This window comes from Spermophilus citellus (assembly GCF_964194105.1).
Source record: "Spermophilus citellus genome assembly, chromosome: 5".
NCBI lineage: Eukaryota > Metazoa > Chordata > Mammalia > Rodentia > Sciuridae > Spermophilus > Spermophilus citellus.
The window spans coordinates 46,474,853-46,546,941 of record NC_138186.1 but is presented as its reverse complement, the minus strand read 5'-3'; the positions used below and the strand labels follow the sequence as shown (position 1 = coordinate 46,546,941).

The following is a 72,089-nucleotide window of genomic DNA, read 5'->3' as shown; positions in this document are numbered from 1 at the left end:
CAATTAGAATATATAATAGTCTTCCGTGTTTTTTCCCATCATCTGTTTACCTGATATCCTATCAACCCTGTATTCTTCAAGTGTAAAAAACATTTTGTATATTTGGAAGATAAAGTTACTGTTTGCACATAGGTTAAACTTGACACTTGTAGTGAGCCATTGCTAGTATTTCTAAATCTCATAGGGTTGCTGTTCCCCTACAACCATTGAGGACATGCCGTGAAGATTGCACACACTACTCCGAGGTCAGAGGCAGGTTATTGGTTGTAGAACTTGTCACATAGATTTACTACAAATGCACTTGAAATTGTGTGTGTGTGTGTGTGTGTGTGTGTGTCTGTATGACTTTATCAGGCGTCCAAGACCATATTCTTTCCTTTACCCAAAAAATCAAATGAAAGTAGTTCATTTAGATTTCAAATTTTAACTTGTATACACAGAGACGCAGATCTCACTCATTTTATCTCACTCATTTTCAGATACATTTTGAGTTGCCCATTTTATACAGTGTTATATTTGTTGGAGATTCAGAAGTGCAATTGGGAAGCAGCATGACACATTAGAAAATAATCTCCGGAAATGGGGGAGAAGATTTGATTAATTCTTGTAACCCCCAAATTACTCTTCTTTATTTTATAGGGGGGAGAAAAATAAAAGTAATATTCTTTTTAAAAGACTTTTAAGAAGGCAATACTATTCAGTAGATAAGTAGTTTCTCTCAGCTGCTTTGTATAAATTAAAATATCAACATGAATTTGGAATGCTCAGTGACTCTATTACTAAAAGAACATCCTTAAAGTGAAGACACACACATCTTGTTACAGTATGAGAAAATTCTGTCTTATTAAGTAAACAATTAGGTCTTTTGTTGATTAGTATAAAGCTTAGGGCTGATAAACTGCAGCCCTTATTTAGAAAATTTGCAGCTAGTGCCTGAAGACAGAAATCAACCTGAAAATCAGGAGAAAGGTAGGTAAATGTGAAAGCAAAGTGGACACAGCTTTTGCAGTTTTGGACTATGACACCAATTACTGCGAGGTCAAGAGACATTGGAAAGGTCTTTGGAAAAGGAGGATCTGTCAAATGTGCTGTCCTTGCCTGCTGCAGTCTGGCTGGGCACAAATTATGAGTCACTGAAGCAAGAACAAACTTTATTTCTGAACTCCACCAGCACACTCCACACACGCTCCCCAGGAATTCTCTGGAATGCCACGCAGCTCGTCCAGGAACCAGCAACCGGAAATATCCCTCCTCCGGCACTTCCCCAACCAATCAGAACTCTCCGGGAATCTCCAGGAGAGCTCAACTGGAACTCAACGGGAACTCTGCAAGAACTCGTTGGCGTCACCTCTCAACCACTACTTCTAGCAAAAATGCCATGCTTCATCCCGACTTGGCTGTGGCCCTCAACACTTGCCATTACAGAAATTTCTCATTGGTTATTCAAGAGACTCCAGTAAAAATGTAACTCGGTTTGCAACACATCTCCTCCCCATCCCATGGTAGTGGGAATAGATCCAGGGCCTTAACCATGGTAGGCAAGCACTCTACCTCTGAGCTGCATCCCAGCTCTTTTTATTTTATTCTGAGACAGGTTCTCAGTAAGTTTCTTTGTGATCCTTCTGCCTCAGCCTTGCTAAGATTATAGCTAAGATTATAGGCCTGTACCATCCTACTCACTCCCCCCCTTTTTTAAAATTTGTTCTCTTTAGATACACATGACAGTAGAGTGAATTTTACCAGATTATACATCCATGGAGTATAACTTATTCTAATTAGTATCCCAGTCTTGTGGATGTACACACTTGTGAAATTCACTGAGGTGTGTTTCTTTTGAATCTGAAACCATTTTACAGGCTGTGAGTTAGCCTGGGTATGCTTGGAACACATTAATATACTGTGATTTTTTTTTCAAATGAACTCAGAGGTATAAGCACCACCTATGAATTAAATGTTAAATGTAAAATATGAAACATTCATTCTGTTGTTCATAATCCCCCCATACACATAAAGCCCAAAACACTGGGGAGCCAGCTAGACTTGTGGCATCTGTTGCTGCTGTTTCTTCATGACTAATTTAAAGCTCACTAACAATTGTTGTGTATCCAGAACTTATATTTATTGTACAATCCCAGAGTACTTGAACTCCATTCTCAAGTTTGCTCTTCTTACCTGGTGGAAATGTTTCACTACTCTAATAAGTAAACAAAAGTTTATTTTTTTACTCTAATTTCCTAATAATCACCCATTCCCATATAATCTAAACAATCTTTTCTCTTTGTCAAATTTTCTGGGAATATTTAAGTAATTACTGGTTAAGACTAGATGGAACTCTTCATGTTAAATTGACAATGTAGCAACACATCTCACTGTTTGCTTTAGGTGTCTGTGTTTGAGGCATTCCCTATGAAATAACTTTGTTTCCCAACCACTGAGAATGTGGCTGTTTCATTTTCTATAAGAAGGAAGAAACAACCAATTTAAAAATACAAACAGTAAAATAGTTTATTTTGTAATGCAAAACACAGCATGAAGTAGCACTGGAATGAAGTGTCTTATGCAAATGTCAATTTGGCAACAGTGGATTAAAAACCTGAAATCACAGTACTTAACGAACCTGCAATGAAATTAAGTGAAATGAAAATTACATGGAAGGTAAGTGTACAAAGAGAATGGTAATGATCAGAGCAGGTTAAGATTTTAGAGGAAAATCAATATTTAAGACATAACACTATGGAGTGTATATAATTCAATAAGTTGAAGAAAATAATAGTGAATCTATTAATTGTTTAAGAGAAAGGTCACTCTGTTACCAACTTCTGCTACATCCAATATACCATGGGAGTAATATTCAGAGGTAAAATGATTTTACTTTGACTTCAAGAATTTACTTAATGATCCAGATATTCTCCAACCCAAAGCTATTCCTTGAAGACAAATTTGGACTTTATGAATGTGGTATTAATTTGGTCTTAATTCTTTAATATTGCTAGAGTTACAATGAATTGCAGGCATGTGCCCTCTTTAAAACCTGATGCATCAGTAGGTTATACAGTTTAAGTTACTTTCCATGGAGCATTGGAAGGTTTCAAGTGTTTAAATCCATATTCACATTTGTGTTCTTTTCTCTGCCTCAGCTCACTTTGAGAGAGCTTGTTAAATTAATAATAACCAGGTCTCTCTGACATATTTTGGTAGCTGTCAATTGTGACTCATGGACCATAATTTATGTGGTATAATGTACTGCTTCCTAAGCATTGCCAAGGTAACAGATGATGCCGCAGTCTGGCTGGGCACAAATCACGATCCACTCAAGCAGGAACAAACTTTATTTCCAAACTCCCATGAACGCCACCCATGTGGCCTTCTCCAGGACACACCACATACCAACCCGAACTTCCTCCACCGAACTTTACCAACCAATTCGAACTCTCCAGGAATCCCCTTGAGAGCTCAACAGGGAACTCTCCAAGAATCCCCTATAACTCAACCGGAACTCAAGGGGAACTCCGTGAGAACTCAAAAGTACTGGCAAAATGCTAGGCGCCATCCCAACTTGGCTGTGGCTCTCAACAGCTGGAGATTTTTATTCTTTATTTTACTTCATCTTAACAACAACAACAAAAAAAAAAACTTGTGCATATTTTTTATATATTTGTTTCAATACATAAAGATAGGAATTCCTACATCTAAGAAAGTAAGAACAGCTCCCAGGATCTGTGGAATGAAATTAATCATAATTATACTGTTCTCTAGGGTTAGCATCTATTAAAAATATTCTGGGGAAAATTTAGGATATCCCTTATTTTGGGTTTGTGTAAAGTTTTCTGAACTCTTTTTATATTTTAGCTCTTTATCCTCTCAGAAGAGTACTAGCACAGATTTTTCTCCCATTCTGTAAATTGTCTCTTTACATTCCTAAGTGTTTACTTTGCTGTGCAGATTTTTAGTATGTTAACATCCTACTTATTGACTCTTGGCATTATTTTGTGAGCTTTAGGGATCTTATTGAGAAATTTGTTGCTCTGCCTAAAAGCTAAAGTGTTGACCCTATGTTTTCAGAAACTTTTCTGAAACTGACATCAGGGAAGTTTCTCTAAAGTGTAATTTGCATTGATTGTGCTTCTTACAATTTCCAACAACTGCAAATCATGGAAGGAACTAATTGCCTCACTATGGTACATAAGGACCTCCACACACTGGCAAGTTCCCTTGCAGTTTTATTGCATTTGTTTGATTCTCCTGTGAATGATATACTCCCTCATCACCACCATACCATGCTATTTAATAAGTATAATTATTCTGAAAAACATCTCTCTCTTTAAGACTGTGATGTGCTTTGATGATGTCCTGTGACTTTATTACCACATCCTCGCTCAGACCCACATCACAGTTTTCCACTGCCTAGTTCCTGCAAAAGAACTTTGCAGGACTTTTCTTCCAGAGCACAACACTCAGCATTTTCACTTCCTTGCAGTCTTCTCATACTGTGGTCAGATTACGTCCCAGGTCTTGCTCCTGCTCAACTAGAACTCCTCAGAGGCAAAGGCTGTTTACTAACATCCTTTACCTTGGAACAGAGTATGGAAGTGTCTGGGGATGTCTGTGGACTGACATTGGCCAGGCTCTCAGGCTGACACCACTAATCTGACTTCCACTGAGAGACTGCAGGCTTCCAGGTAAGAAGTCATCCTCAATTTAGTCAATGACAATAATAATTTATCTAATATAAATTATGAGACAACAACATAATTAAAATGGCATCAAGTATACCTAAAGGATTGCCTGATTTCTAATCAGCTTTGAGACTGGGACTCAAAGAAGTGACCCAGCACTAAGAGAGTTCGGTTTTCCCAAATGGCATGTCCCAATTCTGAGAATCCATTATCTCAATAAAAGCATTGAGACTTTTTTTTCTGGTGGTGCTGTGGATTGGAAATGTCATGCCTTATATCTTGTACTTGACATGACTCAGATACTCCTTCAAGCCCTGCCATCATTCTTTTTAGGAGAGATGTCTACTTGGCATGAAAGCAGACACCATAATTTCACTCCCACACAGGTTTGCAAGAATCTTATAAAATTTTGTTGTTGTTGTTTTATTCTGCCATTTTATCCCTGAGTACACACGATGTATCCACTCTATATGAAAGAGCACCATTGTTTTATAGAATGTTCTAGTTGCCTGACCATGGTGAAGGATACCTGCTGAAATAAGATGAACTCAATAGACAGGGTAGAATGGCACCATAAATTAAAAAATTTATTATCTTGCTAGGCACAGAGGTAGAAACATGTAATTCCAGGTACTTAGAAGGCTTATGCAGGAGGTTCACAAATTTGATGCCTGCCTCCTCAACTCAGTGATAGCTTATTCAAAAAGATCTTGGAATACACCCAAGTAGCAAAAATTATATTATGCTAAAATATTTATAATAATATCATCTTACATTAAGTATTCCTTACAAATATAAATGCCTCTAATTTAAATTCAGGCCAATTCTTGGAAAAGTTATAACTTAGATTTTGGAAAGAGCTGTGGCTGAATGATCAGGAGAACTGAGCTATATAATTCATGATAAAAGCATTAATTTTCAGTGTGGCTTTTTTTAAAGCTACAATTCTGTGTAGAAACATATATAATCATTTGTATATGATTCTTATTGGTCATCATATTTTTGCATATCATAAGTATGTTTCTGTGGTAAATCACATGTCCATCTCTATGTTGTTGTTCATCAGTGTGTACAAATAACCCTATGGGTCTACTTTTGTATACTAAAATACTGACTACTCATAGGGTAATTGGGAAAAAAGCATTGTGAAAAGGATTCTATATAACACACAAAACATAAAAGTAAATAGGCATTTAGTTCACTAACACAATGGTAAAAAACATTCTCATGATGTGTTATATAAATGGAAAGGACATTCTACTAACTTTATTAAATAAAATATACCATCCAGAAAAAAGAAGACAGACAATGCATGCTGAAAACACAGGTAGACAAACCATGTAATGTGACATCCCTCAAGAAATCACCATTCTGAATTCACTTCAAATTTGTGAAAAAAAATAATTGTAATACAAAGAACCTGAATCACATTAAAAAATGCATTACAAAATATTTTGCCATAATGACCTAAGGCAATACCTAATTAGGGGGAACTTGATGTATGCAGGATATAAATGGAAAAAAATGTTCATTTTTAGATGAAGAAAAGTTCACAAGAAATGCTTTATAAAAGAATTAAAACTGTAAATTGAATAAAATTAAACAACAAATCATATACTTTCACAATTTGATACAAAGAAAAATGTTTAAATATTTTTAGAAACATTAGTCTATTTGAAGGAGAAGCATTCAAGGACAAAATTAACATACCTGTTCTACAACAATTCAGGCTTCTTATAGGTATATGCTTCAGAAATGAAAGGAAGAAAATTTCTCTCCATTACAAAGCCTGAAGTAGTAAAAATTAATTAATAAATGTATAATTTAAAAAATTTCATCTGGTAGTAAAATTCATACATGAGGAAAAAATATACATAATCACATAACCATAGTGACAAGAGAGTCTTAGATCTTTCAGAGTGAACACATAATCTACAATTTGGGATACTAAAGCTGGTATATTCACGACATGTTTGTATAACTACAAGAATATCATAGAACAATAAGCATGTAAATATAGACACATTTTTGTCAGTTTTACATCAAAACAAATAATAAATATGTTGTTTCAAAAGTCAAGTCCCAAACCCACACAGATGTTTTGCTCACTATGTTGGCATAATAAAATCAGATAAGAAGTAGTTCTCCAGGCAATGGCCACAAAACAAAGTATTTCTGTGCACTTATAGAAAAGGCACAGGTTTGCATGAAATATTTACCAAACCCAGTTTGGCTGGCACACACACAATTCTATTGGAACAAGTAAACAGTGATAAAAAGGAAAAGTACTCAGGATCATACAGCTTGTAATAGAGTCTGCCTTATATAAATTCAATCTTGAATCTCATATCAGTTGAATAAAGATGCTGTTGTCATTCTTCCACAAAGGAAATTCTTTAGGTAATCTAAAATGTTCAGGTCCCAATTTTTTTTTTGAAGTTGGTTGAAGTTGGGGATGTGGCTCAAGTGGTAGCGCTCTCACCTGGCATGCGCAGGACGCTGGGTTCAATCCTCAGCATCACATAAAAACAAAATAAAAATGTTGTGTCTACCAAAAACTAAAAAATAAATATTAAAAAATTATCTCTTTCTCTTAAAAAAAGAAAGGCAATCTTACATACAGTGTATGGGACACATACACTGCCTTTTCAAACATCTTCACCAGGAACTCAGGATGAACCAGGATAATGTACAATAATTGTGAGTGCATTTGTGGTGTTGAAGAAAGACTTGCAGAGCTTTCTTTGTGCATATATGGGGATAGAGTAGATGGAGGCTGTTGATTAAAGCACAGAATAAGTTGCTTGTGGACATGTTTCCTAGTGGATAAAGGAATGAAAGGAATGGGCAGTAAATGAAATGAAAACACAGAGCCTGACTTTCTAACTAACAGCAACCTAATCAATGTGGGTTCACAAAAAATGCATTGTATAATTTAATGCCAATCCTCTGGTGCATTTTGAAGACCAGGAAACTTCTATTTCACTTTTTACATGTGGCAAAATTATTTGGATTTTTGGATAAATATCTGCTACTACTGCGTTTAGCATGTGTTCTATTTGATTTTTCAATATTTTTTGTGGTAAAGTGTTCTTAATATCTATCCTTTGAATAAATTTTAAGTGTACATTTCAGAGGTATTAAAGTCTGAAAAACTTCCATGTAATCAGCAGCAGGTCAAAGACATCTACTTTTTCCACTGCTATTCATCATTGGACTTGAAATTCTAACTAGAGAAATTAGACAAGAATTCAAGACACCCAAGTGCCATGAGCCAGACTATCTTTACATCCAGAGGACCCAATATTACATATCACAAGTCTCTTTTGCAAAAAATAAACAGAACAAGAATATTCTGCAAAGTCACAAAGTATAGGTCAAGGTTAAATCATTTGGTCTGAAGCATGAGTGGTGACCAATTTAAGTAATTTTATTTACAATGCCATGTAAAATAATAGAAAATATTACTGAATGAAACTTAAGGCAATGTAAATAAATATCAAGGCACCTGTGCTGAAAAATCAAAAGGCTTACTATTGTTATAATAGTGATACTATAGGACAGAATTCAAAGGTTTACACAATGCCTATCAAAAATGCGTTCAGGAAAATCACATGGAATTAGAAAGAACCCTAAATAGTCAACATTCTTGAAAAAGAAGAGTAAGTTTGGAGCAGTTAAATATTCCAATTTCAACATTTACTGTAATGTTATATTGATCAAAACTGTAGGTCAGAAAAATACAGGCTAAGGAGACAAAAAATTAAGAGACTGATATTGACATAGGAACAGGCTTGGGAACTTTCTGATGGGGAATTAAAAACAATGATAATTAGTATGTTACAGACTCTGAAGAAATAGCTTCCACAATAAGAGACATACTATAAGTTGAGGGATATAACCTCTAAGAAACTATCCAAAGGATTTTGCAAAAATTAAATATGAAGGACATAAATGAGGAATATCTAGAAGGGAATCCTCAGTAGTCTTGACACTCATTGGGAGAAAGTAACCTTGACTATTGTCAAGTAGAACATTTTTAAAAGTGAAATGAAAAAGACAAAAAGAATGGGGAAAAATGAACAAGAGCATTTGTGAACTATGGGAGAATTATGACAGTATTATGTGTCAATGAAATATAAGAGAAAGAGAGGCAAGGAAGATAAAGAAGGCCAAAAAAAGGAATATTTCAAGTAATAAGAGCTTGTAATTTTGCAACATTACTGAAAGACAAAAATCAGGTCCAGGAAGATCAGGGAAGATCAAGTAGAATAAATAAATAATGAAAATCTAACAACCAAAAACCTATTTGTAGGTCAGGTATTAAAACTTCAGAAAACCACTGAAAGGAGAGAATTTTGAAACAAGTAATAGAAAAACATGATTTCATATACAGAAAAAGTGTAATAGTTCTGTATTTGGGATTCAGGTCTCAGATAGCTTCATGACTGTGGCATGCTCAATGGCTAGAAAGTTTCTGTGCAAAGACACAGGATGCCTAGATGCTTTAGAAATGTCCTTTATGGAGAGGCTCTGTGTTATAGACTTATCAGGCTTGAAACCGTGATCTCGGGCACATAGCTCCTGTGAGTAAAGAAATTCTCTTGTTACCCCAATATTTTCATTGAGCCTAAACCTGCCCACATGATAGTAACTTTATGCAATGGACTCTTATTGAGAGCTATACAAAGCTCCTAACTTTGCACATTGCAACTTCCTATGTAACTGAGAAATAAGCTGCATAATGTTGCTAAGTCTATAACCTGCCTAGTAATACAATGACCTAAAATAACCTATTAATATAAATAAAGCTAGCAGCTCAGGGGAGCAGCTTTTTGCTTTTGCCTTTGCACTTTGCTTCTGTTTCCTTTTATTTTCCTTATAAAAAAGTGTTAAGGGTTATAACAAACTTCTCACCAAAAAGAATAAAAAAGGAGAATGGGGTACATTTTTATAGTATTAAAAGGAGAAATAACAAATTCACTCACCTCAATTTTTTTTCTGTGCTGTTACTATAAATACATGTGTTTGCTGAGGGGCAAGAGAGGGCAGAAAGATGATGATGTATAGAGCTGGCATAAACTTGGGCCCACATGCCAGAGAGAAACACAGACACACAGAGTCTGCCCAGCAGGGTAGGCCAGGTGTTATTCTCAGGCCCAGAACACTTGGTTTGTGAGTGAGAGCTGGCAGAGAGTCTGGTTTATGGCTGGCAGGACTTTGGCATGCTGGGAACTCCCCAGTCTAGTCTAAGGCCCTGGGCAACATTGCAGTGGCACCTGGGCTTAGTGCATGTCATTCAGGGCCTTGCAGTCAAACTCAGGCAGCAGGAAGTCTGTCCAGTGCACACCTTTGTTATAGTACCTCCGCTTCATATGCTCCACCTGTGTCTCTGTAGCTGCTTCAGGGGCTCCTGGAAGTTGGTGCTGTGTTATTTGATGCACAGCATGAACCTAATTTGGCCATTGGGGTAGGTGGGGATGGTACAGAGGCATAGGCCATCACCAGGAAGTGGGACTTGCAAAAGTACAGCTTATAGGGTCCAGATGCAGCCACTGGTACTCACCCTGGCAGCAGAAGAATGTAACTCAGTCATAGAGGCTTACCTAGCATGGCTGAGACACTGGGTTTGATCCTCAGCACAACAAAACAAAAAACCAAAATAAATAAATAAATAAACAAACAAATAAATGTTACATTCTTTTAAAAATTACACAGAATTATGAAATACTATACCAACTAGGATACCAACTTTGACACTATATACTGATCTCACTTTTGTCAATTTACCAGCACACATTTGTGCACATTTATGTATAAATGTGTAAATTTAGCTGTTTGTTTCCCAGGTGTTTGTTTTTTGTGTCTACTACCAGATATCATACTGAACATTTTATCACCACAAGGATCCCTTTTTTTTGCTGTAATTTCATAACCTCAATTACCTCCCTCCTATCCCCTTTTTGACACGGTCATCTCTTATCAATAACCTATTGTCTATATCCAAAATATTTCCATCTCAAAATGGCACATAATTGGAATTATACAGTATATAACATTTTCAGCTGGATGAAAAAATAATTCTACCAATGAATCTGAATGTATTGGTGGAGTATTTCTTTTTATTATTATGAGTACCCACAATGTGAAGGTATCACAATTTGCCTGGTAGTTTACCTTTCAAATATATCTGGGTCATTTCTAGTTTTTGCTATTACAAATAAAACTGTTAAAGGCTGGGGTTGTGGCTCAGTTGTAGAGCAGTTGCCTAGCATGTGCAAGGCCCTGCTTTGATCCTCAAAACCCCATAAAAATAAATTAACTAAATAAAGCTAATAAATAAATAAAACCGTTATGAACATTCATATATAATATTGGCATTTCAATGACTAAACTGAATCTGTAGATTACTTTGGATAATCAGACCGTTTTAACAATATTTATTATATCAATCCATGAACCCTTGAGGTCTTTCCACCTTGAAGTCTTTGGTTTATTTCTGAACTGTTTTATCATTTTCATTGTAAAGGTTTATCTCACCCTTAGTTTAGTCATGGTCATGAAGGATACTGGCCTGTAGTCTTTCTTTTTGTGTGGACTTGTCATATTTTAGTACAACATAATATTGTCATCATTTTAAAATGAGTTGGAAAGTGTTATTTTCTTTCAATTTTATACAGTGATTTGAGAATCACTCTTTTTTTTAATAAATTCTGTTCAAATTCAGCAGTGAATTTAACTGAAGTTGGATTTTATTGCTCAGTCTCTCTATTCCTTTTTTAATATTATAACTTGTTACTAATCTATTAGATTTTCCATATCCACTTACTTCAATTTTAATGATTTTATGTGTCCAAAATTGGCCCATTCTTTCTAAACTTTACCATTTATTGGCATAGAGTCCTTCAAAATATTTCTGAGTGACCTTTTACATTTAATTCTTGTCTGTTATACTGTCATCTTCTCCATCTGCAATTTATTTGAATCTTCATCTTTTCTTTTGGCTATTTAGCTAAAGGTCTTTGAATTTGGTTTATACATTAAAAAACAATTATTTGATTTATTAATCAATTCTATTGTTCATTTAGTCACTATATTCTGAACTTTTCTAACTATTTGTATTAGATTGGAGTTCAGTTTGTTCTTCTTTTAGTAAGATTTTTGGGTGCATCATGATGATATTTATATGAGAGCTCTCTACTTTTTTTAATGTAATCATTCATTCTGTATTTTTTTCTTTTAGGCTATTTTGCTATATCTCCAACATTGAAGTGTTTTGTTTGTTTGCTCAGTCTCTCTATTCCTATTTTAATATTGAATGCTTCCATTTTTCATTTAATTAAAAAATTGTAAATTTCCCCTCTGATTTTTTCAGTGACTACTGTTCATTCAATAGTGTGTTGTTAAATTTCCATATATTTGTAAAATTTCTACATTTTCTCTTGCTATTGATTTCTAGTTCTGTACCATTAAACCAGATCCGATGCAATAAATTATTTCAATTTAAAAATTATAAATAATTACTTCCAGAAAAAATATATGTGGTAGATTTTTGGAAAAAGATTCACATGTTGATAAAAAGAATGTATATTCTGCATATGTTAGATGAAAAGTTTTGTGAACATTTAAATAATTCACTTGATCTATGATACAATATAATCTTATTGTTTCTTAATTGATTCTTTGACAGGATAATCCATCTCTTAGTCTAAATGATCCATCTATGCTCAGGCCTCCTAGACATGGTTCTCTAACTCAAGAGTGACATGTGGAGACTACGTTTCACTGACACTCCTTCCCAAAGGCACAGCATAATGTCTCCCTGAGACTTTGCATAATAATCTTCTTTGCCCTAAACTTCTCTTTCCTGTTCAGTTTTCCCTCAAATTTATTTTCCCTTGATGGGCACAATCATTGCCTTTGGGACATGAGTCTGATTTGAGTCTCCTTTGCTATAAAAGCAATAAACCTTCTTTCTCCTTTTCCACAAACCCATGTCCTCATTATCAGGTTGGCTTCAAAAACAAGGACAAAGCTTTCTGCAACACCAGGCACAACACCCAAACAGAAAAAGTTCCAACTGAGGGCTAGAGTTGTAGCTCATTGGTAGAGTAATTGACTCACAAGTGTGAGGCTCTGGTTTCAAAACTAGCACCACATAAAAACAAAGAAAGGCATTGATTGAGTCCATATACAACTAAAAAAGTTTTTTTAAAAGTTCCAATTGAAGACACTAATCAAAATGGGATCTAGATAATCAAAATATTCTGTGCAAAAGGACCCACAAACTCCTAGAACATAAACAAATACCTAGGCTAAGACAACATAATCCTAATATTACTTTGTCTTTTTAAAGTGCATCAAAATATTGTCTTCTATTTTAAGGACAGCATATTCTAACCATTTTTTAAATTGATGATATGAGCAAAGTGTTTGAATCAACACTGAAATTTATAATACTAAAAGATATTGTGAAAACTTCACTACTCAAAAATTGTTTCAATGAATAGCAATATGTATCTAAATGTAGAGGTCCAAATGATCCCCCTAAGATCAGGCCTCCAGGATTTTGTTTTATGGCTCCCGAGGGAGATGTGTGGCCCCCATGTTTCATTGGCACTCCTTCCCAAAGGCACAGCATAAGGTCTTCTAGAGATTTTGCATAATAATCTGTTAAAAGAAACTAGAATCCTCTGCTGCTTTTATTGGTTTTTCTGTGTGTCCTCCACTATACCTACTGACAAAAAGAAATACTGCCTGAAAGAGAGCCTGACATTTAACGGTCATCCAATAAATGCCTACTAAAATAAATAATATGGCATCTGAAGGAAAAAAAAAAACTCTAAGAAAATATGCCACAAAGTCAAACAAACATGGATTTGAGTTCCATTTTCCTTAAGTACAACTGGAGGATAACAATGCCACCTTCACAGAGTGGTAGGGAGAAAGTAATAAAATAATGCATAAAAGGCACAAGACATAATGCCTGAGAGATTGTGATATTTTACTAATAATTTGATAATTAGTACACATACCTGAAATGAAGTTCATGAAATGCCACAAAAATAGCTTCTTGTTGTCGAATTAGAAAAGACTCAGACATGAAAATCGAGGCATGTACGTACGGTGACCCAATAGGCAGACTGGATGATGAGCATTTGCGAGGAAGAAGATCAGGTTTTCTGTTCTCACCTCTTACCACAGATCTCTTAAAAATATCTGAACAGCCTATTACCAAAAGGTTTACTCCTCCTGAGTTAGGAGCAGGCTTTGGAGCAAGATTTGTCTTGTTTGTCACTGAGAGAGGAAGTCAAAACCTAGGAATGGCCACATAAGGAAGTGGACCTGCTCAACCACAAATGACTTGTCTTAGTAAGGAACTTAACATCATAGTTTTGTTCCCAAAGTTAATAGAAAATATGGTGCCATAATTTTAGACATCCAAACCTGTCCAACTACCAATTAGGAAAAAAATGGTTAAAACGCCTTTGGTATGAGGTTTCTGCTCAGAAAAGCAGTTTTCCCTAGCTCCTTTGGGATGTAAGCTAGGACTTACATTGAAATTCAAATGGAATCTCAGTAGAAGACCAGTCTGAGACCCTAAAAAAGGAAAGAAAAAGTGCCCTTTCCCTGAACTTATATTAGACTAAACCAAAAAATAAATTGTATGATATTTTACTAATTACTGGCTGGTCATTTTTCCAGAACTCTTGCTTCTTCTTAGATTCTGTATTTTTTGAGCTCATGATTTTGATCCTACAGACCTGTTTGTCAATCAGCCCTATTTTTATTCAACTATGGAGTTTTTAAACAGTGCAATGGAGATTTCACCTTCGAAAAGCTACAAAGCCTTTACTATTGCATTATGTGTGCACATATGTTGTATGTCCATATGTACATATGTCCATATATCATGTACATGATATAAAAATTGGCAGATATATAAGGAGCACTCATAAAAGTAAAAATTGGATCCAAATACCTTTAATTCATGTGATTTAAAATGGTTCATTTTTAATTGGGTAAACAGATGAAAACAAAATGTCTTTAAAATTAAACAACTCACAAGTCTCTCTAGGTGGTAAAAGAAATTGATAAAACATTGATGTCTGTAACATGTCTAATATTGTTTGGTTCTAGAAATTTTCTTCAGCAAGGAAAATGGATAATGCTCTCCAATATACTTGTCTGATATTTTGGTAAAATAAGTAAAGTATATTTGACATGGGATAACTCATATTTATCAATAATTTTGGTTGTTAGACATCTGATTAATTTACAAGGAAAAAGTGCTAACTGTTAAATATACTATCAAGCATTTTTAACTCCTTCAATTCCATTGGGTAACATTATTGATGTTTTCATGAATTGGTAAATGAAAAAAAAAGGTTTAAATTTACGTTGTCATCACTAAAAAGGTTTTACTAAAAATTTAAAGTTCCAACAGATATATTTCTATATACTTATTGTGTTTTCATAAAATGGTAAACAGATGTAATTCTATATAAAAAAGGTTTATTAAAGATTTTTATGTGTGAAGGTACAAAAGTTTTAACTGTTTCAATTAAGAGTGATATAAACAACATAAAATATTTTTTATTAAAACACAATAATTTGTCCAAAGTAAAAAATTTACAAGGATAGTTTCATATTGTGAACACAAGGAGGATAAAAGTTTTTTAAAAATTAAAAGTTCCATATGAGTTGGTTTTATATATATGTAAAATGATTAGTCAGGCTATTTGAAGATTTTCCTTAAGATCCAATGTTAATATACTGATATAAACCAAAGTTTAATCTGTACGTTAAAAACGAAGATTTCTAAAACATTGATTTACTCATAACATTGTGTTCATTAAGGCTTGTTTTTTGAGCAAGTAATCTTAAAAGAATTAAGGATTATGGTTAAACAACAACTGTTATTTTAAAAATACGTTATTTTCTTAAGCCCTAAACTGTATTAATATAAAATATCAAAGTTACTATGGTGCTATTGCTATTATTTGTATATTAAATATATTTGTATATTCCAGGTATACAAGTTTTTAAGGTAGGATCTTTAAAATAACATTATATCAAGTTGGTGTTCTCCAAACTAAAGTGGCATGGTAATTTTGGGCTTATTAGAATGATAAACTTTATTAGAGATTTATTTATATCATTTAATATTCTATAACTGGACTTATTATCGATAAGATCTCAAGTTTTATGTTACTTTTTACACTGGGGTACAATTTAAATGTATTTTTAAGTTAATGAGAGCCTAATGTATGTAAAGGTCAGTATTGTAAAGCACAAATATTTTGCAACATTTTCACAAAAGGGTAAAAGTTTCAGCCTTTCTGTAATTTGTATTTTAAATGTAATACCATATTGTGTTAACTATTATTCATGTGACCTCAAGCAACAATATAGGTAAACTTTATATAATGATATTTAAAAAACAAAAATCAGCTTCAAAACTAGAACAATTTACTTAAGGTTTATAAAGAGCCCCACCTTAACTTAGATAAGGCTCTGCCCCACATCTTAATACATGTCAGAATAACCTCACAGCAGGCTAGACTTCACTTCATTCAAAGTTGTATTGAAAATATTGATTTTTGTTGTTAAGATTACTAGGATCTCAAATAGGGGTTATAATATAACACAGTCGAAGTTCAAGGTAGCTATTACACAAACTAAACATGTTTTTACTCTTATTAATTTTATTTCCTATTTTCCTTATAAACTGTATACATGTTGCCTGTTAGTGTTTTACGAAGGTATTGCTTCAAGAACACACAACCTGGGTTAATTTAAGATAAGCAATCACTTAAATGACAGATAAGATAGCAGAGACCTCAATTAATGTGAGGTTATATACATTAAAGTTAAACCCCAGTATTCTTAATTTAAGACTGGTGAGACTGAATTGCTAGATGTATAACATCAAGTCTTAAAAATTAAAGTTAATTCATCTTTAGGGAAGAGGGGAGGGAAGGAAGGGAAGGAGGCAGGGGATTAACAAGGACGGTGGAATGTGATGGACATCATTATCCAAAGTCATGTATGAAGACATGAATTGGGTATCAACCTACTTTATATACAAACAGAGATATGAAAAATTGTGGTAGATATGTGTGATAAGAATTGTAATGCACAAACAGTACATGTATAAAGACATGAATTGGAGTGAACATACTTTGTGTATAAAGATATGAAAAATTGTGCTCTATATGTGTAATAAGAATTGTAATGCATTCTGCTGTAATGTATTTAAAAAATAAAATCAATAATAAAAATTAAAGTTAAATTAAAAGGGACAAAAAACTCTATATTTGGCTCTTGCCCAGAAGAAGAAGAAGAAGGAGGAGGAGGAGGAGGAGGAGGAGGAGGAGGAGGAGAAGGGAGAAGGAAGAAGGAAGAAGGAGAAATTATCCATAAATGGCTTTGTAACAACTCACTGCAGAAATAGAAACTCCTGAGGGTATGAGGGCCCTTTCCTGGGGCTGTTCTGTCAGTTCCCCATATGAAGTGGGGAACAGACAATTTGGTGTTGGGACTATTCTTTGATGGGTGACAACGATGCTCATGACATGTCACAAAATAGAGTCCCTTCCTTCCATCAACTGTCACCCACTCCACAACTGCCAATCCTGGAATTCTCAGTGCTCAGAACCCACTGACCTCATCTTGAGGGCATAATGAGGCTGGGGCCTTCTGAGGACTCCCATTGGTGGAATGAGCAGTGGGGGAGTTCATTCTTTCCAGAGCCATAGTACTGGTAAGAAGCTTCAACTGATGGATTCCCCAAAGGAGGACCTGGGCCTTCCTGGACATAAGTAGCCCCATTGTCCTTTGAGTGTAGGGGAATACCCTTTGTAGGGATAGGGTGGTGGCTGCCTTCCTGCAGGAAGTGCTAAGCAGTTAAAAGGTAGGCTCCACCAGAAGAGGAGGGACTCCTTGAAGACATAGACCATGCTCTGCCCAAACAGAAAAGCAAGGAGTCTTGCCATCAAATGGGGAGCTTTGACTTGCTCAAGGATATTGTGCATAGTGAGGCATCTCAGTCTGAAGGACAGGATGGGTCTGAGACTGGGAGCCAGAAGTCCTGACTGAGTCTGGGTAGGACATGGCCCCTGTACACAAGCATTCCTTATCTGTCAAAGGCGAAAGTGGCCTCTTAGGCTTCCTGCCAAACCAGCTTGGACTCAATTAGAAGTCTATGAGATGTGTCTTTGAGGAGGGTGGAAAGGAAGGAATGGATGAATGAGCCAAGTCAAGCAGAGGAAGAAGAAAGAGTTGAGGTCCCATGTTACAGCTGTCAGTTTGCCTCTTCATTTTCAGCCTCAGTGTGGGTGTCACTGTACTTTGGATTGCTGGGGCTGCACTATGTGATAACTGTGGGCTGCATTGATTTCCTGTGCTGGAAGAATAAACTGGAGGAGCATGCCCAGCAGTGGATGGAAGTGCTGAGAGCCACTGCCTTCACTTACAGCCCGCCCACTCCTGTACTGGAGAAACAAAGGACAGCAATGTGGCATGAATGCAGCTATCAACACAGGCCTTTCCCCGGCTGGTCCCCAAACTGACATTCAAGTGGAGATTCCAGCTTCTCTGTGGCAGTCAGACACCTGTGAAGGCAGACACTATGCCATCAGAGGAAGTAGCACGAAGGCACAGGCCCCTGTTCCTCTGCAACCTGCTCTTCTGGCCACACAGCAGCTCTTATCTAACTTGATGCCACAGCGGCAGTCCAAATCCCCACTGCTGATTATCTTTCAGGAGATACTTTTTGCTCCACCCCTCCGAATGCTGAACCTACCTCCCATGCTGGTCCACTCTGCCTCCTACCCCTATGTCCACTGGAAGTGGAAAGAAATGTCCAGTCTCATTCCTTTCCCATCCTGGCCCTTAGAGTGAATGTCTCAATGCATACTTTGTTCTTTAGATTTTCAGTCTCTGCTCATTGAAGCTGAGAACTTCAGGTACCAGGGCTATTAGAAAAAGGAGCTAACCTCAGGCAATTGACATTGCCACCCAGGTCAGAGCCCTGGTAGATGTTACAATAGTAAATGTTTTGTAAATAGAGTCATTTGTGTCTCAATGGATCTAAACAGGGCAATGCTCTTCCCCTCTAGGATGGGGGAACAGGTCTTACCAATTAAATGAGATTTGGAGGGTGGCTGTGAAGAGACACATGGAAACAATACTTGTGGAAGCGCTCAATTCCCTCCCCCAATCACTGGAGCTCCAAGGTGTACCACCCCTGGACAAGGTCCCCAGAGGCACTGCTCTTCTGCAGCAGGGCAAGTGGATGTTGAAGATCTTCCACTTGCTGGGAGATGTATGATTAGCCTGGTCTGGGAGTACTTGCGACCAGGTAAGCTGATGCCCAAAGAGAGTTACCACAAGATTAGGGAGCAAAAAATGTTAGGACCATGCCATGCAAATTTTTTCTGTTGCCCAAACAAAAGGTTTCAAGGGAGGCTTCATGGCTCTTCCAAATCCAATCATACTTGTCAAAGGAGGGGTGGAAACCTTCACACTCTAGTGCCTTTTTTATGAGCATCATCAAAAGAAATGCATCTTCTCATAGTATAGAGTTAGTTCCCTATCCAAAGTCAAGCATTCTTCTGCTCCTAGAATCCTTCCCATTCAATGGGAATGATTTTCAGAATGACTCCAACTGATGTTTAAGTCCATTTTATACAGAAATGATGAGTCCAAACTATGGCTGGTGGAATATGTGTTTGCCTATTTGTGGATGCACACCGCATGGAGAATTCTATTTCCAGCTCAACATTCCCCATTCTTCCCTTAATTCACCAGATTCCAAATTAGGTATAAGGTGGCCTTTTTCTAAATGGAAAGAGTACATCAGCTTCATCTTGGTGCACTGAGGCATCCCTCCCCTGTTGGCATTAGTGCTGATGAAACACCTCTTCCACCTCCTGTGTGGGAACAAACTGATCAAGTCTGTGTAAAATGTTCAGTAAGTGTTCAGGTCTCAACCTAAAGCTGTCAGTCAACTTTCCTTTATTTTTTTCAGCCTCAGTGTGGGAGAAATTGTACTTTGGATAGCTGTAGCTATGCTCTGTGATCACTGTGGGCTGCATTATCTTTCTGCACTTGAAGAGAAAACTGGAGGAGCAGTGGGCGGGATTGCTGAGAGGTGCCACCTTCACTAACAACCCACTCCTGTACTGGAGAATCAAGGGACGTCAATGTGGTATGAATGCAGCTATCAACACAAGCCATTTTCTGGCTGGTCCCCAAACTGAGATTCAAGTCAAGATTCCAGATTCTTTGTGGGAGTCAGACACCTGTGAAGACAGGCAATATGCCATTGGAGGAAGCAGTGCCAAGGCACAGGCACAAGAGAACCAAAGTATTCCAGTGCACCTTCTGCAAATGCGAGGGTCATTGCAGACACAATTGTCCCATTGCTTCCAACAGAAGCCATGTAAGATCAGCCAGACTCAGACCCCTCCTGGCAAGGGGCACCACTCATAGAGGAAAGCTAAAGTCAGAGGTCTTCATAAATGTCCTCAAGGTGATGTCTGAGGTATCTCAGCTAATTTTAGGAATAGATAGGAACAAGGTAAGTTTGGACCAACTTGGACAAAAAACTCAGGGCAGGGGAGGATAGCCTGAAATCATAGGAGTACATGGATGTTGAAAAGCGAAAATAATTATTTTTTTGTTTATAAAAGCAGAGATACACTTGTGTCAGCCCTACAAACACTAAGTAATGCTGAAGGCCTTGGAAAAAGCGTTCTTCTCTGAAATGAAGTTCATGAAATGCCACAAAATAGCTTCTTTTAGTATAATTAAAAAGACTTGGACATGAAATTGTAATGGGCAATGAAAATCAAGGCATATTCAGTGACCTAACAGGCAGACTAGATGATGAGCACTTGGAAAGAAAAAGATCAGGGAGCTTCTCTTCCAAGTTTGTGGAATGCTGGAGGATTACAAATTCCTAACATCAAGAAGAAAGAAAAAATTGAGAAGTTATGAAACATTTGTAGGCAGGTTCCCAATATAATATTTATTTTTCTTCATTGCAGATGAAAACTGCAGACAGGTTCTAGAGTCTGTATTTGTACAGGTATGCTCTGCTTTCCTATAAGACAGGCAGAACTTTAGGAGGATTCACCTGCTGAGCATATGATATGGAGAGAGGGAGAAATGGGAGCAGGAAACCTATTGGAAAGATAATACAATCATCTATGCATAGGGTCTTAAAGACTTGGAATGAGATGGAGGCAACAGTAGTGGCATAGGAGAAATATGAGTTGGTCAGGTATATGAGAGCAAGACATCGAAAGATGAGTTGGCTTATTGCACAGATCACGTTCTGTCCAAACAGAAAAGATACATGGGAGTGTTAAACCATGACACAAAGAAAAGACCACTGACTCCAATTTAAATCAAATTAAAACAAGCTTGTAATTTTGACAGGCCAGGATTGTCTCTTCTGAAACCCATGGGAATAGAAGACAATGCTACAGCTCTCTAGGAACACAGCTTTATAGCACAGAAACTTGCATACAAAGGGGGAGTGTCTTTAGAACTTACAGATAACAGAATTTTGACAAGCATAACACAAAGGCAGGTAGTAGGTTAATGGTCTAAATGTTTCAGCATTAGGGAGTAAGTTTAGATCCCAGTATGAGGATTTATGAGGTGCCACTAGAGTTTCAGAGAGGGTCATTATCTGGCCAGGGAAAGCCAGAGATTATGAGGCATAACTAAAGTTTCAGAGAGGGCTGCTATCTTGTCAGTGAAAGCTAGGCGTGGGTGAGTTCAAGAAATGGGCAAGCATTCCAAGAAAGTTTAAAACATCAAAATACGGCCAGGCTAAATAGAAATCCTAATATTTTACAGAAAACACAAATGAATCTTTTATAACTTGTGAAACGTTGGCTCCTGATCTTAAAACGGAATTAGTCTGGGTTTATCATTCCCCCTTGTCTTACGTATCCCTTTCAAATCTTTGATAGGGAGCAATCAGTAATGTCAATCATATATGTTAATATTGTCAATTATACATAATAGAATTAAGTTGTAGTCCTCCAAACCTGAGCACATAGTTAATGATTCATGGGACAAGAATTAATAGGAGATGATGCAAATTATAGGACCTACAAGGGAAGTTAACCGTGGAAACCAGTTTCCCAAGCCTGGCCAGGAGTTGTCCATTTGAATTTTGTTGATCTCCTTTTTTATTTCATCCCTCTGTTGTTGGATAACACTAGAATAATTGGTAATATTAAAACTACACATGCCTGGGAATTGTTGACAGCCCAAATGATATCTCAGAAAAAGAAAGTAATAGCTGCTCTATTTTGTAGTACTGAGATTCAGAGTCCTTTCATCTCCTGATTAATTTCTACTAAGAATTGTGCCATAAGATTAGCTGTTTTGCTAAAACTACAGACTAATTTCATGATTTCTCTGTATTCCTACCACTAGATCCAGAATTGGCAAAAAGAAAGCTGCTGCAATTGCGAAGTCTAGGGGGTCCATGTGGATTAAATTGTTATTGCAATTGGGGGGCAGACTTCGGATGTCTTGGTGGGGAGATGCCAGGGATGGCAGTAAGGGAAAGATCCATCCAATAGAGCAGATCCCACAGAAATTGGTAGGCAAAGCCTGGAAACTCATTACAGAGAAAAGCCCATACTGTAGGAAGTCCTTTGCCATTGGGTAGGGAGATATTTTGTTCAATAGAACAATTAGGTGGGGTTTGGGGAAGGATGCACTCTATGCATAAACGATGTTTTTGGACATCAGTGAAGCTGGCATGTCTGACTCTGCATGGGACACAGGTCAGTCTTGCTGTGTAGCCCTATCACCAGTGACCTTAATATAGACATCATATTTTATAGACAGGCCCATAAGATGATTAGCTAACAATTGATGGATGGAACTTCCTTCTTGTATGCAGAAGGAACTTTTGTTCATAGTACCAACAACCAATTGTAACCAAAAGGTTTGATTGTTTGCAGAATTTAGGAGGCTCATGGAAATATCCACACTTAAAGTAGCACTTGAATAGTCAGTATCCACTATGGCCCTCTTTTTAAACTTAATAAAAGAATATTGTCCTGAATCTTGAGGGTGAGCTGAGTTTTTATAGATTCCAAAATTTATATGATCCCCTTGAGACTGGTCTGTAAGATTTTTCCATGGTCCCTCCCTGAATACCAGACTGAAATTTTCTTGATTTTCTTTACACCATCTTATAGGGCCAATTATTGGATCCTGACAGGAGTAAGTACAATTTAATATTAGTGGGGATCTTACAATGGCAGGTCCTACCTGCGCTACAAAGGGGTGCAAGGTTGGTTGAGGCTAGCATAGCTAACACCCAAGAATACATAGATATTCCAAAGGGAAAAATTCTTAGCATAATGTTTACAATAACAAGGAAAAGCAGTAAGAAGTTAATGACAAAATATTAACCCTTAGAAATTTTAAAATTAAAAGGTCCATGCTCAGTCACTTTCCACCTTTGGCAGCTAGATTCTCCTCCAGTGGGTTCTGAAGGTGCCTTCTTAAGCTAAGAATGATGAATCCAATCAGGAATACCAGCAACTTTGATAGCAGTGGGAATGTGGAGAATCACAATGGAAGGGCCTTTTCAACTGGGTTCGATGGTATTAGTTTTCAAACATTGTATCAGCACAGCATCGCCAGGTTGGAGTGAATGATCAACCAATCTATGTCCAACAGGCTGAGCAGCCTGAACCTGAAGAAAGATCTTATCCATGAATAGTTGTGACCCTGAGACTGGAATGTCTCCTAGCAGATCTAGGTGTACTCTGGAAACCATAGGCAGTGGCCGCCCATAAATTATTTCATATGCAGTAAATTTTTCCTGATAAGGAATGCAATGGGAGAGACAACATGGCGGCCAGCGAGGAAACAGCACTGTCAGTGCCTCCGCTGTAACGGGATCAGAAAGAATACACCCACAGGCGTCCTACTGAGAAACCTCTAGCAAAATTCAGCTGAAAGGAGACCTGCCTGGAACTAGTAAGTTTAATTGGAGGTGGCAGAGTGTCCCAGACGCCTGAATCTCGGCAACGCAGAGCTGGGACACAGTCCCGCCGGCTGCCGCCAAATGGCTGCAGCCCACACGTTGCGGTAAACAGAGGAGCGGGCGCTGTCTGCCTGGTCCCACGCCGGCGGCTCTTGGAACCGGCCCCAGCCGCTGGTTGCAGCGACCTTGGGGGCGGGCGCTACCTGCCTGGACGCATGCCGGTGGCTCGGTGAACCGGCCTTGGCCGCTGGTTGCAGCGACCTTGGGAGCGGGCGCTTCCTGCCTGGACCCAAGCCGGCGGCTCTGGGAAACGGCCGGCCGCTGGTTGCAGCGACTTAGGGGGCGGGCGCTACCTGCCCGGACCCACGCCGGCGGCACGGTGAACCAGCCCCGGCCGCGGGTTGCAGCGACCTTGGGGGCGGGCGCTACCTGCCTGAACCCACGCCGGCGGCTCGGTGAACCGGCCCCGGCCGCTGGTTGTAGCGACCTTGGGAGTGGGCGCTACCTGCCTGAACCCACGCCGGCGGCTCTGGGAACCGGCCCCTGCCGCTGCCCATACGTTGCAGTGATCGTGGGAGCGGGCGCGGCCTGCCTGGACCCACGCTGGCGGCTCTGTGAACCTCCGCCAACAGCTGCTCACACGTTGCAGCCAGCTTAGGAGCGGGCGCTGCCTGCCTGGGCCCCCGCCCATTGGGCTCTGTGAGTGGTCGTCAGCTGCCGCCAAACGCCCGCTGCCCACACGTTGCAGCGACAGTGGGGACGGGCGCTGCCTGCCTGGGCCCGAGCCCGTCCAGCTCTGTAAATTGACACCAGCCGCAGACAGGCGGCCGCTGCCCACATGCTGCAGTGAGTGGGGGAGAGGGCACTGCCTGCCCGGCTCCAGCAGGCCCAGATCTGTGAACCCCCTCTGGCGGTGCAGGGCTCCAGACGACCACATCCAAACTGCCAGCCCAGCGCCACAAACGACCCCCGCCAGGCTCGGCAACAGGCCCCGCCCACAGGGCGAACAGCAGGAGTGGAGACCCGCCCAGTCCGGGAGGAAGATCTGCTGCACAGAGATTGAATCCCGACCACTGAGAGGAGGAACTTGGCCCGGTGGCCACAGCGCCATCTACTGGAAGAACAGTTAATCGCACTCTAGGACTGCATTTATAAATATATTTTTTTTCTTGTTATTTTTTTTTATTTTATTTTATTTTTTATTTTTTTTATTATTTTTTTTATTATTATTATTTTTTTTTATTGTTGCTGTCTTTTTAAAGGATATTTTTAATCCATTTTATCATATCTTATTTTATTCCATTTTTAAACTTCATCTCTCATTTCTATTATTATTATTTGTCCTTAAATTCTCTTTAATTCTCTATCCTTTTCTCTCTTTCCTTCTTTTCTTCTGTCTTTACATTTCTTTTCAATTTTCTTATTCCCCATTCCTTGAATTCTACCTGCTTACTCTCATTCTCTTTAGTGACCACCTCCCTTCCCTTCTAATACCTTTCATCCCAAGCATCAAATAAATTTATAGGAGTAAACAATAGCTCAACAGTCAAACAGAACAAGAAGCAACATGAGCAGCTTCAAAAGGCAAGGAAGAAAAGGAGTACAAACAATGCAGGATAGCCTAAATATTCAGGAGGACCTAGAGTCATCAGAAAAATGGTCATACAAAGAGCTCAAGGAACACCTTAGACAGATGGAACGGAACCTTAAAGAGGATATGAGACAGCAAATTCAAGCAGCGAAAGAACACATTGAGAATGTATTACATAAACAGATAAAAGAAGAAGTTAAGCATCTGTATCAGGAGATAGAGATTATAAAAAAGAATCAAACGATAATCTTAGAAGTGAAGGAAACTATAAACCAAATTAAAAACTCAAATGAGAGTATCACTAATAGAATGGAGCAAGTAGAAGCCAGAACTTCAGATAATGAAGACAAAATATATCATCTTGAAAAGAGTCTAGCCAACATTGATAGGACGGTTAAAAACCACGAGAGAAACATCCAAGAGATATGGGACAACATAAAAAAACCAAATTTAAGAGTGATCGGGATAGAGGAAGGGATAGAGAGTCAAACCAAGGGAATGAGTAACCTGCTAAAAGAAACAATTACAGAAAATTTTCCAGAAATAAAAAAGGAAACAGATATACAAATTGAAGATGCATACAGGACACCGAGCACACAAAATCACAGTAGACCAACGCCAAGACACATTGTTATGAAGATATCAAATATACAGAACAAAGAGAAAATATTAAAAGCTGCAAGAGAAAAGAGACAGATTACATTCAGGGGTAAACAAATAAGATTAACAACGGATTTTTCATCACAGACGCTGAAAGCGAGAAGATCCTGGAACAACATATTTCAAACACTGAAAGACAATGGATGCCAACCAAGAATTCTGTATCCAGCAAAATTAAGCTTCAGGTACGACAACGAAATAAAAATCTTTCATGATAAACAAAAGCTAAAAGAATTTGTAGCCAGAAAACCAGCATTGCAAAGCATCTTGAACAAAACACTACACGAGGAAGAAGTGAATAACAATAACCAAAGCCAACAATGGGAAGTACCTCAATAAGGACAGATGGTGGGGGGAAAGCTAACAATGGAGAAACAAACTAAACTATAAATAAAAAAAAAAGAGATAAATAATCAAACATGGCTGGAAGTGCAAAATATACATCAATAGTAACTCTAAATGTTAATGGTTTAAACTCTCCAATAAAGCGACATAGGCTGGTAACATGGATTAAAAAAACAAATCCAACAATATGCTGCCTCCAGGAGACACATCTGACTGGAAAAGATGTACACAGGCTGAAGGTGAAAGGTTGGGAAAAAATATATCACGCACACGGTCCTCGCAAGCAAGCAGGCGTGGCCATCCTCATATCGAATAAAATCGACTTCAAGACTAAATCAATCCAAAGGGATAAGGAAGGACATTATATACTGTTAAAAGGAACCATTCACCAACAAGATATAACAATTATCAATATTTATGCACCAAACAATGGTGCTGCGACGTTCATAAAACAAATTCTCCTCAAGTTCAAGAATCAAATAGACCACAACACAGTAATTATGGGTGACTTCAACACACCTCTCTCACCATTGGACAGATCCTCCAAACAAAAGTTGAATAAAGAAACTATAGAACTCAATATCACAATTAATAACCTAGACTTAACTGACATATATAGAATATATCAACCATCTTCTAGTGTATATACGTTTTTCTCAGCAGCACATGGATCCTTCTCAAAAATAGACCATATATTATGCCATAGGGCAACCCTTAGTAAATATAAAGGGGTGGAGATAATACCATGCACTTTATCCGACCATAGTGGAATGAAACTGGTAATTAATGGTAAAAGAAGGAAGGGAAAATCCTATATCACATGGAAAATGAACAATATGTTACTTAATGATCAATGGGTTACAGAAGACATAAAGGAGGAAATCAAAAAATTCTTAGAGATAAATGAAAACACAGATACAACGTATCGAAATCTATGGGACACAATGAAAGCAGTTTTAAGAGGGAAATTCATCTCCTGGAGGTCATTCCTCAGAAAAAAGAAAAACCAACAAATAAATGAACTCACACTTCATCTCAAAGCCCTAGAAAAGGAAGAACAAAACAACAACAAATGCAGCAAAAGGCAAGAAATAATTAAAATCAGAGCAGAAATCAATGAAATTGAAACAAAAGAAACTATTGAAAAAATTAACAAAACTAAAAGTTGGTTCTTCGAAAAAATAAATAAGATTGATAGACCCTTAGCCATGCTAACGAAGAGAAGAAGAGAGAGAACTCAAATCACTAACATACGGGATGAAAAAGGCAATATCACAACAGATGCTACAGAAATACAGAAGATAATTAGAAAGTATTTTGAAAACCTATATTCCTATAAAATCGAGGATAGTGAGGACATCGAGAAATTTCTTAAGACATATGATTTGCCCAAACTGAGTCAGGAGGATACACACAATTTGAACAGACCAATATCAATGGATGAAATTGAAGAAGCCATCAAAAGACTACCAACCAAGAAAAGCCCAGGACCGGATGGGTATACAGCGGAGTTTTACAAAACCTTTAAAGAAGAATTAATACCAATACTTTTCAAGTTATTCCAGGAAATAGAAAAAGAGGGAGCTCTTCCAAACTCATTCTATGAGGCAAACATCACCCTGATTCCGAAACCAGACAAAGACACCTCAAAGAAAGAAAACTACAGACCAATATCTCTGATGAACATAGATGCAAAAATCCTCAATAAAATAATGGCAAATCGGATACAAAGACACATTAAAAAAATTGTGCACCATGATCAAGTAGGATTCATCCCTGGGATGCAAGGATGGTTCAATATACGGAAATCAATAAATGTTATCCACCATATAAATAGACTTAAAGATAAGAACCATATGGTCATCTCAATAGATGCAGAAAAAGCATTTGACAAAGTACAGCATCCCTTTATGTTCAAAACATTAGAAAAAATAGGGATAACGGGAACTTACCTCAACATTGTAAAAGCTATCTATGCTAAGCCTCAGGCTAGCATCATTCTGAATGGAGAAAAATTGAAGGCATTCCCTCTAAAATCTGGAACAAGACAAGGATGCCCGCTCTCACCACTTCTGTTCAACATAGTTCTAGAAACACTGGCCAGAGCAATTAGACAGACGAAAGAAATTAAAGGCATAAAAATTGGAAAAGAAGAACTTAAATTATCACTATTTGCAGATGACATGATTCTATACCTAGAAGACCCAAAAGGGTCTACAAAAAAACTACTAGAACTAATAAATGAATTCAGCAAAGTGGCAGGATATAAAATCAACACACATAAATCAAAGGCATTTCTGTATATCAGCGACAAAACTTCTGAAACGGAAATGAAGAAAAACACCCCATTCACAATATCCTCAAAAAAAATAAAATACTTGGGAATCAACCTACCAAAAGAGGTGAAAGACCTATACAATGAAAACTACAGAACCCTAAAGAAAGAAATAGAAGAGGATCTTAGAAGATGGAAAAATATACCCTGTTCATGGATAGGCAGAACTAACATCATCAAAATGGCGATATTACCAAAAGTTCTCTATAGATTTAATGCAATGCCAATCAAAATCCCAATGGCACTTCTTGTAGAAATAGATAAAGCAATCATGAAATTCATATGGAAAAATAAAAGACCCAGAATAGCAAAAGCAATACTAAGCAGGAAGAGTGAATCAGGCGGTATTGCAATACCAGACTTCAAACTATATTACAGAGCAATAGTAACAAAAACAGCATGGTACTGGTACCAAAACAGGCGGGTGGACCAATGGTACAGAATAGAGGACACAGAGACTAACCCACAAAGTTACAACTACCTTATATTTGATAAAGGGGCTAAAAGCAAGCAATGGAGGAAGGATAGCATCTTCAACAAATGGTGTTGGGAAAACTGGAAATTCATATGCAACAAAATGAAACTAAACCCTCTCCTCTCACCATGTACAAAAGTTAACTCAAAATGGATCAAAGACCTTGATATCAAAACAGAGACTCTGCGTCTGATAGAAGAAAAAGTTGGCTCCAATCTACATATTGTAGGGTCAGGCCCCAAATTCCTTAATAGGACACCCATAGCACAAGAGTTAATAACAAGAATCAACAATTGGGACTTACTTAAACTAAAAAGTTTTTTCTCAGCAAGAGAAACAATAAGAGAGGTAAATAGGGAGCCTACATCCTGGGAACAAATTTTTACTCCTCACACTTCAGATAGAGCCCTAATATCCAGAGTATACAAAGAACTCAAAAAATTAGACAACAAGATAACAAATAACCCAATCAACAAATGGGCCAAGGACCTGAACAGACACTTCTCAGAGGAGGACATACAATCAATCAATAAGTACATGAAAAAATGCTCACCATAGCTAGCAGTCAGAGAAATGCAAATCAAAACCACCCTAAGATACCATCTCACTCCAGTAAGATTGGCAGCCATTATGAAGTCAAACAACAACAAATGCTGGAGAGGATGTGGGGAAAAGGGTACTCTTGTACATTGCTGGTGGGACTGCAAATTGGTTCGGCCACTTTGGAAAGCAGTATGGAGATTCCTGGGAAAGATGGGAATGGAACCACCATTTGACCCTGCTATTGCCCTTCTCGGACTATTCCCTGAAGACCTAAAAGGAGTGTACTACAGGGATACTGCCACATCAATGTTCATAGCAGCACAATTCACAATAGCTAGACTGTGGAAACAACCCAGATGCCCTTCAATGGATGAATGGATTAAAAAAATGTGGCATCTATACACCATGGAGTATTACGCAGCACTAAAAAATGACAAAATCATGGAATTCGCAGGGAAATGGATGGCACTAGAGCAGATTATGCTTAGTGAAGCTAGCCAATCCCTAAAAAACAAATACAAAATGACTTCTTTGATATAATGAGAGCAATTAAGATTAGAGAAGGGAGGAAGAGCAGGAAGAAAAGACTAGCAATAAACAGAGACATGAAGGGGGAGGGAAAGGGAAAGAAAATGGGAATTACATGGAAATGGAGGGAGAGCCGCATTGTTATACAAAAATACATATAAGAGGCTGTGAGGGGAATGGGAAAATAAATAAGGAGAGAAATAAATTACAGTGGATGGGGTAGATAGAGAGGATGGGAGGGGAGGGGAGGGGGGATAGTATAGGATAGGAAAGGTAGCAGAATACAACAGTTACTAATATGGCATTTTGTAAAAATGGGGATATGTAACTGATATGATTTTGAAATCTGCGTTGGGGGTAAAAATGGGAGCTCATAACTCACTCAAAGCTTATGTAAGAAATATGCTATGTCAAGAGCTTTGTAATGTTTTGAACAACCAATAAAAAAAAAAAGATTCTGGATGAGAAAAAAAAAAAAAAGGAATGCAATGGGCCCTCAATAGGGCAAGAATCAGGAGATTAACCCAGTTAACACCAGTCTCAAGGATTAATTTAGACAGTGTTTACTTCTATTCATCCTTTCTACCTTCCCTGAGCTTTGAGGGTGGTACACACAGCATAATTTCCAGTTTATATTAAGGGCCTTTGAAATCAATTGAGATAATTTGTACATCAAGGCCAGGCCATTGTCAGACCCCAAAATTAGAGGGAAGCCAAATCTAGGAACATTCTCATTTATTAGTTTTTTTATCTACTATTTGTGCCATTTCCACCCAGATTGGAAAAACATCTGCCCAGCCAGAGACAGTTTCAACAAAAACTAACAAGTATTTATATTCATATAGTCCAAGTTTAATTTCAGTAAAGTCTAATTCCCAAAATTTACCAGGTACAGAATCTTAACTCCTGTTTTCTTGTGGAAGTTGATCCTTCTAGCATTTACCTGTGTACATGTCATGCAACAATTTGAGACATCTTGAAGCATCCCTCGATGTCCCTGAAGCCAACATAGGATGAGATTAATTATGACATCTTCTTGGGTGATAAATGCATGGCTGGATGAAGATCAGTTAACCATTTTCTACCTAGTAGCTTAGATATGCAGATTTTTCCATTTGAGAGGTTCCACCAGCCATGACAGTTTTGTTGGGCACCCAATGACAAGTTTATTTTTTTCTGTAGTGTGTGAAGAGGCCTCCTCCCCAATTTTAACAGAAAATTTTGGATAATTGGAGAGTTGTTGGATAGTTTGGTGTCTTGGATCTCCAAGGGCTATTTCCCTGGCTGTTTGATCAGCCTAGTTGTTTCCTTGAGTCTGAGGACTATCATCTTTGCAGTGTCCAGGCCAGTGGATAATTATCTGGCAACCAGATGGATAGCCTCCAGTAATTGAAGAATTTATTGTTTATTTTCAATTGTCTTACCATATGAAGTTAAAAGTCCCCTTTGTTTATATATCCGTCCATGCACATGTGCTGTAGCAAAAACATAGTGGCTGTTTGTGTGAATATTCACCCCTTTTCCTTCTGCTCATCTCAATGCCTGTGTGATAGCAATGATTTCTGCTTTTTGGGTTGATGAGCTCCTGGGCAAACCCTGTGCCCAAATAACTTATTTTTGGCCCATATCTACTGCTACTCCAACATACCTCATTCCATCTCAGATGTAACTGCTGCCAGCAGTGTAAAGGTCTGAATCTCTGACGCTGAGAAGAATTTCAGTCAGGTCTAGTCAAGTACATTGGATGACATCCAGCATCTGTGAACGGTCATGAATTGGCTCCTACAGGTTGTTGTCTGGCAGCAGCGTTGTTGAATTGACTGCCATGGATTTATTGAATGTTAATCTGTCCTTGTCTAGGAGGAAAGCCTGTTATTAAGTGAGGCGGGCATTTGTCATCCAATGATTTGTGGCATCCCTCAATAGATCTTCCACTGTGTGTGGAACAGTCACAGTAAGAGTCTGCCCCAGCGTTAGTTTGTCTGTGTCCTTCAGGAGTGCAGTAGCCACTATGGCTCTTAAACAAGGAGGCCACCCTGATGCTACCAGATCAAGCCTTTTTGAAATGTAGGCAATTGATCTTTTCTATAGCCCTAGATTTTGGGTAAGCACTCCCTTTGCAATACCCTTTTTCTCATGAACATACAGATGGAAGGGTTTAGAGATATCAGGGATGCTTAGGACAGGAGCATACCAGAGCCTTTTTTAGATTTTTAAAGGCTAATTCATTTTCTACAGTCCAAGCTAAAGGTCAGTTGCCTCCCACAGTTGCAATATGTAGAAGAGGCTTGTCAATATCAGCAAATCCGGGTATCCAAAGGCGACAGTACCTGACTGCCCCTAGGAATTTCCTAACCTGCTTTTTAGAGTTGGGATTGGAATCTTCATTATGGCCTCTATGTGGGCTTGGGACAGCAGCTTTTTCCCTTCCATCAGTTCATATCCTAAATAAGTAACTCGAGGGGAACAGATTTGTGCTTTGTTTTTGGAGACTCAATACCCAAATTGAGCCAAGGTCCTCATTATGCCCCAGGTGGCCTTTCAACAGTCTCTTTCATCCCTTGCTGCTAGCAAAAGATCATCCACATATTGAATTAAGGTTATCTTGAGGTACTCACTGCAGAAAAGGCTCAAATCTTTGTTGAGTTCTTCACTGAAGATGGTGGGGGAGCTCTTAAATCCCTGATGTAGTCGAGTCCAGGTTGGTTGTCCCAATATTCCCTGCTCCAGGTCAGTCCATTCAAATGCAAAGATGAGATGACTCAGTTTTGACAAAGGAATGGAGAAAAATGCATCTTTCAAATCTAATACTGTGTAGATCCTATGTTCTGATGCCAACAGACTGAGCAAGGTATAAGGGTTTGGGACAGTTGGATATATGGTTTCTACCCATTTGTTCACTTTCCTTAAGTTCTGTACTGGTATCTAATCATGAATCCCAGGCCTTTGGACAGACAACAAAGGGGTGTTCCAAGGTGACTGATATCTAATTAGTATTTCCTCTTCTGGGAGACATCTAATATGGGTTTTGATTCTTTCTCTGGCTTCAGAGCTGATGGGGTATTGTCTAATCTGAATTGGCATAGCCCCAGATATTAGTTGTATTACAACCTAGGAGGGTTATCCTTAGCCCAAACTGTAAGAATTTCTTGGATTAATATTTTTTTCTATTTTCCTTCTAAGCTTGGATAAGATTTTGAGAGAGCAGATATTCCTTCCTTAGTGGGCATGATATAGTTAAGGCTCTTGTAGGACTCCCCAATTGTAGGGAATTCATATACCCTGAAAATGATATAGTTTCCTAAAGTTTGCTTAGAAGTTTCCATCCCAGCAATGGGAAAGTCCATTCAGGGATAACAATGAGAGAGTGAGTCACAGTTCCTTGTCCTACATCAACAGTGGTCCATGTATAATTTTTAATTTCTCCTATTTCTCCTTGTACTTCCATATTTTCATTAGTGAGGGGTCCTGGTGGCTTCTGCAACACCAAATGTGAAAGCCCCTGTATCCACTAAGAAATTTAGAGGTTGGCTCCCAATTTTGAAGGTTACCATTGGCTCTTGGGAGCCTAGTTTGTAAGAGCCATGGTCCCCCTATTCTTCTAAAGTTAGAGCTGGTTTTAGATGAGGGGATTTGGCCTGCAGCTGGGGAAAGTCCTTTTGATTTTGTTGGGGGCATTTATTTTTTCCAGTGTCCAAATTCTTACAGAATACTGATCTGTCTTTTGCCTCTGCTGTATGCAGTCTGCATCTGTCTGGGATTGAAAATTTCAGTAGATTGTAGCACAGCCCCTGTGGCCCAATTTATTTCCTTTATCAGTAGAGCATCCTGGCTGTTTCTATTTTCAAACACCTTTTGAGCTAGCTCCAATAGCTCTGACCTGTTTTTCCTCAAAAAGCCATCAATCTTTTGAATATTTTTATGGAGGTCTGGGGCCCACTGAGTTACAAAAGCCAGATCAATTGCCTTCAGGTTTTTTTGGGTTCTCAAGCTCTATAGGAGTATATATAGATGGTATGCCTACAGGAAGGAGCCTTATCAGAAATGCTGAAGGCGACATGTCTGGGCTTTGTTTTACCTGTGGCAGTGAGTGGAAGTTCTGAGAGCTGCCATCTTTGCTTACAGCTCACCCCTGTACTGGAGAAACAAAGAACGGCATTGTGGCATAAATGCACTATCAACACAGGCCCTTTCCTGGCAGGCCCCCAAATTGAGATTCAAGTCAAGTTTCCAGATTCTCTGTGGCAGTTGGACATCTGTGAAGGCAGGCACTATGCCATCAGAGGAAGCAGCACCAAGGCACAAGCATCTGTTCCCTTGCAACCTGCACTGCTGGCTGCACAGCAGCTCTAATCTAACCTGATGCCACAGCGGCAATCCAAATCCCCACTCCTGATTATCTTTCAGGAGATACCTTTTGCTCTTCCCCTCTGCATGCTTATCCTAACTCCCATGGTGAACCATTCTGCCATTTATTCTGTCTCCATTGGAAGTGGATGGAATGTCCACTCCCATTTCCTTCACACTCTAGCCCTTGGGGTGAATGTTTCAATATACACATTTTGCTTTAGAGTTTTAACCTTTGCTCAATGAAGTTGAAAACTTCCAGGGATATTAGAAAAGGGAGCTAACCTAAGGCAATTGACATTGACATAGAGGTCAGATTCCATGCAGTTTTTACTGTAGTAAATGTTTTGAAAATACTCAGAGTCATTTGCTTCTCAATGGCCCTTACCTGGGCAATGTCCTTCCTCTCTAGAGTGGGGGAACTGGTCTCACCAATACAAGGAGATTTGGAGGGTGGCTGGGAAGAAACACATGGAAACAATACTTTTGGAGGCGCTCAATTCCCTCCCCTATTACTGGAGCTCCAAGTTGTCCCCCAATTACTGGACAAGGTCCCAAGAGGCACTGCTCTTATGCATCATGGCAAGTGGATATTGAATATTTTCTACTTCCTGGGAGATGTGTGATTATCCTGGTCTGGGAGTACTTGCTACCAGGTAAGCTGATGCACAAAGAGAGTTACCACAAGATTAAGGAGCAAAAAAGGTTAGGACCACGTCACCCAAAGTTCTTCTGTTGCCAAAATAAAAAGGTTTCAAGGGAGGCTACATGACTCTTCCAAACCAAATCATACTTGTCAAAAGTGAGGTCCAAGCCCTCAAACTGTAGTGACTTTCTTATGACCATCATGAAAACAAATGCATCTGCTCATATTATACATTTAGGTCCCTACCAAAAGTCAAGCATGCTTCAGCTCCTAGAATCCTCCCATTCAATGGCAATGATTTTTAGAAGAACTTAAACTGATGTGTCAGTCCATTTTATACAAAAATGACAAGTCCCAACTAGGGCTGGTGGAATATGTTATGTCACTAATGTGTTTGCCTATTGGTGGATGCACACTGCATGGAGAAGTCTATTTCCAGCTGAACATTCCCCATTCTTCTCTTAATAGACCAGATTAAAAAATCAGGTACAAGGGGGCCTTTTCCTAAATGGAAGCCGAGGGCATCAGCTTCACCTTGGTGTGCTGAGGTATTGCTCCCTTGGTGGCATCAGTGCTAATGAAACACCTCTTCCACCCCCTGTATAGGAACAAAACCATCAAGTCATCTGAAATGTTCTCGAGCCAGCCCTGTGCTCACATTTGTGTGAACTCCACAGAGGCCTTCCCCTTTATAACTGTTATCTGTTAGTGTATGGAAAATTTATTGCTTCTAAACAACAACCTGGTTTTAGTGCAGATCATAAGCCATCACCTTCAGTACAGGTAGTACAGAATGCCGACATCCAATACTCATGCCGACTCTTGATTAAATGGAAGGGGTAAGGGAAAGTGTAAGAAGATCCATAGAACTGCAGATCAGAGAGACTGAGAGGACCCCAGAGAACAGGAAGCCATCCTGTGCACCTTCTGCAAAGCGGAGGGTCATTGCAGACACAATTATCTCCAATGCTTCCCAGAGAAGCCATTAAGGTCAGCCAGACACAGACCCATCCTGGCAAGAGGCACTACTCATAGAGGAGAGCTAAAGAAGTCAGAGGTCTTCAAAAATGTCCCCAAGTTGATGTCTGAGGTATCTCAGTTATTGCATAGGAATACATAGGAAAAAAGTCAATTTGGACAAACTAGGTCCTCAAACACAGGACAGGATACCTAAAATCACAGCCCTGTGTGGATGTTGAAAAAGAAAAGGAATATTGGTTTCTTTGATTGTTGATTAAGGTAAAGATGCACTTGTGTCAGCCCTACCTCACACTAAGGGACACTGGAGGCCAAGAAAAAAAGGGTTCCTCTATGAGAGAGTAACCCCAATCACAAGATTCACTAACTGGTCTTGAGTTCATCTCAGTGAGAGTGCAATGAAATGCTGGATAGGAAGCAGTAGGCATAATGCCTGACAGAGTGTGCTACTTTTACTTTTATTTTGATAATCAGTACACATACCTGAAATGAAGTTCATGAAATGCCACAAAAACAGCTTCTTGGGTTTGAATTAGAAAATACTTGGACATGAAATTGTAATGGGCAATGGAAATCAAGGCATGTAAGGTGACCCAATAAGCAGATTGGGTGATAAGCACACAGAAGGAAGAAATCAGGAAGCCTTTTGTCAATGTTTGTAGAATCCTGGAGGATTAGGAATTCCAAACATCAAGAAGTAAGGAAGGAAGGAGGGGGAGGAGGGAGGGAGGTAGGAAGGAAAGAAGAAAGAAGTAGTTATGGAACATTTGAACGCAGGTTCCCATTATAACCTTTATTTTTATTCACTGAAGATGAAAACTGGCAGACCGGTTCTAGAGTTTATGTGTCAACCAGTATGCTCTGGTTTCCTATAAGATAGGCAGAACTTGAAGAGGACTCAGCTGGTGAGCATCACATATGTAGAGGGGAAGAAATGAGAGCAGGACACCTATCAGAAGCATCACACAGTCTTCTAGGCATAAGGTCTTGAGGAATTGGAGTCAGACGTAGACACTAGTTGTGGAAAGGGGGAAAGAAGAGATGATCAGCTCTGTGAGAGCAAGACAGCGAAAAGAGGAGCTTGCTCATGGCACTCTGGAAAGAATTTAGCACTTTTACCTCATAGGATTACTTCTTCATTTGGACAGGAAAGAGACATCAGAAAATGTTGGTTCTTTCTGCATTCAGGTTGGTTTCATAGAACACATTTTCATCCAGGATACCAATTCATTTGGATACATCACCTGTTTGATTGCTTCTGCACCTTGCTCTTTCACCCTCTCAACCTTAAAGAAGGAACTGAGGGTCTGAAAAAGAGACAATAAGAAGCAATCAACACCTAGGGTAGAAACAATAACAGCAAATGCCCCTCCCCACATCTTGATTCTGGTTCTCAGGCTTGTTGGAAACAGCCTGTCAGCACAATGGAACAGATCTTCCAGAAGCACAGGAAACCTATGAGAAGAGCTGTAGGTGGGCGAGGCTGGGCTTGTGGCTAAGTGGTCCAATGCCGGCCGGGCATGTTTGAGGCCCTGGTTTCTATGGTGTGCACACAGTATCAATGATTACATTCTCTAACTAAGGAATTCCAAAGAAAAACTGTAGGATCAGGAACACTAAGACCTCAGGCCACACAGCCTTTCACAGTCCTACTCCTGGGCAGTACCTATGAGGTCTCCATGTTCAGGCTTCACCAGCACCAATGAGGGTGAAGTCCTGCAGCACTTTGTAATCATTGAAAGATACAGAGGTTGTCATTTTGAATGCAACTGTCATTTGACCAGAGATGCTTCCTCATCTGCACATGAAGTGACAGATTACCCATGTTTTCCTTGGATTTTTTTCAATGACTGGCTAGGGCATGTAGCGGTGTTATTATGTTTCCTTCCAATATGCTCCAGCACCCCCAGAACACATACTGAAACCAGGTGTCATGGCAAGGCCTCAGAAAGCCATGGAAATACCTCTCAGGTCTCTTTGAAAAACCATCTTGCACAAAAACAGTGAATCCTGGCCAATATTTTCAAATTTTCAGCCCCTTGTTGGAAATGTCTCCTAGAGCTTTAAACTCAGATCTCTGTGTTTCCTTAGAAACCTACCTGTTCCGGAGTGGGTCCTCTGCATGCAGGCTGTTTCCCCAAGGCACTGTGTGAAATACATGATGAGACACAATATTAATCTATGCTTTCTATTTTTTTTTAAGAGAGAGAGGGAAGAGAGAAATTTTTAATATTTATTTTTCAGTTTTCGGTGGACACAACATCTTTATTTTATTTTATTTTCTATGTGGTGCTGAGGATCAAACCCAGTGCCCTACATATGCCAGGCAAGCATGTTAATGCTTGAGCCACATCCCCAGCACTAAATCTATGCTTTCTTCATAGGGAAAAGAAAACCAATCTAGTTGAGGTGCACAAACTCCAATGATTTTGCACCTAAGAACTCACTCTCCTTTCCACTCTCTCTAACACTTCTACACCTCATGCTGAGAATGATGGATTCGATAAGAGCTAGTCCCTGACCAAAATTCTGAAGTGCATAGATGAGAGAGGATTTGTCAGTAACCACTCTCTGCTAGTACTGAGGGCCCATTCTAGAGGTGTCACTGTGAATTGCAGGGATGCCTTCGCAGAATGAGCTCTCTTGGGTCTCCTGTGCTTGGCCATTTCACCTCTTTCCCTTGGAGCTGCAGAGGGGGTAAGAAATAGAAAGATATCTTGGGAAGAAAAGATACCTTGGGAAGAAGTTTCCCATTTCGAACAGCATTTCAAAGGGCAGGTGGCCAGAGTGGACTAGAGTCTACTAAGGGGTTGGGCTGGCTGCTCCAAACCCCGCCTGTGGGCTCTTTCTGCTCTGCAGGTGCCATGGCACCCCTAATCCAGAGAGCCTGCCCTAATTCATGCCTTCCCTCCTCACGACCAGCCCTCTTTTGGTGCCAATCCTGCTCTGGGGAGCTGACTGAACCCGAGGGTGCTCATGAGATAGCTCCTCAGAAAACCTTGTTGGCACTCATACCACTCATTCCTCTAGCATCAAAGGTTGTTTCCCCAGACATCCTCACAGGAGCTGCTTCTCTCTACTGAAGTTTCTAGGTGACCTCCATTTTGTCAGAATCAGGCAGGCATTACCCTCATTTTCCGGGTGAGGAAGCAGAGGCTGAGGGCCTGATATTAAGTGATTTCTCCCAGTTATACCCCAGAGCTGACCTTTAGAAAATGCTCCCAAACTTCAGTTACCCTATACTTCCTAAAGCCAAATTGCAGCTCCAACCACATGGGAACTACTTCCTGGAGTCACGCAGAATTGGGCCCAATGACTTCTTCTATAGGCTTCTTTGGATACCTGCAATGCATGTTGCCTCTCTCAACCCCAATGCAACTATCCTTTTCACCTCTGGGACCAACTGTGAGTTCCTGAGGTCAGGGCCAGTGACATGCACATTTGTCTGGCTTGCTCCCCACATGAGCGCATCCTCTGTCAAGGCACTCACTGATGTGCATTGTGTGCAAATCTGGCTGAGGAAACCCTTCCTGAGGCAGGTACAGATCCTACAACTCTGCTCTCTCACACCTGTACTTAGAAAGATCAGATCAGCCCTGCTCTGTGCTGTTTGGAATGTAGTAGAGGGTTAAAAAGTTTAGGTGGGCTTGCCTGTAACTGGCTCAGGATCATTGCAGTTCAATGGTGAGTAGGGATGTCCTAACCTCATGACTCTGCTATCTGATGGGAGTTGGATTAGACAAGTCTCCAAGTCTCCTCCCACTGGAGACCATGGGGTTCTGGGAAATCTATGGAAAACACTATATGCCACTATGTTGGGGTGTTTGCCACGTGGGAGGACAAGGATGTGTTTGGTGGTAGAAATGTGATGAGAGGCACTCTGAGTGAAGGGGCAGTCTGAGCCAAAGTCCAGAGTTCCTGGTGGACACTGGCATGCCCGAAGGGAATGGTGTCTGAAGGATGGGGAGGGAGATGAAGCTGGAAAGGGATACAGGATCACATAGGAGATAGCTCCCACTGGGATGGATGATGCCAAAGAAACACTGGTTGAAGAAACAACAGACAAGAGTCCAGGAGCCACAGAAGGAATTTTGAACCACAAGGTACTTTGGAGCTTGTGTCTCCTTGACTACTCATGCAGAAACTTCTTGTTACCTGGGCTGTCCAATGTTCACTGTGTTCCCTGACCCACTTCCCTCTGAAAAACTTATCCACAGGGCTGGGATTGTGGCACCGTGGTACAGCACTAGCCTAGCATGTGTGAGACACTGTGTTGGATTCTAAGCACAACACATCAATCAATTAATAAAATGAGGGTCCATCCACAATGTAAAAAAAACAGAAAAATGAGAAGAAGAAGGAGGAGGAGGAGGAGGAGGAGGAGGAGGAGGAGGAGGAGGAGCTATGCAGAAATGGCTCCCTAACCACCAACCCCATACATAGAAACTCCTGAGGGTGTGAGGGCCTTTTCCTGGGGGCTGTTCTGTGCATTCCCCATATGAACTGGGGAACAGACAATTCTGTCTTGGGTCCATTCTTTGATAGAAGACAACTATGCTCATGACATGTCACAAGATGGAGTCCCTTCCTTGCATCAACTGTCACCCACTCCACAACCACCTATCCTGGAATTCTCAGTGCTCAGAACCCTCTGACCTCATCTTGAGGGCATAATGAGGCTGAGGCCTTTTGAGGACTCCCATTGGTGGAACAAGCAGTGGGGGAGTTCATTCTTTCCGGAGCCTTAGGACTGGTAAGAAGCCTCCAACTGATGGATTCCCCAAAGGAGGACCTGGGCTTTCCTGGATGTAAGTAGCCCTCCTGTTCTTTGTGTGTAGGGGAATTCCCTTTGGAAGGATGCGGAGGTGGCTGCCTGTGGGAAGTGCTAGGCAGTTAAGAGGTAGGCTCCACTAGAAGAGGAGGGACTCCAGGTAGACACACACTACATTCTGCCCAAACAGAAAAGCTACATGGGAGTCCTTGTCAAGAGGGGAGCTTTGACTTCCTCAAGGACCTTGCCCTTAGTGAGTCTGAGGGATCAGATGGGTCTGGGACTGGGAGCCAGAAGGTCTGACAGAGTCCGGGTAGGTCATGGCCCCTGTACACCTAGTGTTCCTTATCTGTCAAAGGTGAAAGTGACCTCTCAGGCTTCCTGCCAAACTAGCTTGGACCCAATCAGAAGAGAATTGGCATGTCTTAGAGGAGGGTGGGAATAAATGAATGGATGAATGAACCAGGTCAAGTAGAGGAAGAAGAAAGAGTCCAGGTCTCAAGCTACAGCTGTCAGTCAGCTTGCCTCTTTCTGTTTCAGCCTTAAATTGGATTCCCTTTATTATGGATTACTGGGGCTGTATTATGTGATCACTGTGGGCTTCCTTCTTTCTTTGCTGCAAGAGGAAAGTGAAGGAGCATTCCTGGCAGTTGATGAAAGTGCTGAGAGCCGCCACCTTCATTTACAGCCCACTCCTGTACTGGAGAAACAAAAACAACAATATGGCATGAAGTCAGCTTTCAACATAGGCCATTCCCCGGCTGGTCCCCAAACTGACTAGCCAGTGGAGATTCCAGATTCTGGGTAGTAGTTGGACACCTGTGAAGGCAGGCACTATGCCATCAGAGGAAGCAGCACCAAGGCACAGGCTCCTGTTAATCTGCCACCTGCGCTGCTGGCCGCACAGCAGCTCTTCCCTCACCTGGTGCCACAGCACCAACCTACATCCCCACTCTCTATTATCTTTCAGGAGATACCTTTTGCAACACTCCTCCACATGCTGAACCTATCTCTCGTGCTGGATCACTCTGCTTCCTACCACTGATTCACAGGGAACACACATACCACATTAATAGGGCCGGAGTTCTACTTCCTATCCCTCTAACCCTAAGAGGCTATCAAATGCTTGCTCCGTTTTTCAGATGATCTTCCAAAAATCAGCAGATATCCACTAGAGAAAAATTGCTCCAAAAACTGACCTTATTTCCCTAAGCATTTATTTTCTCCTAGATATTCATCCTCTTATTGATTCTCAAATACCTTCAAATAGTTGGGTAGGGGAGGAACTAGCTTTTATATTTGTTGTATGAAGAAAGTTTTCTTTCCAAATATTTTCTATCCCATAACTGAGAGTAGAAACAGCAACCTCCCTCTTTAACTTTCATACTCAAATGTCTTACATTCCCGACTTCCTCCAATATAGACTGACTTTTCTCCCTGAGAAAATTTCTCCATAACTACCTCTCTTCCTGTCCTGTAATAGAAGCAAAAATACCCCTTAATGTTTGTAACCTAATATCCTCAATTCAATTTTATCTATGTACTCTAAAACCGTACCACCACACCCATTATTCTCTCCATAGCTTTGTTTCCAGTCATACCCAGCCAATCTAATAGCTGCTTCTGTTCGCCTTCTGCACACTTTAAGCAACCAGCTACCATTATATTGATCTATTCTCACCTCTGAGAAAAGTTTTAAAACATGGCCTGGACACACCCCCTCTATTACCTCCAGTGCATCCTCTTTGCTCTTCCTTGGAGTAGGACTTTTACATTAATCTCTATAACAAAATTAAATTTTTTTGGTATTGCTAGGGAAGATCCTCATTACTTAAATATTGGCATGCTTTAGATTGAGGAGGAGGAGTACATCTGTTTGCTGAATTTTTTATGTGTGTTCAAGAAGACACTGGCAAATCCTTCAGACTACAAATTTCTCACTTTTGACCTCTGGTATACCTCAATCTTCTGGTTTTTATAACTTTCTTTGAAATTCTCAGATTTTATGCTGATTCTTCTTCTTTCAAAGAATGACCTCTGATGTTTCTATTATTTGCATGGTTGTATTATAAGACTCATTTTGCTTCTCTGCTAAACAGTTAAATCTACATTTCTAGACCTCTTCCTCATAGCTCCTCTTTAATTTTCCAATTTCCTACTGACTTATATTGGCCAGCATTTGAGTGCAACATGTTTGTAATTCAATTCAAAAATTTCCTTAAAGTATACTACTCACCTATAGTGCATCCAGATTAATGACAGCATTATCAATCCTACATAGTAAACAGTACTCATCTTTTTCATCCATTAATAAATAACCGATGGACAAATTGTGTCTATTCCATTTTCACTATTTTCCTGAATAGATGCCTTCCTTTCCAACTTGATTAGCACTGTCTGCATGCAGGTTGTTGCGATAGTAAGCATAGAGGTGACAAAAGTTTAACAAGTCTCTCAGACATTAATCTCTTGTCTGAAATCCATGTTTTACCCAAAACACAGAAGATATTTTAGGAAATGCCTTTTTGAAACCCTTCAAAACATCCATAGAAATAGAAATTTACTTTAAAAATGAGAATTTTAAAGCTAATGAATACATTATCTGCAATGAAAGAGTCAGTGGGTAATCTTCATAGCTAAATGGAAATAAAAGAATGAAGAGTCAGTGAGAATGAACTGTATCAATGGAAACTACACAACGTGAAAAACAGAAAAGAGACTGAACAAACAGATGGACTGAACATAATGGACCTAAACAACAATATCAAAAAGTCAAGCATAAGGATAACTGGAGTTCCAAAATCTGAGGGGTGAATAGGTCCTTCAAAATTAATGAAATAATGACTAAACATATCCATGTAAAATAGATAAACATATAGAATCAAGAAACTGAGTGAACCTCCCCCTCTCAAAAAAAAAAAGAACTTCAAAGTATGTAATCAAGCTATTGAAAACCAAAGATACAAAGAAAATCTAAAGAAGTCAAATGAAAATGAAATCCTCTATTCAGAGGACACTGAATTCTCTATCCAACAAAAATATCCTTCAGGAATAATGACAAACTGGAAACACCTTCATACTAAGGAGAAGAATCCATCACCTGCAGACATGACTACAAGAATGCGGAAAGAAACGTTGTAGACTGAATGGAAATGTTATTAGAGCCCAAACTGAAAATTTCATGTGTTCTTCCGTAGTTAGGTACTAATGTACATGTCTTGTGAAAAAAATACTGTAAACTGGGCTGGGGATGTAGCTCAAGTGGTAGCGCCCTCGCCTGGCATGCGTGCGGCCCGGGTTCGATCCTCAGCACCACATACAAACAAAGATGTTGTGTCCGCCGAAAACTAGAAAATAAATATTAAAAAATTCTCTCTCTCTCTCTCTCTCTCTCTCTCTCTCTCTCTCAAAAAATACTGTAAACTAAGAAAGAGGTTGTTGTAAATATAATGAGAACCAGAACAAAATAAGTGTAAGGAATTTTCCAAGATGAGAGAGAAAGAAAACCCCAGGATAGCAATAAATGGTGCTAGGAAAACAGGACATCCAAATGCAAATGTATGAAATTTAGACAATATTAAAAAATTATCTCAAATTCGTTTAAGGCCTAAATAGAATACTTGACAGTGCAAAATTATTTGAAGAAAAAGAATAAAGCTCTATGAAACTGGATCTGGGCAAACATTTTTTGGAATATAAACCCCAAAATACACATAACAAAAAAAAAAAAAAAAGGAGAAGAAGCACAAATGAGATTGTATCAAACCAACAAGCTCTCCAGCACAGCAAGAGAAACAATCAATAAAATAAACAGAAACATATTAAGGAACTCAAAACAACTCATGAGCAAGAAAACAACCCTAGTAATCAATCTTATGGTGTGTCCTCTTTTTAAGCCTTTAGTTCCTTAAGATGAAGAGCTAAAGGCTTTAACTGAGCCCTGGTTTAACTGGAGGGAAACAAGACTCCCAAAATCTTATCAGCTACTGAGTTTTATAAATCTTAAATACAGATTTGGCAAATTCAAAGTACAGAAACAATGAGGACCTGGTCACAGAGGGTGGCACAGGCCAATCACATAAGCTGAGGCATTCAGGCTCCTACAGCTCTGCAAACTCTTCTGCTTAGAAAAAAGGAACAGGAGGCTGAGCAGGGACCAACTGGGAGTCACATGGTTGTTAGAAACAGACCTCAGAACAAGAACTCAGGCCTATTCATGGCTCATCACTGTTCTGAAGCCTTAGCAATTACAGGCTAAGGTGGCAATAAACATGCCCTTTCCTTTATGCTAGACTCCTACAAAATGTTCCCACTCCATGAGGCTTCTGAAGGGAGACACAGCTGGATGGAACTGGAGACAAAAGCAAGTAAGAAAGCAAGGTCCCTCCTGCCACTCTCCTCACTGAGAACAAGGGCAATCAAGTTTGCCACAGATAGCCATCACTATGTGGACCTCTCAGGAGCTGTGCTGCCAGAGCCAAGAAAGAGTCTCAATAAGCATCAGACAGATGGGTATGTATTATTAATAAGCTAAATTTCTGCCCTCCTACAGGCATCAGGGGGATCAGAAATTACCCATTTGGAAGTTCTGCACACATTCAATGGACAAGCATTAGGAAACATCATCTCCACATGGTGGGGAGTGGAGGGAGGACCTGGGGTTCCCAACCCAGAATCAAAAGCTCTGTGGAGATCAGGCAGAAGTTTCTTCTCTTGCCTGATAACCTGGCATCCTTGCTTACTCCCCACTCATCCCTAATACTTGCACTTTATCTTCTGCCCAATACTCCCCCAGAGCCAAAGACTTCAGCAGCCACAAGCTCTGCATGACATCTTCACTCTCCTTCACTCTGCTCTCGTTTCACAGGCCTCCTTGCTTTTGTCTATTCCCAATTCAAGGTCTTTGCATATGGCTTATCCTTCTGCCAGGAACACCCTATCTGCAGTTGTCTATGTCCTCTCTTCCTTCAGATCTCAGCTCAAATATTATCCCCTTAGACATCTAGCAGACAATATCCACCCTTGTTCTTGATATCAGCTCAAACATCTTGAATGATAGCTTTAAGTAAACCCTATCATGCCCATACAATCTATAGCTTCCTGATAATTGTTCAGGTGAGTTAAATGATGTGGGAAGGTTTTAGTCCTCCATAGACTGAGATAAATGTACCTTTCTGCCTCATTTGTTTCTTTGAATGTACCTGATCCAAGCCATGTTTCCAGTGACCAATACAAAAATCCAAAGCTCTTTCCTGCTGCTCTCTATATGCCAGGACCACAAGAGCCTGTAAAAGTAGTGCTTCAATTCTAACTGCTCCATGGACTAGCTGGGTGATCTCAAAGCAGCCTGATTAACATGTGCCTTTGGGTCCTCACATATCAAGTAAACAAGATGATGGTTCTCCTCAATGGGCTGTGGTGGGAAGTTAAAGAGACCTGGCTTGGGGTCTTCTTGGAATGGTGCCAAGTAATACTTCCACAAGAAGTGAGGAATAAGACACTGAATGTTAGCACAAAGTCCATCCTCATCAATGGGCCAAGCCACTTTACAGGTGAGAGGCTGAGGCATGTCAGGAAATTTGTTCCAGACAACACATCAAAGCAACTACAGTCCCCACATTTCCTCTGAACCCTAAACATGCATATGAAAAAATTTAAAAGAAGTGAGAATCATTTACTTAAGAAGAGGATGTGCACATATGACAGCTAGAAGGAGCATAGTGGGCATGGGGTACATTAGCGTCAGATGACAGCAGACTTTCCAATTTTACCATTGCAGATTAAGCATCCCAATCCACAAATCCAAAATCTGAAACCTTTTGGTGTCAACTTGATGCCACAGGTAGAAAATTCAACACCTGAACTCATGTGACAGTTCACTTCAAAATAACAGACCCAGAATAGCCAAAGCAATCTTTAGCAAGAAAAGTGAAGCAGGAGGCATCACAATACCAGACCTTAAGCTATACTATAGAGCAATAGTAACAAAAACACCATGATATTGGCACCAAAATAGACATGTAGACCAATGGTACAGAATAGAGACACAGAAATCAACCCACATAAATAGTTATCTCATACTAGACAAAGGCAACAAAAACATATATAGCCTCTTCAACAAACAGTGCTGGGAAAACTGGAAATCCATATGTAGCAAGATCAAATTAACCTCCATCTCTCAATACACACAAAACTCACAGATATCCTACCCCTAATATAAGAAAAAGTAGGCCCAAATTTCATCATGTCAGATTAGGACCCAACTTCCTTAACAAGAGTCCTAAAGCACAAGAAACAAAAGCAAGAATCACTAAATGGGATGGATTCAAAGTAAAACATCTTCTCAGCAAAAGAGATAGATAATCATCGAGGTAAAGAGAGAGCCTACAGTATGGGAATGTAGTTTTACCACACATACATCAGATTGAGCACTAATCTCCAGTATATTTAAAGAACTCAAAAAACTTAAAATCAAACAAAGAAAAAAACAATCCAAACAATATATGGGCTAAGAAACTGAACAGAAATTTCTCAGAAGATATACAAGAAATCCACAAATTGATTATTTGTATTTGTATTGATATACAAGCAATCAACATCTTTAGTGGTTAGAAAAATTTAAATCAAAACTACTTTAAAATTTCATTTCAACCCAGTCAGAATGGAAGTTATGAAAAATACAAGTAATAATAAGTGTCAGATAGGATGTGGGGGAAAAGGTACACTCATATATTACTGGTGGTTGCAAACTAATGCAACCACTTTGAAAAGCAGGATGGAGATTCCTCAGAAAACTTGGAATGGAATCACCATTTGACCCAGCTATCCCACTCTTTGGTCTATACCCAAAGGACTTAAAATCAGCATACTCTAGTGATATGGCCACACCAATGTTTATAGCCACTGAATTCACAATAGTTAAACTGTAGAACTGACCTAGATGACCATTAATAGATGAATGGATAAAGAAACTGTGGTATATTCACACAAAGGAATATTACTCAGCCTTAAAAGAGAATAAAATTATGGCAATTTTAGTTAAATGGATGAAGATTGAGAATATGATGATAAGTGAAGTAATCCAATCCCAAAAAACTAAAGGCCAGGTGTTTTCTCTGATTAATGGAGCTGATCTATGATGGAGAAGGGGCCATACAAAAAATGAAAGAACTTTAGATTGGACAAAGGAGACAGTGGGAAGGGATTATGAGGATAGGAAAGATGGTGGAATTAAATTGGACATCATTACCCCTAGTACAGGTGTCATTGCACAAATGGTACATTACTATACCATGTATAACCAGAGAATTGAAATGTTGCACTTCATTTTTGTACAGTGAATTGAAATGCATTCTGCTGTCTGAATACATTCTACTGTCTACTTGTACAACTATATAGAACAAATTTAAAAATTTTTAAAAGCCTCCAGGATTTTAATACAGCTCTGCCTGAGCCTGAAGTACCTTCTTAACCTGCTTCACTGGTCCTGGGTCCTGATGGGTTTCTAGGTCAGCACTAGACATATTTTCTAGCCCTTAATGGCTGCCGAGGGTCAGGCCAAACTTGGAAGTTGTCCAGCTTATCTAGAAAAACTGATTAAGACTCACCTTTCAGGAAAAAAAAAAGGGTGAGGCACTGACAATCAGGGAAACAGCTCCTCTGAACCCAGAGGGAGGGAAGAGGGAAGACCTGATTTGGTGCTCAAATTTCTGAACAAGAGCTTTCAATACTATCCCACTGAAAACTGGCCCTCTGACATTGGAATAGATGTCTCTTGCCAAGGAGATAAGTAAAGGCACAAAAGAATGGAGGAGGTCTGCTTTGAGGGACATAGATGTTTTTTAACCAAGCCCTTAGGGAACCCATGCTCAAAAGAGAGCTCAAAGATTGAAAATTTGAAACAGTTTCCCTCCACTGGATCATTGCTTACTCTCTCAGGGCCCAGGATTACAATCTATACATTACAAATTATGCCCCCCCTCACATTCCAAGGATGTGGCGATGTGTGGGATTGGATAGAAACATTTGTGGTATCAGGACAGTGGGTAAGAGCTTGGCTCTGATGACAGACAGACCTGGGAAGTAAGTCCTAAATCTGCCCCTTTTTGACGGGATGCTCTTGGGCAAGTCATTTCCCCCTGTGAGCCTCAGTTGATCTCTCTGTGAAATGGGGACAAACTACCCACCTCATAAGTCTATTGTATACTTGAGAGTATGGTGCATACTATTCACTTGTAAATGGAAACTCTTATTCCTAAAATGAGGGCCCCCACCAATTCCAGATATTGAAAGCACCACAAATTTGCAACTGTGATTCCAGATCTGGAGTTCAACAGATCTGTCCAATGTAGCGAGGTTAGGCCCCTGCCCCTCCAAGACACCAAGCAGGGCGACTAGAGGTCTCTTTGAGTATGAGTAGCTCTCAGCCTATAGCCACACAGGAAGCTTATTCCAACCCTAAACCTTTCGGACCCCAGGACAGAGGCCCAGGACTCTGGCCACTAGGGGCAATGCAAAACCCACAGCCTGTTCTCTAAACCAAGCTGCACTGACAAGGACCAGACTGGGACATCAGGATAAACTCATCCTGCATATAATAAATTGAGTCCTAGAGAAGGAAAGAAATTAGGGCACAGTTCTGAGGAAGCTGGTGGAAAATCTAGGACCAGAACCTGAGCCAGAGCCCTCCCAGAAACTTTGCTGACACTCTCCCATGTGCCATTTCTCAATTCTGCCCTTCTCATTTGGACTAGCCTGCAATTTCCTGACAAACCTGGGCCATTCTGAGGGATCCCAGATATCTTGTATATTTCCTTATTGGAAAACACTGGGATTACAAACAGCCCTGGATCTGACTCATAACACAAAAAAGGAAAATCCACACACAGAGACACATACACACTCATGCTCCCTGCAAGGAGGGCAGCAACAGATCCCAGTCTCCAGGCTGCCCTAGGGGGCTATCTTCCTCCACACAGAAAGGGGCTCCTTCATTGTGCTCTTCCACTACATGCTTCAACCCCTAATGCACACATGCACACACACACAAGCACACCCATGCACACACAAGGAGCAGGTTGGCCCACAAGGTCTACAGCCATGCATAATCTTGGGCTTACAATTCCTAAGATGCAAACATGGCAATGTAGGCCAGGCTGAGTGATGGGGGGCTGACAAGGGAAGGGCTACACACACACTCCACACAAATACATAATCATACCCTTATTGATTCACACATATTCACACTTCATACAAATACAGACTCACAGAAATAGATCACACACACAGATTCACATACACACAATACCTAGATATACACTTGGACATCTCCAGACAAACGCATATATGTTCTCACATACTCCACCCACATGTCCTCACACACACAGCCATGTGTGTGTACTCACACACCCACACAAATACACACACAATCATAGCCTTATTGATTCACACATACTCACACATATTCACTCATAGCCTTATTGATTCACACATACTTATTGATTCAGTCCTTTCTGTATGGAAATGTTTTCCTTAGCCCCTACAACTATAAACACTCCCTACATCTACAGGTACCTGGGAGGTGATTGTTATGAATCCAGAGGTCAGACCTAGCTTCAGGCTGGCCCAAGGGAGAGTGAAAAGGCAGAGGAGCAGCAGAAGCCTGTCATCTTCCTGTGTGTGTGTGTGTGTGGGGGGGGGGGGTAAAGAGCAGAAGACCTGCCTAACAAGAGAGCATTCCAGATTATGACTTGGTACCCTCAGTGAGGGAGCTTCCTGGAGATGGTTCTAAGGACTGAGAATGTGGAGGTGCAGGAGGGAGTCTTTATGTTCCCAAACTGAAACTCTCTCCTTTGCTGAAGGCTGGGACACTTTTGGCAACCCCTTTAAACATCCTCCCTCCCGAGGAGCTTGTCTCTCCTTTAAGATCACATTACTGAGACCCACACACGTTCCATCACAAAACAGGCTTCCACCGGGACACCTCAAGGCATGCCTCCCACCTGAATGATCCTCATGCTGCATCTGACCCTACATATATCTTTTTTTTTTTTTTTGAGAGAGAGAGGGGAGGGAGAGAGAGAGAGAGAATTTTAATATTCATTTTTCAGTTTTCAGCGGACACAACATCTTTGTTTGTATGTGGTGCTGAGGATCCAACCCGGGCCACACGCATGCCAGGCGAGCGTGCTACCGCTTGAGCCACATCCCAGCCCCTATATATATATATATTTTTTTTTTAGCTGTAGGTGGTGGACACAGTTCCTTTATTTCATTTTTATGTGGTACTGAGGATTGAACCCAGTGCCTCACACTTGCTAGGCGAGCCCTCTACCACTGAGACACAAGACCAGCCCCCTACACAGATCTTAAAGATGCCAGAGGTACACCTTGCCTCTAGCCCCACAGACCCCAAACTCACAGGTCACCCCTCCAGCCCTGCTGAGGTAGACACCCACAAAGGGTAAGCCCCCTTCTAACGTGGCGGGTCCTGTCACCAAGTGGCACCTCTAGAGAAACTTCAGTCTCCCACCCAAGGCACCTGCACCCTTTGCGATTAGGTCCCAGTACCTACCACCTTTTTCAGGTTGTTCTCCAATTTCTGCTGGGTCTCCAACCCTGAGAGACAAAGCAAGAATGCTTGTGCGATCACGCGGTGGGAGCAGCAGAGACTGTCCTCCCTCATGCCTCCCTTACCCCATGGAGGCCACAGCAAAGCCTTGCACAGAATTCATTTGGCTTGGATCCTGTCATGAGCCGCTTTAAGGTCTGGCGGCTGCAGCGACTGTGGCGGCTGGGGCTCCTGCCTTCCTGAAGCTCTTGTGCTTCCTGGAAGCCGAGATAGCAGAGTCCTTGTCTCCAGCTATCTGGTGATGCCTGCGGGGGCTCTGGCGCTCAGGACGCAGCAGGTGGCTTTGCCTCCTGTGCTCTAAAGGTGGTTGCAGTGACAGTGACAGCTTCTGCGTCCTGGAGGTGGCTTTGGCTGCAGTGGACCTTTGCTATGGTGGCAGCAAGGCTGCGGCATTGGCTCTTGGCTCCAGCAGCAGCAGCGTCGTGGGTTGCAGCGTAGTGGCTCAACAAGGTGTTAGCTCCAGTAGTTCCTGTGCTCTGGCAGAAGCGATGGCGCTGGCATTGGCTTCTTGATCTGGTGGCAGCAGCGGCATTTGCTCCAGCGTTTCCTGTGTTCTGGCAGCAGTGGCGACTTTGTGTTCTTGGTGGCGAGGATGGCTCCGTGAGGCGGCGTCAGCGGTTCCTACGCTTCGGACTAGGCTTTGGCTCCCAACAGTTTCTGGGCTCTGGCGGCGTTGGCTCCGTGCTCTGGGGCTCTGGAGGCGGTGGCGATTCCTGCTTTCCGGAAGAGGCATTGGTTCCAAGGGTTCCGGCACTGCTGTGGCTGCGGCCGGCGACCTTGGCCCCAAGGTTCTTATGCTCTAGCGGCAGCAGTGGTAGTGGCGTTGGCTCGGTGTTCTGGTGGCAGCGAAGGTGGCCTCAGCTCCCTGCTATGGAAGTGGCAGGGGCGTTTCCTGCGCTCCCAAGGAGGCAAGGTGTTGGCTTCAACAGTTGCTGTGTTCTGGCTCCAACATTCCTGTGCTCTAGCAGCGGCTGCAGCAGCGCCTGTTGAGTCTGTGCTCTGGTGGTAGTGATGGCGGCGGCGGCTGCAATGGCCTTAGCTTCAACGTTCCTGTGCTCTGGTGGCAGCGACAGTGGTGTCAGCTCCCTTCTGTGGTGGCGGCAGCAGCAGCTCCTCTCTACTGTGGGGGCAGCGGCGATGGGGCTCCCTGATGTGGTGTTGGCATTGGCAGCGGCAGTGGCAGAGGCTCTGTGCTCTGGTGGCAGCCACTGTGGCTTCCTGCCTGCCCTAGTGGCATTTGCTCCCTGCTGTGGAGGCTCTGTGACTGAGGCTTCCTGCTGAGGCAGAGCTGGCTGTGGGACTCACTGCTGTGGTGGTGGTGGAGGCAGCCTTGGCAGCAGTGACCACAGCTGCTCCTGTGATCAAAACACAGCTACTGCAGCAGCTGTGCTAATGGTGGCAGGGAAAGTTAGCTCAAGTGCCCTGCCCTGAAGTGCCATGCCCTCAGGGGGCATGGTGGCAGAGACAATTCATAAATTTGGACCAACAGTGTTGCTACTTTTTCCAAATCCTTATTAGCATAAAGTAGAACCAATAGCTTTGACAAAAGAGGTATGTACACGCTAGCTGCGCACACTCAAGCACCAAACTTCTGTGCAATGTTAGGAGACAGATTTCGGCCTTTGGATTCAGCATACTCAGCACCCCCTATCCCTGTAAAACAAAATTGGTGGTGAGCTTCTGTGGTCTGCTTGAATACCTGTGAGTAGAGCCTGCTATTAAGAACTGCTTGGCTGCGCAGTCCTGTCACTAACTAGGAATTCACCCGCCAGTATAAGCAGGAAACTACTTATACTACAGGGACCTTTTAGCAAGGTGTACTTATTCATATATATCAATACAAATAGGATTTTATTTTCTTCATATGATTTCACATATTATTTATTCAAAAAATTGATTTAAAAATTAGACTCAGGCAATACATGGTGGCACATACCTGTAATCCTGGTTATTGGGAAGCTGAGGAAGGATGGTTGCCAGTTCAAATTACCTTGTTATTTTAAATGACCAAGAGAAAATCTATTTCCTGGAATTTATGTGTTTTACATAAATTTCCAAATTTGGGGATCAAGAGTTCTCTAGTATTATATCATTTTCATATCAATCTCTGTAGGGTCATTGAAGGTGCCTCTTCTTTTATGTAAGATATTGACAAATTTTGTCCCACGTCTTTCAATCAGTATGGTTAAAAATTTATCAATTATGGAGGTTGCTTTAATATCCAGGTTTACATTGATTTTTATTTATTCATATTATTTTGTCTGTTTTACTGATTTGAGCTTCATATTTTTAATATTTTGCCATAGATTTAATGTTTTCTTTTTTCACTGTGAATGCTCAGGTTAATTATTTTTAAACTATTTTCATTCTAATAGAAACATTAATGCTACACACATTCCTCTCAACACTATATAAAAGCACTCCATAGATTTTACTTGTATCTTCAACCTAGTCTAAATTTTTAAAAATTCTATTTGTACCTTGGATTCATGGATTATTTATAGTTGTGCTCTTTTATTGCCAAATTGTAGGGATATTACACATTAACTGTATCTCTTTCTCCTGTGTGTATATGTGTGTTGCCCACAAATAGACCCAGTGCCTCAAGTAGGCAATGTGAGTGCTGTACCACTGACCTATTATCCCAGCCCCATTACTAATGAACACATACTTTGTATGGTATTTTGAGGTTTGTTTTACCTATGGTCTAGATTGTTGAATATTCTGTGTGCATTTGAGAAGTGCCCTTTTTGCTCTTGGTGGGATTTTTCTGTAAATAGCTGATGATTTTGTAAAAGTCATTTTCTTCTATGAATTTGCTGAATTTCTGTGTAAGTTTTCTATGCATTGTTGAACAAGTGCTGTTGAAATTTCCATATTTGTCATTGGATTTAAATAGTTTGCTTATAGTTCTATCAATTATGCTTAAAATATTTAAAACTTTTGGGGAGAACATGCAAATTTAGGATTGTTAAGACTTATGGAATTTTTCTGTTAATCAGGTAATATGCGTTCTATCTCACATAGAAGTTTTTGTTCTGAGGCTTATTTCACGTCACTAGACCCATTTTTGACTTCTTTTGGTTAGTGATTTCATAATACAGATTTTCTTCCCATTGCTCAAAAGATAATAAATGATTTTAACTAAATGCCTGCCAATACAGAAATATCCTTATTGTAGTAAGTTTTTATTTTATTCTACAGTATCATGGAAAACATTTTATAGCATTTTATCATTAATATTTATTTTTTTTAAGTTTTCTACATTTTATAGCTTTTTAATTTTGAATTTTGTAAGTAAAGTATTAATATTACTTTCAAACCATGCTTATTAATAGTGTGAATTGTCTATACTGTAAAAAAATTCAAATTTTATAGTAGTAAAATTTGCACTGATGATGACCAGTCATACTGACCCTAAATTTGCCTTTCTATATTTTGTAAATGTTTGACATAAACTGAAGCAAATGTGTCCAGAATGAAGAATGTTTATAAATTGAGTGTGAAAATAAAAATTTGATTTTTACTCTTGTGTATTGAAGCTATCATTCTGCTATTTAAGTTGAAAATAGTAGTAAAAAGAATAATACTATATTGCTAAGCTAACACAATTTAAAAATAAATCTAAGATTATGCAGGCATAATATTGGAATTGGAACATAAAATAAATGAAGGACAAAAGGTAAAAGTCAAGTATCTCACCATTGGAGTGGAATTTTGTTCTGTCTTTTCAATTTTTCTCTAAATCTTTAAAGATTTACCCTAAAACTGTGTGTGTGTGTGTGTGTGTGTGTGTGTGTGTGTGTACACATACACATAAATACACACACATATTCATTCAAGAGAAATGGTTCTAGAATATACTTTATGGACAACTCAGACAAAAGTTTTATCTGAGGAAAAAAGAAATGTTAAAAGCAGTAAAATATGAAAACTTTATTTTTGAAGGTAGAAAACTAGCAAAATGTCCTTAATAAAATAAGAGCTTCAGGAAGGTGTGGGGCGGTGAGTCTTCTATGGAGTTGCTTTTCACTTAGGGACACATGTTAACTCCAGAGAGAATTACTTAAAAACAGGATCTGCTTTACTTTTGACAGCTAACATTTAAAAAAAAATTGCCCAACTAAGTTGAGACCCAAGTAGCTATAAGATAAAGAAAATGGAAAGTCAGAAATTGATAGGCTCTTTACAGAAGCTGTAATTAAGCTTGTAATCATTACATACTTTGAAATTGCAATCTTGTATTTTCAATTCCTGGAACTCTGAGTCATAATAGCAGAATTAAATATACATCTATTTTAAGGAAAATCACATGAACTAGCTGTGTGTACAATAATTCCTATACTTAGCACTTACAAGCTTCTGCATTCACCTGCACACTCTGACATGCACACAAACAAAACACAGAATGAAGACATGGAAGACAGCCCATAGATATAGGGTTCTAAGACACAGGTTTTATAATTTTGTGTACTTTATTTAAAAAGTAAGAAGTACATTTTGAAAATGACTGCAAACATAAAATAATAAAATAGCCTAAAAGGAAATACTGTGCTTAGCCAAAAGGCAATTAAAATATTTTATATCTCAGTGGCAAGGTTTATCTTAAATTTAAATACACTGAAGCATGAATTAAAGTACATGGGCTGGGGAGTAAGGTTGAAAATTGGAGGAGACAGAAATAAACAAAGAAGTCCATATTTAACTGTGGTACAATGCCAAGTTAGGATAAAACATAGACATTGAAAATTGCATGTTAGGGAGCTGGGGTTGTGGCTCAGTGGTAGAGCGCTTGCTTTGCACATGCAAGGCCCTGGGTTCGATCCTCAGACTACATAAAAATAAATAAAAAATAAAATGTATTTAAAAAGAATATATATTTTTAAAAAAAATATCGAATGTTAGGACTGGGGTTGTGGCTCAGCGGCAGAGTCTTCACCTAGCACATGTGAGGACTTGGGTTCAATCCTCAGCACCTCATAAAAAGAAATAAAATAAACAAAGGTATATTGTTCAACTAAAATATAAGATTAAAATAAAAAAAAACATGTTAATGAATGGATGAATGAATGAGTTACAAAATATATTCAGTGAATTATCAATTATCATGTATTTGTTTAGCATTTATTTTTCTGTTTGGTAAGTAATACCATCATTTATGTTGCTATTCTTTTGACACAATTTTTTTTTTAAATTAGTGCTTGGGATGTAACTCAGTTGAGGGGTGCCCACTTAACATGCATGAGTCCAGTGTGTGATCCTTAGCACTGAAAATAAGGAGAAAAACTTATTGTTTAAACAAAAACAATATCAAAAACTAGTTATGTGATTATGGGCAATTCAGAAATACCAATGAAGGTCTGCGATAGATTTATAAAATCTCTGACTTTGGCACATGAACCATATATCCAGTCATAATACTCTTAATATGGTCTCATTTTATGCCAGTACTTTGACTTTTATCAGCACCTATATGGAGCCTAAAGGGAAGGCATTGACTCCTCCATTTATTAGATATAAGAAATATTATTTCAGTAAGAGAGTTCCTCAATATTATCCTTCAGAGATAGTTTAACTAAATCATTATTATTTAAGTGAAGTCAATGAAAATTATTATGACTTTAGTATAGAAATGTTTATTTGCCTCATAAAGAAAAAAAACTCCAATATTTGACATTATTTAAAACTGAAAGTCTGGGCTTGGGTTGTAGCATGTGGAAGGCACTGAGTTGTATCCTCAGCACCACATACAAATAAAAATAATGGTATTGTGTTCACCTACAATTAAAACAAATATTTTAAAAACACAATGTCTTGAGTAAAATTTATGAATGATGGTTTTACTCTAGAATTCATCTCCTAATGAGACATATCATTAGGATATTTTAAATTTTTTTTAGTTGTAGATGGACACAATAGCTTTTCTTATTTTTAATATTTTTTAGTTGTAGTTGACACAATAACTTTATTTCATTCATTTAGTTTTATGTGGTGCTGAGGATGGAACCCAGCACCTCACATGTGCGAGGCAGCACTCTACCACTGACCTATAGCCCAGCCCCCCAATAGGATATTATGTCACCTAAAAACAGTACTTAATTTGTGGCCAGCACTGATGTCATCTTTCAGGAAAATTCCTACTGAATATTTCCTAACATTTTCTCTACTCTTATGTCTTTTCCAGACTATTTCATATGCAAACAACAACAACAAAATGATCATCATGTTTTCTGAAACTCCATTCTTCTCACAGAGAGGAAAGATAAGTTGGTCTGACCATTTTTTCTCTTCCTGTCTACTCTGCCATGAGTTGAGTCTTCCTACCTGAAAATAAATCATAGTGTATGAAATTAACTTCTGCTATTTAATTCTGTCTGCTTCAAGAAGTGAAATGAGTTACCAAACCTGAAGCAAATTTATCTTCTTCCTCTTATTTCCCTCCTATCTTTTAGAAAAATCTTCATGCAATTCTGTTTTGTAAGGATGCAATTTAGACCCCATCTCTGAATTTAATCTTTCTTATAAGATTAGCATCAAACACTGCTTGAAAGTACTTGACTCATGTTTTCAGTCAGTAACATTTACAATTAACTATGATTTTTGGAGAAGTTCTAGGCATTTACTGCTACATATTTAGATACACTTAATTACAAGTAGACCATCTAATTTTATTTCAATACCCTACAAAATATTTCAGTGTTTTTAAACTATTTTACCAGAGGAGAATCATTTCACTAAATGAAGAATTATACCTGCTAGGTGGTAGAAAAGAATTGAGAAATGATATTATAGTACTAAAAGAGAGCTTAGAAATCAGTTCAATTCCCTTATTTTTACAAAAAGATAAGGCTCAGAAGTGAAATGAAATAAAATTTTCAAAAAGTATAAAGTTTCTGTATGATCTTCTCTGGATTCAAAATCATGAATTGTGCTAATTTCTACCCCCATTGGGTTCTTTCTCTTATTATCCATACTTTTCATTGTTTACTACCTCAATTCATCATTCCAACTAACATTGATGAGTACCTATTCTATATCACATACTGTTCAAGTCTTTGAGAATACAAAAGTGAGGGAAAAATAAATTTTCTTTATCATCTAGGTTTATATTCTCATAAGGAAGATGGGACATAACAAAATGAATAAATTAATTGCATAAAAGAGGCAAATGAAACATGGAGCTAACAAAGCCCAATTTTTCAAAAAATCTCCTAACAGCAATTTCTAAGATTATAATAAATTTTATTTAGTCACTATGTAGTATAACATACCTACCTCTTCATCTTATTCCTCCTGTATAATTAGAAATCTGTGTCCTTTGACCAACATCTAATTCCCCAACTCCCTCTCCATTCAAATTTTTAGATTTCATATGTAAATAAGATAGTGAATATTTGTCTTTTTGTTCAATCTTTGCTTCACATTAGAAATTTCCTCCTGATCCATCCATGTTGTCACAAGTGATAAGACTTCTGGAAAAGGGGAAAAAAAGGTTAAGTAGAAATCCATTCTGTATATGTCCCACATTTTTACTCATTCTCCAATTGGTGGATAAGTTGGTTTCATCCAAGTGTTGAATATTTTGAACTATGCTGCAGTAAACATGGAAATACACATATCTTTTCAAAATATATGAGCCATATATTTGTAGGTAAGTAGGTAGGTAGATTGATTCATTCCATGGAGTATTGCTAAATCATATATGACCATATGGCCTGTTTAGTTTTAATTTTATAAGAAGTCTCCACAGTGTTTTTCATATGGCTGTATGTACATTCTTACCAATAGCATTTCAGAGGTTCACTGTTTTCCATTTCCTCTCTGAAAATTCTTATTTTTTATCTTTTTATAACAGCCATTCTAATGGTGTGAGGAGATATCTTTATTGTAGTTTCAATTTTCATTATGTTTATGATTAGGGATATTGATTATTTTTTTTCATGTAAAATTTTATCATTTTTATCTCTTCTTTAGAGAAGCATCTGTTCAAATTCTTTGACCTATATTAAATAATTTTTCATGTGAAATTGAGTTATTAGATTTTCTTATATACTTTACACATTAGCACCTTATCAGGCATATATTCTTCAGATAATTCTCTTCCATTCTATAAGGTTTCTCTTTACTCTGTAAGTTGTTTTCTTTCCAGAGCAGAAGCTTTTAGTTTGATGTAATCTCGTTTGTCTACTTTTATGTTTGCTTCTGTGTACATATCTTGGTCATTCTGATGTCCTGAAGTATTTCTCCTACATTTTCTTCTAGTAATTTTATAGTTCCAGGTCTTGTCAAAAGAGTTATTGCCAAAACCAACATTAGGGAGATTTTTCTCTATATTATCCTTTAGTAGTTTCATGGTTTCAGATATTTTAATTTAAAATTCTAATCCATTGTGAAATCTTTTGGTATATTGTGATAGACAAAGTCTAAGTTTATTCTTTTCCATGTTGCTATCTAATTGTCCTAACACCATTTATTGAAGACATTGTTCTTTCCCAATTGTGTTTGGTACTTTTATTGCAAATCAAATGACAGTAAATATTTCTAGTCTGTCTGTTCCATTTGTCTATGTATCTGTTTTTCTGTCAGTACCATGTTGTTTTGGTTACTATATCACTGTGGTTCATTTTGATGTCAGGTGGCATGATGCCTACAGCTTTGTTCTTTTTGTTCAAGACTATTTGGGATACTTGTGGTCATGGTTCTTATACATTTTAAGATTGAATTTTCTGTTTTTCTAAAAATTGTCATTTCAGGGGGCTGTGATTGTAGCTCAGTGGTAGTGTGCTTGGCTAACATGTGTGAGGGACTGGGATTAATTCTCAGCACTGCATATAAATAAATAAATAAATAAAATCCACTAACAAGTAAAATAAAATATTATTAATAAAATGTCATTTGACTTTTGGCAAAAATTGCATTGTCTGACTCTTTAAGAGAACTTTGTGAATTGTAGATCTTTAAATGTTTCTAGTTCTTCTAATTCATGACCATGGGAGGTTTTTCTTTTTTGTATCTTCTTATAATTACTTTCTAACTTGTTTTATAATTTTCAGGGCACAGACATTTCACCACCTTATTCATTTTATTGCTAATTAGTATTACTATTTCTTGATATTATTGTAAGTGAGGTTGTCTTCTTGCATTTCTCTGATATTTTTAAAGTACAGAAATACTGGTGATTAGTTGGTCCCCCATTGCCCAGTTGGCACAGAAGGAAAGCAGTGCAGAATGCAGAGGCTTTGCTTGTGGGGCAACAAACCGAGCTCTGAACACAGCACAAGGAATGGCCAAATAGAGCCCGGGAACCCTCTGCAGATGGGTGAAGTTGAGCACTGTGGAGATCTGGCATCATAGAGACACAGACTTACAGATCCTTTAAGATTAGAGTGTACCAGACTGTGAACCATGTCACCGCAGGGCACAGGACCAAGGACCGAACTCAGGACTTAGTGGACAAAAAACCTAGCCCCCCTCACCACACTGGACACCCTAGGGTGGAAATGGACAGTTGCCATCCTGAAAAATTTACCACATCAGCTTTTGGTGGATGTAGCAGACAGCGAGATTGGCATCTAAACAGGTGTGTGAGTCCCAACCAACCCCCCTCCCAGCTGTGACAACTCAAAACTTTTCTCGCCAGCTCTCAGTGGGTGTGAATATCAGAACACAGTGAAACTGAAAAGGTGCCTGATCTCCAGCTCCCCCTCTCCACAGCTGTGATGACTTGGTGACTACCCAACACAGAGGTAGCACTCAGGAGAGTGGGGAAGCCAGGGCACTGCCAGCCCAGAGTTAACGCAAGGCTGCAGAGAAGTGTCCCAGTAATTGGGGCCTGGTGGGCAGGAGAAGTGAGGGAGATAGAGACCGGGAGCAACCCAAAGAGACCATGATTGGAGAGACATCTGGCAGGGGAGGGAGAGCTACCTCACAAGGATTTCTTCCCCCACCCTGAGGGCAATGACTCAGCCTGGAATGCAAAACACCACCTACTAGAAGAGAAGAAAATAGAATTTTAAAAATGCTTTTTTCCCCTTTTTCCTTCTTTCCTTTTTTTCTTTTTGTCTTTCTCTTCTCTCTTTTCCTCTCTCTTTTTTCATTCCTTTTTCATTCCTGTTTCTCTATCTCTTTCCCCCTCTTTTTTCTTCTTTTCTTTTTACTTTTCTTCCTCCTTTTCTTCCTCTCCCAAGCTTCCAAGTGTTACTATTTCTACTACATGTAAATTACTAAATGCAAATAAGTGATTGTTTCTATGCTTCTTATTGTCCTCCCATGTATTTAACCATCCTAAAATACCTCCTGTCTATTCTCCTGTTAATAACCCCCTTCATTAGAGTTCTCCTCCAAATTAGCTAAGATATATTAATCCCCATACCCTAACATCTTTCCTCCTAAACATAAAGTCCTATACCCAATCCTCAGTTCTCTATATGCCACCAGAATCTGTATGTTTTGGATAAAGCTAATGAATATATTTTAAACTATAATTGAATCCAACATCTCTAGACATTGTCTCTCATCACAAAGGAGAGATCTCGGAACTATACAAGAGCAATACTAATTTATAGGCCAAAAATAATAACACAACAGTCACACAGAGCTGGAACGAAACATGAGCAACATGAAGAAACAAGGAAATAAAGGGCCACAAACAATGCAGGACAACTCAAAAATAGAGGAGATAATAGCTATAGTAGAAAAAAATGTCAGATAAAGTTTTGAAGATATACATGGTTCAGATGATCTTGGTGTCTTAAGGAGGACTTTAGACAGCAAATTTAGACAATGAAAGATCACTTTGACGATGAATTACATAAACAAATCCAAGAAGCAAAAGATCAACTCTACAGGGAGATAGAGATTATACAAACAAACAGAGATGTGGGAAATGAAGGAAATAATAAACCAAATTAAAACTCAAATGAGAGTATCAGCAGCAGAGTAGAACACTTAGAATTCAGAACATCAGACAACAAAGACAAAGTATATCATCTCGAAAAGAGTGTAGACAGCTTAGAAACCATGAGCACAACATCCAAGAAATTTGGGATAACATAAAGAGACCAAATTTAAGGGTTATTGGGCTAGAGGAAGGTATAGAGGTCCAAACCAAAGGAATGAGCAACCTCTTCAATGAAATAATTTTAGAAAAATTTGCAGACATGAAATGTTAGGAGTCACCCCGGCTCCAAAGACTAACTTCCCCATCCCCTAAGACAGCAGCAGGAAGAGCCATCCAATGGTGAGCCCTGCTGACTCACATGATCCTTACCCACCAATCAAAAAGGGCCCCATGCCAACTGTCAAACCGTTAAACCTTTAAACTCTCAAAACACCCCCAGCTCTATAAATGTGCAGAGCTGTTCCTCAATAAATAGGTACTTCTCAGTTTATAAGGCTTGTCCAGTCATTCTTTCATTGGTGCCAGAACCTGGGAGGGGGAATTCCTCACTGCTCTAGGGCCCCCTCTCTCAAGGCCTGCCGTCCTTGTGCACTCTTTCGAGCGCTGCTGCTACTCGCACAACACTGGCTCATCAGTAGGTGAGTTCCCCTATCAGGTATCCAAATTCAAGTGGGCTATACGCAGGGGCTTTGACCATGATCGTTCGTCAAACCTCTGACTCCCAATCTGGAGGAGAGAACACACCCCGCCACGACTTTCACAGTCACAGTGGACTCTCTGGAACCCGCTCGCAATTCTCAGAGATCTGTTTAACTTTTGCGAGCACTCGAAAAAAGTGGAAGGAGATCCCTTATGTTCATTCTCACCCCGACCTATCCAGCAGATGAACCCCCTCCCTACTGACCTACCCTGTTGGCTCTGTCCAGCCCCTCAGGTACCCCCCAAACTAGGTCCTACTCCCTAGTCCAACAAACCATGGCCCCCTTAAGAGAAGTTGCTGGACCTGAGGGCATTATCCAGGTACATGTACCATTCTCAATGAATGACCTCACACAACTCTAGTGAAGGTTGGGCTCATTCACCACAGATCCCACCACTTACATAAGAGAGTTTCAATGGGTCCTCCAGGCTTTTAGCCTCACTCACCATGATATATATATATATATATATATATATATATATATATATATATATGCTAATACTCTCCTTATTGAGAAATGTACCAGAGTCTAGGAACTTGCCAGAGCCAATGGGGATGAAACTCAACGAGGTAATTGGGGGCCACTTGCTGCCCCAGATCAAATTCCCAACTGGGATTATAATACATAAGCTGTCATACAGAGTAGGGACCAATTCTTCGCATGTATTATTGCTGGGCTCAAAAAAGCGGCACATAAAGGCCGTCAATTTCCAAAAATTACAAGAGATATTCAAAAGCAAGAGGAGACCCCATCGGAATTTCTGGATTGGCTTATGAAAGCCCTTCAGCAGTATATTAACCTAGATCCCGAAACCCCAGTTGGCCATCATGTCCTTATAACATATTTCCTCTCAAAGAGCTACCCCGACATCCGGGCCAAACTAAAAAAGCTCGAATAAGGCCCTGCCATCCCCCAGACTAAGATCTTGATGGTAGCCTTTGGTTTTTCACAACTGGGATGAGGAAATTGAATGCTACAAGCAGAAGGCCAAACACAATAAATTTCAGATGCTCGCCCAGGCCCTGCAGGGTGCTTCCTTGGGTCACTGCCCACCACCGTAGGTCAAAACCCCCCCACATGCCTGCTTCAAGTGTGACAAGGAGGGACATCGGGCCAGGGCATTCCCTGCACCACACACTCTGTGTACCCCATGCCCTAAATGCCAACAACAAGGTAATTGGGGCTCTGACTATCCTCCATCCCATAGGAGGCCTATGGCCAGGGAACCCCCCAACCTTCTGGGCATAGCAATCAAATATTGATGGAACCTTGGGTCCTTGTCTCCAGCTGTAATAATCAATAGACAGGAACCCAGGGTGCAGATTCAGGTGGATGGACACAAGGTTGACTTTCTCCTTGACACTGGGGCTACCTTCTTAGTCCTGACAGAATTCTGGGGGCAAACAATGCCGTCCACCTCTTCTATTTTCAGGGTAGGAGAAAAAGACCATCTACCCAAGAAAGAATCCCCTATTACTCTGAACCATAGACAACTTCCCATTCTCTCAGACATCCCTAGTTATGCCTCAATGTCCAGTTCCTTTGCTCGACTGAGATATTCTCTCTAAATTCAATACAACAATCAACATCCGGGCTCCTAGCATCAGTCAGGCCTCAGAATTGGCCTGTTCATCTTTTCTGGCTCTTTTGGCAGAAGACTAGCCATTCTGCTCCACTTGTGAGGCTGAACTCCATACTAAAAATGATCAGTACCCTTACCTACGAACCTGGTTGACCCGACCCACACCCCCTTTACCATTTCCTGCCCACCAGTTAACACCTTCCCCAATCAGGTTCAATACCCGCTGTCCACAAAAGGCCTTCTGGGCCTACAACCTATTATTCAGGACCTTCTTAGCAAAGGGTACCTCTGTCTTGCTCATTCCCCTTACAATATTCCCATACTAGTGGTAAAAAAGCCCAATAGGTCCTATCGCTTAGTTCAGGACCTATGACTCATCAACACCTCTGTTAGGCACATACATCCTTTGGTTCCAAACCTATACACCCTGCTGTCTCAGATCCCCCACACTGCCACCCACTTCTTGGTAGTAGATTTAAAGGATGCTTTCTTCTCCATTCTCCTTGCCCCCAAATCACAAGATCTTTTTGCCTTTACCTGGACAGATCCCACCACCAGACAGTCTCAAAAACTAATCTGGACTGTCCTTCCTCAGGGATTTTGAGATAGTCCACACCTCTTTGGACAAACCTTGGCTTCTGACCTCCAATCTTTTCACCCCAAGGGCCCCAAATCCACCCTCTTGCAATATGTTGATTATCATCCAGCAAATCACTTTGCCCATCTGTGGGGAGGAAAGCAGCACCCCACCACAGCCTTTAAGGCTATGGTGGCCCTCAGGGACTCCTTCCTTGGGCAAATTTGAAAGTCCTAGTCCTCTCACCTTTAAGACTCGGCTGCTAGAGAAATGCTTACCCTCCCCTTCCTCTCTCTTGCTCCACCTCTCTCTTTCCCCTCTTCCTGGCCCTGGGAGTATCCAGCCTCTCCAGGAGGGGTCCCGAAAAGCCTTGGACAAGGTCTCCCACAGCTTGGGCCCCATCTAGGATGAGAGCTTCGGCTGTCAGGATTTGGTGACTACCAATCTCTGCAGCTCGAACCTGCCACTTAGGCACTCCTGATTTTTGGCTCTAGCAGGGACGCCCCTTTTGCCAATAAATCAGTTTTCTCCTTATCTCTTATATTGCTTGTGTCCTCTTACCTCCTCCTTACATGGGTAATGTGTCCTCTCTGCCAGTCAACTCTCCCCTACAATGTCTCTTGGACGTAATATAGCACCCAGGCCTGGCCCAATTATCCCTTAGACAACCAAAGCAGATGGCCCCTTTTGGGTTCCTGGATCCCTTCATTCTAAGGGATCTCTACAATTACTCTGAGTGTTCAAAAAAATGGGTAGAGATCGCTTATGTCCAGGCTTTCTTCTTGCTCAGATCCAATTCTGCTCTCTGCACCTCTTGCAAACCTCTACAAATTTTTCTAGCCCATCCAAAGGGCACTAAACAGATGACTCAGTTCTCCTACTTAATTTCTTGGCCTGGTGCTCAACAGATGACACAGTTCTCCTACTTAATTCCTTGGCCTTAAAGGGATATTGGGCTTCTCCACAAAAGGCCCAAGTAGCATGTAAAGAGGTCACATATCTAGGGTTCTATCTTTCAAGGGAAAAAGGCCATTACAGTAGACAGAAAATAGCTTATTGTGTCTATTCCTACACCAAAGACAAAAGATGACATACTCTCATTCTTGGGTTTGACTGGCTACTTCAGGGCTTGGATTCTCTCTCCTTGCCAGGCCACCATATAATCTGGCCAAGGGCCCCCAAGATGAACCCCTACTCTCAGTTTTAGGGAAGCCCTTTACAATCCTTAAAAAGTCACTTGTCTGGGCACCCACCCTGCATCTCCCGACCCTTCACGCTCTATGTACATGAAAAACAGGGACAAGGTCTGGACGTTCTGGGTCAGGAATATGGCCCCACATTTGCACCAGTGGCCTACTTATCCAAACAGCTTGATCCCACCGTCAGGGGCTGGCCCCCATGCCTCAGAGCCATAGCAGTGCCCCTTGACCTCCAGAAAGAAGCACACAAGCTTACTTTTGGCTCCCAACTAACAATATCATCTCCTCACCATCTAAAGGATTTCCTCACCTACAAGGGGCTACAGTCACTTCCTCCTTCCAGGGTTCTATTCCTCCTTGTCTCATTCCTTAAAAATCCCTCTATCTCTTTTCAGCCCTGCTCTCCATTAAACCCTTCCATCCTCATTCCATCTTCTCCCTCACAAGATGCCATCCACAAATGCCTGGAGGTATTAGAGATGATTTTATCCTGGCCTACCACCATTTTTGAGGGACCCCTGCCCTCTTCAGACCTCGTCTGGTTCTTAGATGGTAGCTCCTTTATACAAGAAGGGGTTAAAGTGGTGGAGTATGCTGTCACTTCCCTCTCATGCATCATAGAGGCAAAACCTCTCCCACCCAATACCACCAACCAACAAGCTGAACTTGTAGCTGCCACAAGGGCATGTGAACTAGCAGAGGAAAAAACCCTCTCCCTATATACAGATTCCAAATATCAGGCACCATATCCTGAAAGAAAGGGGACTATTGACCACCAGAGGGATGGCAGTCAGTCATTAATCCCACATTTATTTCTGGCCTATGAGCTTCCAGGCTGCCTTCCCAACTGGGAATAATCCATTTCAAGGCCCACCAAACTGACTCCTCCCCTACTACTATGAGGAATTCCAAGGCCCATCAAGGGGCTCCATCAGCCACCCTACAGAGCTTTACCTCCTCTCCACTACTCTTCATTACCACTGGGGATCTGCCCAAAGATCCCCAACAACTCTTCCAGTTTCTTCATTCTCTTTTTCATTGTAGTCCACAGAGTCTCACTACTTTCCTTCACTCCTTTTTCACCCTTTCCCCACGCGATAAGAACCATCTACAACAGATCACTTCCACTTGTCAGATCTACCAGATAACCAATACCAATACTCCATTAAAACCTAAACCTGCTTCTACTTATCAGGCCCATGGTCATACTCTGGCTGCAGACTGGCAGATTGATTTCACCAACATGCCCCAAGTAAAAAACATAAAATATCTTCTTGTATTGGTAGATCCATTTTTGGGATGGGTTGAAGCCTTTCCTACTTCTAACAAGTGTGCCTCCTCAGTAGTTGATTTGTTGCTTACTCACATAATCCCCCATTTTGGGATGCCCACTTCTATCCAATCAGACAATGGCCCAGAATTCACCTCGAAGATAACTCAGGGACTGGTTCACATGCTATCACTCCCTTGGCACTTCCATTGCCCTTACCTCCCCCAGGCTTCTGGAAAGGTTGAAAGGATCATTCGGTTCCTTAAAGAGACCCTCATAAGCTCACCATAGAATTAAGTCTGGACTGGTTAAAGGGGCTCCCTTGGCTTTATTGTGCATTAGGGCCTTGCCAAATAAGCCTTCTAATCTCTCACCTTTCGAAGTCATGTATGGCCATCCCTTCATTCCTCCTGGATTGCCTAGAGAACCCCTACCCATCTCCGAAACCTATGCCCTGCCCCTCCTTTTCCATCTATGCTCTGAACTCTGGCGCTATCAAGACTGGCTTCTTCCTGACCCCAGTCTCTCTAAAAACCCTACTTCCTTAACAGCTGATCAACTTGTTTACTATTGCTCACTGGGGGGAACCCCCTCTAAAACCAAAATGGGAGGGTCCTGGTCAGGTGATTATATGCACTCCCTCAGCGGCCAAACTCAAGCTATCTAATAACCAACTTACCTCATGGATTCACATTTCTAGGCTTAAGCCCGGTGCTCCTACACCTTCATCAGAAGAGCCAACGATTGTCACCTGTCATTAAGTACTCTTGTCATCCCTCCCCACAAGCTCTGCCTCTCCTGTAATGTTCTTCCTTATTTCTGGCCCCTCTTGGATCCTCTCTTTGCCCTATGTATGGAGATTCAAGGCAAGTGACCCTAAGGGCCCCCTCCAGCCAGACCCACCTTCTCCTTACTACAGACCTCCCTACTTGCTTGGATCTGGCCAGTAGTGGGACTGTTGTGTGTTGTCCTCCTTATGTGCCTGTTCCTTCCCTTTATCATAAAGTTCATTCAGACTCAGGTGGGTAAAATTTCTAATCAAGCTTTTAACCAGCTTCTCCTCAGGAATTATGAACCAGCCAGTTCCTTTACACCTCATAATTCCCTGGAACATCTACTGACATCATCATGGAACTGTGTTGGAAAGGAACCTTCATTGATCAGGTTCCTGAAGTTATACCAGTCTTCTCTGCCCTCCTGTGGGGGTTCTTTACTTCCCTCTTCTCTGATTCTCCCACTCTGCGCCATCTCAGCAGGAAGCAGCCAGAATGAGTCTATGCCCACTCACATTTAATAACAAAGAGTAGGGAATGTTGGGAGTCGCCCTGGCTCCAACATTACATGAAGAGGAAATGAAAAATAACAATGAAAATCAATAGAAACTCTAAATGTTAATGGTTTAAACTCACCAACCAAAAGACTAACTTCCCCATCCCTGGCCCAAGACAGCAGCAGGAAGAGCCATCCAGTGGTGAACCCTGCTGACTCACATGATCCTTACCCACCAATCAGAAAGCACCCCGTGCCAACAGTCATGTCAAACTGTTAAACCGTTAAATTGTCAAAACTCTCAAACCACCCCCAGCTCTACAAATGTGCAGAGCTATTCCTTAATAAACAGGCATTTCTCCGACGATGAGCCTTGTCCAGTCTTTCTTTCATGAAGAAATGGAAATCCAAATCCTAGAAGCCTACAGAACTCTGCATGTACAAAACTACAAGAGATCCACACCAAGACACATTATAATGAAAATGCCCAACATACAGAACAAGGAGAGAATTTTAAAAGCCACAAAAGAAAGGAAACAGATTACATTTAGGAGTAAACCAATTAGGTTATCATAGGATTATTCAACATAGACTCTGAAAGCTAGAAGATCCTAGAACAATGTATTTTAAATGCTGAAAGATAATGGGTTCCAACCAAGAATCTTGTGTCCAGCAAAATTAGGCTTCAGGTTTGAAGATGGAATAAAAACATTCCATGATAAATGAATTTAAAAGTATTTGCAGCTAGAAAACCAGCACTTCAAAACATCATTGGCAAAATATTACATGAAGAGGAAATGAAAAATAACAATGAAAATCAATATTGGAAGGTAGTACAGTAAATAAAAAACCAATCAAAGAGGAAAAACAAATCAAGTTAAATAACAAAAATAGACAAACATGGCTGGAAGTCCAATCCTTATCTCAATAGTAACTCTAAATGTTAATGGCTTAAACTCACCAATCAAAAGACATAGGCTAGCAGACTGGATTAAAAAAAGATCCAATAATATGCTGCCTACACGAGACTCATCTGATAAGAAAAGACATACAGAGACTGAAGGTGAAAGTTTGGGAAAAATCATACCACTCACATGGACCACAGAAGCCAGCAGGGGTGTCCATACTCATATCAAATAAAATAGACTTCAAGCCACAGTTAATCAAAAAGGGATAAAGAAGGACACTACATACTGCTAAAGGGACCCATTCACCAACAAGACATAACAATCATTAGTATATATGCCCCAAACAATGGTGCAGCTATGTTTAGCAAATAAACTCTTCTCACATTCAAGAGACAAATATACTTCAACACAATAATCAAGGGTTATTTTAACACACCTCTCTCACCACTGGACAGATCTTCCAAACAAAAGTTGAATAAAGAAACTATAGAACTCAATAACACAATTAATAAATTAGACTTAATTGACATATATAGAATATATCAACCAACATCAAGCAGACATACTTTTTTCTCAGCAGCACATGGATCCTTCTCAAAAATAGACCATATATTATTCAACAGGGCAACTCTTAGCAAATACAAAGGAATAGAGATATTACCATGCATTTTATCCAATCATAATGGAATGAAATTGGAAATCAATGAGAAAATAAGGAAGAAAAATTCCTACTCACATGGAGAATTAACAATATGCTACTGAATGAAAAATGGGTTACAGAAGACATTAAGGAGGAAATTAAAAAATTCTTTTTTTAAGAGAGAGTGTGAGAGAGAGAGAATTGAGAGAGAGAGTGAGAATTTTTTAATATTTATTTTTTAGTTTTCGGTGGACACAACATCTTTGTTTGTATGTGGTGCTGAAAATTGAACCCGGGCCGCACGCATGCCAGGCGAGCACGCTACCGCTTGAGCCACATCCCCAGCCCTTTAAAAAATTCTTAGAGGTAAATGAAAACACAGATACAACATATCAAAATCTCTGGGACATTATGAAAGCAGTACTAAGAGGAAATTTCATTGCCTGGAGTTCATTCCTTAAAAGAAGAAAAAGCCAACGAATAAATGACCTCAACCTACGTCTTAAAGCCCTAGAAAATGAAGAACAAATCAACAGCAAATGCAGTAGAAGGCAAGAAATAATTAAAATCAGAGATTAAATCAATGAAATTGAAACAGAAGACACAATTGAAAAAAAATTGACAAAACTAAAAGTTGGTTCTTTGAAAAACTAAATATGATTGGCAGACCCTTAGTCATGCTAACGAAGAGAAGAGAGAGAGCCCAAATTATTAGCATATGGAATGAAAAAGGCAATATCACAACACACACTACAGAAATACAGAAGATAACTAGAAAATTATTTGAAACCTTATAGTCCAATAAAATAGAAGATAGTGAAGGCATTGATAAATTCCTTAAGTCATATGACTATATGCCCAGATTGAGTCAGGAAGATACAAACAACTTAAACAGACTAATATGAAATGAGGAAATAGAAGAAGCCATCAAAAGATTACCAACCAAGAAAAATCCAGGACCGTACATATATATATCAGAGTTTTACAAGACCTTTAAAGAAGAACTAATACCAATACTCTTCAATCTATTTCAGGAAATAGAAAAAGGGAGACTACTACCAAATTTATTCTACGAGGCCAACATCACCCTGATTCCAAAAACAGGCAAATACACTTCAAAGAAAGAAAACTTCAGACCAATATCTCTAATAAACATAGATGCAAAAATCCTCAATAAAATTCTGGCAAATCAGATACAAAAACGTATCAAAAAGATCGTGCACCATGATCAAGTGGGATTCATCCCCAGGATGCAAGTTTGGTTCAACATACAGTAATCAATAAATGTAATTCACCACATCAATAAACTTAAAGTAAGAACCATATGATCACCTTGATAGATGCAGAAGAAGCATTTGACAAAATACAGTACCACTTTATGTTCAAAACAGTAGAAAAACTAGGGATAACAGGAACTTTCCTCAACACTGTAAAAGCTATCTATGCTAAGCCTCAGGCCAGAATCATTCTAAACAGAGAAAA

The 72,089-nt window shown here is 39.8% G+C and overlaps 1 long non-coding RNA gene across 3 annotated transcripts; it reads right to left on the bottom strand.

Annotated features, from left to right (window-relative positions):
- Nucleotides 1–36,333: 36,333 nt before the first annotated feature.
- On the bottom strand, nucleotides 36,334–53,263 carry LOC308648988. 3 transcript variants are annotated; one of them, XR_014021949.1, is made up of 4 exons: nucleotides 51,505–53,263; nucleotides 50,688–50,970; nucleotides 38,260–38,305; nucleotides 36,334–37,467 (listed from the first exon to the last, which is right to left on the bottom strand). It is a non-coding gene; the product is annotated as an uncharacterized lncRNA (long non-coding RNA). The 3 variants fall into 3 exon arrangements; XR_014021950.1 differs by having other exon boundaries at nucleotides 50,879–50,970; XR_014021951.1 differs by lacking the exon at nucleotides 50,688–50,970.
- Between the last annotated feature and the right edge of the window lie 18,826 nt (nucleotides 53,264–72,089).